Consider the following 72089-nt stretch of genomic DNA (forward strand, 5'->3'; position numbering starts at 1 on the left):
ACGAAGTTGAAGAAGTTGACGAAGTAGACGAAGTTGACTAAGTGGTTGAAGTTGACGAAGTTGACGAAGTGGATGAAGTGGTCGAAGTGGACGAAGTGGACGAAGTTGACGAAGTTGACGAAGTTGAAGAACTGGAACAAGTGGACGAAGTGGTCGAAGTTTACGAAGTGGACGAAGTGGAGGATAAGGGCGAAGTTGAGGAACTTGACGAAGTGGACGAAGTTGACGAAGTGGAGGAACTGGAGGAAGTAGAAGAAGTGGAGTAAGTGGAAGAAGTGGACGAAGTTGACGAAGTGGATGAATTGGACGAAGTGGACAAAGTTGAGGAAGTGGAGGAAGTGGAGTGAGTGGAGGAAGTGGAGGATGTGGACGAAGTTGATGAAGTGGACGAAGTTGACGAAGTGGACAAAGTGGAGAAAGTGGACGAAGTGGACGAAGTGGATGAAGTGGAGGAAGTTGACGAAGTGGAGGAAGTGGGGGAAGTGGAGGAAGTGGAGGAAGTGGAGGAAGTGGAGGAGGTGGAAGAAGTGGAAGAAGTGGACGAAGAGGACAAAGAGGACGAAGTGGAGGAGGTGGACGAGGTGGACGAAGTGGATGAAGTTGACGAAGTGGACGAAATGGACTAAGTGGAGGAAGTTGACGAAGTGGAGAAAGTTGACGAAGTGGACGAAGTTGACGAAGTTGAAGAAGTTGACGAATTAGACGAAGTGGACGAAGTGGCCGAAGTGGCCGAAGTTGACGAAGTTGACGAAGTGGTCGAAGTGGTCGAAGTGGACGAAGTCGAGGAAGTGAACAAAGTAGACGAAGTTGACGAAGTTGAAGAAGTGGAGTAAGTGGATGAAGTGGAGGAAGTGGAGGAAGTTGAGGAAATGGAGGAAGTGGAGTGACTGGAGAAAGTGGAGGAAGTGGAGGACGTGGAGGATGTGAAGGAGGTGGAGGAAGTGGACGAAGTGGAGGAGGTGGACGAAGTGGAAGAAGTGGACGAAGTGGACTAAGTGGACGAAGTGGACGAAGTGGAGGAAGTGGAGGAGGTGGACGAGGTGGACGAAGTGGACGAAGTTGACGAAGCGGACGAAGCGGACTAAGTGGAAGAAGTGGACGAAGTTGACGAAGTTGACGAAGTTGAAGAAGTTGACGAAGTGGACGAAGTCGACTAAGTGGTTGAAGTTGACGAAGTGGATGAAGTGGTCGAAGTGGCCGAAGTGGTCGAAGTTTACGAAGTGGACGAAGTGGAGGATATGGACGAAGTTGACGACGTTGGCGAAGTGGACGAAGTTGACGAAGTGGAGGAAGTGGAGAAAGTGGAAGAAGTGGAGTAAGTGGACGAAGTGGACGAAGTTGACGAAGTGGACGAAGATGAGGAAGTGGAGGAAGTCGAGGAAATTGGGGAAGTGGAGTAAGTGAAGGAAGTGAAGGACGTGGAGGATGTGGAGGAGGTGGAGAAGGTGGACGAAGTGGAGGAGGTGGAAGAAGAGGAAGAAGTGGAACAAGTGGACGAAGTGGACTATGTGGACGAAGTGGATGAAGTGGACGAAGTGGAGGAAGTGGAGGAGGTGGACGAGGTGGACGAAGTGGAGGAAGTGGAAGAAGTGGAGTAAGTGGAGGAAGTGGACGAAGTTGACGAAGTTGATGAGGTTGACGAAGTGGACGAAGTGGAGGAAGTGGAGGAAGTTGAAGAAGTGGATGAAGTTAAGGAAGTGGAAGAAGTGGAGGAAGTGGAGGAAGTGGAGGAAGTGGGGGAAGTGGAGGAAGTGGAAGAAGTGGCGGACGTGGACGAAGTGGACAATGTGCAGGAAGTGGACGAAGTGAAGGAAGTGGAGGAAGTGGAGGAAGTGAAGGAAGTGGAGGAAGTTGAAGAAGTGGATGAAGTTAAGGAAGTGGAAGAAGTGGAGGAAGTGGAGGAAGTGGAGGAAGTGGAGGAAGTGGGGGAAGTGGAGGAAGTGGAGGAACTTGAAGAAGTGGCAGACGTGGACGAAGTGGTCAATGTGCAGGAAGTGGACGAAGTTAACGAAGTGGAGGAAGTGGAGGAAGTGGAGGAAGTTGAGAAAGTTGAGGAAGTGGAGGAAGTGGAGGAAGTAAAGGAAGTGGAGGAAGTGGAGGATGTGGAGGAATTAGAGGAAGTGGACGAAGTCGAGGAAATGGACGAAGTGGAGAAAGTGGACGAACTGGAGGAAGTGGACGAAGTTGATGAAGTAGACGAAGTGGAGGAAGTCGAGGAAGTCAACTAACTGGACGAAGTGGATGAAGTAGACGATGTGGAGGTAGTGGAGGAAGTGGAAGAAGTGAAGGAAGTGGAGGATATGGAGGAAGTGGAGGAAGTGGAGGAAGTGGGCGAAGTGGAGGAGGTGGAGGAGGTGGACGAAGTGGAGGAGGTGGAAGAAGAGGAAGAAGTGGAACAAGTGGACGAAGTGGACTAAGTGGACGAAGTGGATGAAGTGGACGAAGTGGAGGAAGTGGAGGAGGTGGACGAGGTGGACGAAGTGGACGAGGTGGAGGAAGTGGAAGAAGTGGAGTAAGTGGAGGAACTGGACGAAGTTGACGAAGTTGATGAGGTTGACGAAGTGGACGAAGCGATCGAAGTGGTCGAAGTTTACGAAGTGGACGAACTAGAGGATATGGACGAAGTTGACGAAGTGGAGGAAGTGGAGGAAGTGGAAGAAGTGGAGGAAGTGAACGAAGTGGACGAAGTGGTCGAAGTGGACGAAGTTGACGAAGTGGACGAAGTTGAAGAAGTTGACGAAGTGGACGAAGTGGATGAAGTGGATGAAGTGGACGAAGTTAACGAAGTTGAAGAGGTGGAAGAAGTGGGCGAAGTGGTCGAAGTTTAGGAAGTGGACGAAGTGGAGGATACGGACGAAGTTGACGAAGTGGACGAAGTTGACGAAGTGGATGAAGTGGAGGAAGTGGAAGAAGTGGAGTAAGTGGAGGAAGTGGACGAGGTTGAGGAAGTGGACGAAGTGGATGAAATGGAGAAAGTGGAGGAAATGGAGGAAGTGCAGGAAGTGGACGAAGTGGACGAAGCGGGGGAAGTGGAGGAAGTGGAGGAAGTGAAGGAAGTGAAGGAAGTGGAGGAAGTGTCGGATGTGGACGAAGTTGACAAAGTTGATTAAGTGGAGGAAGTGGAGGAAGTGGAAGAAGTTGACGAACTTGACGAAGGGGACGAAGTCGAAAAAGTGGAGGAAGTGGAGGAAGTTGAGTAAGTGAAGGAAGTGGAGAAATGGAGGACGTGGAGGCTGTGGAGAGCTGGAGGAGGTGGACGAAGTGGATGAGGTGGAAGAAGTTGAAGAAGTGGACGAAGTGGACGAAGTGGACTAAGTGGACTAAGTGGACGAAGTGGATGAAGTGGACGAAGTGGACAAAGTGGACTAAGTGGACAAAGTTGACGAAGTGGACAAAGTGGACAAAGTGGACTAAGTGGAGGAAGTGGAGGAAGTAAAGGAAGTGGACAAAGCTGACGAAGTTGACGAAGTTGACGAAGTAGACGAAGTGGACGAAGTGGACGAAGTTGACCAAATTGACAAAGTGGATGAAGGGGACGAAGTTGACAAAGTTGAAGAAGTGGAAGAATTGGACGAAGTGGTCGAACTTTACGAAGTGGACGAAGTGGAGGATATGGACGAAGTTGACGACGTTGGCGAAGTGGAGGAAGTGGAGAAAGTGGAAGAAGTGGAGTAAGTGGAGGAAGTGGACGAAGTTGACGAAGTGGACGAAGTGGACGAAGTGGACGAAGTGGACGAAGTGGACGAAGATGAGGAAGAGGAGGAAGTCGAGGAAGTTGAGGAAGTGGAGTAAGTGGAGGAAGTGAAGGACGTGGAGGATGTGGAGGAGGTGGAGAAGGTGGACGAAGTGGAGGAGGTGGAAGAAGTGGAACAAGTGGACGAAGTGGACTATGTGGATGAAGTGGACGAAGTGGAGGATGTGGAGGAGATGGACGAGGTGGACGAAGTGGAGGAAGTGGATGAAGTGGAGTAAGTGGAGGAAGTGGACGAAGTTGATGAAGTTGATGAGGTTGACGAAGTGGACGAAGTGGACGAAGTGGAGGAAATGGAGGATGTGGAGGAAGTGGAGGAAGTGGAGGAAGTGGAGGAAGTGAAGGAAGTGGAGGAAGTTGAAGAAGTGGATGAAGTTAAGGAAGTGGAAGAAGTAGAGGAAGTGGAGGAAGTGGAGGAAGTGGAGGAAGTGGAGGAAGTGGGGGAAGTGGAGGAAGTGGAGGAAGTGGCAGAAGTGGCTGACGTGGACGAAGTGGAAAATGTGCAGGAAGTGGACGAAGTTGACGAAGTGGAGGAAGTTGAGAAAGTTGAGGAAGTGGAGGAAGTGGAGGAAGTAAAGGAAGTGGAGGCAGTAGAGGATGTGGAGGAATTAGAGAAAGTGGAGGAAGTGGACGAAGTGGAGGAAATGGACGAAGTGGACGAAGTGGAGGAAATGGACGAAGTGGAGAAAGTGGACGAACTCGAGGAAGTGGACGAAGTGGAGGAAGTGGAGGAAGTGGACGTAGTTGACGAAGTGGACGAAGTGGAGGAAGTGGAGGAAGTCAACTAACTGGACGAAGTGGATGAAGTGGACGAAGTGGAGGTAGTGGAGGAAGTGGAAGAAGTGAAGGAAGTGGAGGATGTGGAGGAAGTGGAGGAAGTGGAGGAAGTGGAGGAAGTGGAGGAAGTGGAGGAAGTGGAGGAAGTGGACGGAGTGGCAGAAGTGGAGGAAGTGAACGAAGTGGAGGATGTGGAGGAAGTCGACGAAGTTGACGAAATAGAGGAAGTGGACGAACTAGACGAAGTGGACGAAGTGGACGAAGTGGAGGAAGTGGAGGTAGTGGACGAAATGGACAATGTGGAGGAAGTGGACGAAGTGGACGAAGTCGAGGAAGAGGACGAAGTCGACGAAGTGGAGGAAGTGGAGGAATTGGACTAACTGGATGAACTGGAGGAAGTTGACGAAGTGGACGAAGTGGAACAAAGTGCATGAAGGACGAAGTGGACAAAGAGGACAAAGTGGAGGAAGTGGAGTAAGTGGACTAAGTGGACGAAGTGGACCAAGTGGACTAAGTGGAGCAAGTGGAGGAAGTGGAGGAAGTGGAGGAGGTGGTCGAAGTGGACGAATTGGAAGAAGTGGACCAAGTGGACCAAGTGGACGAGGTGGACGAGGTCGACGAGGTGGACGAAGTTGACGACGTGGACGAATTGGACGACGAAGTGGACGAAGTGGAGGAAGTGCACGAACTTGACGAAGGGGACGAAGTGGGGTAAGTGGATGAAGTGGAGGAAGTGGAGGAAGTTGAGGAAGTGGAGGAAGTGGAGTGACTGGAGAAGGTGGAGGAAGTGGAGGACGTGGAGGATGTGAAGGAGGTGGAGGAAGTGGACGAAGTGGAGGAGGTGGACGAAGTGGAAGAAGTGGACGAAGTGGACTAAGTAGACAAAGTGGACGAAGTGGACGTAGCGGACGAAGTGGAGGAGGTGGACGAGGTGAACGAAGTGGACGGAGTGGACTAAGTGGAAGAAGTGGACGAAGTTGACGAAGTTGAAGAAGTTGACGAAGTGGACGAAGTCGACTAAGTGGTTGAAGTTGACGAAGTTGACGAAGTTGACGAAGTTGAAGAAGTTGACGAAGTGGACGAAGTCGACTAAGTGGTTGAAGTTGACGAAGTTGACGAAGTGGATGAAGTGGTCGAAGTGGATGAAGTGGAGGAAGTGAACGAAGTGGACGAAGTTGACGAAGTTGAAGAATGGAACAAGTGGACGAAGTGGTCGAAGTTTACGAAGTGGACGAAGTGGAGGATATGGGCGAAGTTGAGGAACTTGACGAAGTGGACGAAGTTGACGAAGTGGACGAAGTTGACGAAGTGGACGAAGTGGAGGAAGTAGAAGAAGTGGAGTAAGTGGAAGAAGTGGACGAAGTTGACGAAGTGGACGAATTGGACGAAGTTGAGGAAGTGGAGGAAGTGGAGTTAGTGGAGGAAGTGGAGGATGTGGACGAAGTTGATGAACTGGAAGAACTTGACGAAGTGGACAAAGTGGAGAAAGTGGAGGAAGTGGACGAAGTGGACGAAGTGGAAGAAGTGGAGTAAGTGGAGGAAGTGGGCGAAGTGGACGAAGTTGATGAGGTTGACGAAGTGGACGAAGTGGACGAAGTGGAGGAAGTGGAGGAAGTGGAGGAAATGGAGGAAGTGGAGGAAGTGGAGGAAGTGGAGGAAGTGAAGGAAGTGGAGGAAGTGGAGGAAGTGGGGGAAGTGGAGGAAGTTGAGGAAGTGGAGGAAGTGGAGGAAGTGTCAGAAGTGGACGAAGTGGACGAAGTTGACAAAGTTGACGAAGTGGAGGAAGTGAAGGAAGTGGAGGAAGTGAAGGAAGTGGAGGAAGTGGAGGAGGTGGACGAAGTGGACGAAGTGGAGGATGTGGTGGAAATGGACGAAGTGGAAGAAGTTGAGGAAATGGAGGAGGTGGGGGAAGTGGACGAAGTGGACAAAGTTGACAAAGTTGACGAAGTGGAGGAAGTGGAGGAAGTGGAGGAAGTTGAGTATGTGGAGGAAGTGGAGAAAGTGGAGGACGTGGAGGATGTGGAGGAGCTGGAGGTGGTGGACGAGGTAGAGGAGGTGGAAGAACTGGAAGAAGTGGAGGAAGTGGATGATAACAGTTGAAAAACTGTTATTTTCATGCTTAAAATTGATACTAAAAGCAACCTTTATACTTAGAAACTAGCTTGAAATCATGCTTTTCTTCATATTTTCAGAAATAAGAGAGCTGGACAGGTTTATGCTTGATTTCAGTGTTTTTGTGCAGGTTTTAAGGTGAATTTGGTGAAAGAAGTGAAGAAGGAGAGAGATGGAATCAGAAAAGACATCAAAAAGTGCATAAGGAGAAGCCGAAGTCACCGCTCAGCGGCAGTTTACCGCTGAGCGGCACTCAGGAGCTTACGGGAGATCCGCTGAGGGGCAAAATGGCCGCTGAGGGGAAGAAACGTCTCACGCACTTACCGCTGAGCGGTACTTTACCGCTGAGCGGCACTTTTATGGGCTTGGATCTAATTTTCTGTAATTTACGAATAATATATAAGCTTTAGGGTTTCCTAGGGTTAGGTATCTTTGGCAGAAACGAAGCAAACACTCTCTTTTTCACCCCTTGGGGGTAGATTGGGAGATGGTGACAGCTCTCCTCTTCTCTTTCTCGGGTTTTTCTATCTCTTCCATTCTTTCATTATTATTCATCTAGTTTCACCATGAATATGGTGAACTAAACTCTGTATGTTTGTTGGGGAATCAATGTAATCTTTTGAAGCTCTCATATACGGAATTTGTTTTTACATCTTTTATTTAAGATCTATGCTTTCTTTCATCATTAGTTAGGGTTTTTCCTCTTTGCGTAATGCTTGCATTGTTTAACTCATTCGATGCATGATTATTGGTTTTGTCGATACGGGCGCGTACGGGGAAGTCTAGATCCGGGGAATTTCTCCCAATATCACATTGGTTGTCGTTAAGCTCCTGCACTTATGAACTAATCATTAGGAATGCTAGGAATTGTATGAACTCGTGATTAGTGAGAAGCCTTCTTGAAAGGTACTTTAGAGAGTGGCATTAACAATGATGATTTGAATGTTGAATTCCTAAAATATATGAGAGTGGAAAAGATGAAATTGAACACCAACAACATATTCATACATATATTTCATTGAAAGTGTTTATCTTTTGCTTTTTGCCATTGATCAAAACTTCATGCATACATATTTAATTTTCGTCTTTTGCATATAAAAATCCAAATATTTCGTCTTTAAGTCTTAGCTAATCAATAAACCACACAACTAAACTAGGCCGTGAGTCCTTTGGGAAGAACGATACTTGGTCTTACCAAGTTTATTACTTGAACGATTCGGTCATACTTGCCGATTGAAAAACAAGTTTGTGACATCATATTTTGGTGTTCATAAATTTGTCCATCAGTGGACTAAGTGGACAAAGTGGTTGAAGTGGATGAAGTGGAGGAAGTGGAGGAGGTTGACGAGGTGGACGAAGTGGACGAAGTGGACTAAGTGGAGGAAGTGGACGAAGTGGAGGAAGTGGATGAAGTGGACGAAGTGGACGAAGTGGATGAAGTTGATGAAGTTGAGGAAGTTGAAGAAGTTGACGAAGTTGACGAAGTACACGAAGGGGACGAAGTTGACGAAGTTGACAAAGTGGATGAAGTGGACGAAGTAGAGGAAGTGGACAAGGTTGATGAAGTTGAAGAAGTGGAAAAGTGGACGATATGGACGAAGTGGTCGAAGTTTACGAAGTGGAGGAAGTGGAGGAAGGGGACGAAGTTTACGAAGTGGACGAAGTGGACGAAGTGGACGAAGTGGATGAAGTGGACGAAGTCGAGGAAGTGGACGAGGTGGACGAGGTGGACGAAGTGGACGAAGTGGACGAAGTTGACGAAGTGGACGAAGTGTAGGAAGTGGAGGAAGTGGAGGAAGTGGAGGAAGTGGAGCAAGTGGAGCAAGTGGAAGAAGTGGACGAAGTGGACGAAATGGACGAAGTGGACTGTTACCAATAAGGAGTATTGGTAAATCTTGAAGAAAATTGTTTTGATGATGCTGCAAGAAGTTTTAGTTGAAGAAGATATTAGAATTATTTAAAAGCAATTTTTATAAATTAAATATAGTAGGAAAGTCTTGTAACTTTGTAAAACTTGCATTTTTTTACTGCCATAATCGATTATGGAATGTCAATAATCGATTATCACAAGTCATCCAGGAATAATCGATTATCACCTCATATAATCGATTATCACATTCTTGAAAACCTGTAACAGACTTGAATAATCGATTATCACTTACAATAATCGATTATTCGTGGCAGTTAAGACTTAACCTTAGATATTCAGAACATCTAGCTATATATTGGGTTTCTGTGAAGATCACTAGTAACGTTGTTGAACAGAAGCTCTTGCAGAATACTGTTTGTCAGAGGAAGTTCTCAGAAGCTATAGTTCAAGTTCCCTTGCTTGGTCTCATGAACAGGAGAGGCTCGCGTGTCGTGTGTCGATAGTCGAAGCAAGCTCTCTTCGAGTTAGCAAGGTGCTCTGCCTGGTCTCGTGAATAGGAGAAGCTCGTGTTTCGTTTGTCGATAGTCGGAGCGGTTCTCTTCGAGTTGGCAGAGTGTTCTTCTTCCGGTTCGTTCGTCGAAGGAAGGTTTTTTATTTGTTTTTATTCACTCTTATTGTAATTTGTAAAACTGTTTTTAGTGAAAACGTTAATCACTTTTTATAGTGATTAACAACTGGACGTAGATTCTTTTGAATCGAACCAGGATAAAAATTCTGTGTTGAATGTTCTTGCTCTCTATACTCTTTACATTTTACGCATATCAACTGTTTGATTAATTTTCTGAAAGAAAATTATTTTTACTAAAAGGACCAAATGAAGTTTAATTGTGATCGAATACGCTTTCCACTCTCTGAGTTTTAATTCCGCTACGCTATACTCTTCGAAAAATACCCCCTCCGATACCAACAATTGGTATCAGAGCTTGCTTTGATAGTTTTGCAACATTTGCGAAAATGGCCGGTCAAAATCAAAACCATGTATATGCTGAGGGTGCTTCCATTAACAGACCTCCATTGTTTACTGGTGATAACTATGCATTCTGGAAAGTCAGAATGGAAATTTTTATGGGGTCTGTTGACAGAGGCATCTGGGAAGCTGTACAAAATGGTCCTTATATTCCTAAAAACAGAGTTGAAGGTGTAGAAGTAGAAAAACCATTTTTTGAGTGGACTAATGAAGAAAATAGACGAGCTCAGTTTGATATTAAAGCTCGTAATATTATTTCATCTGCTGTTGTGCTTGATGAATTTTATAGAATTTCTGTGTGTAAGACAGCACAGGAAATGTGGGAAGTTCTGAGAGTCACACATGAAGGAACAGAGGATGTGAAACGTGCAAGGAAGAACACTCTCATTCAGGAGTATGAGATGTTCAGAATGCAACTTGGAGAAACAATTTCTGATGTCCAAAAGCGTTTCACTCACATAGTGAACCACTTGACAGGGTTGGGTAAGACTTTTGATACTGATGAATTGAATGTAAAAATTTTGAAATCATTGGACAGGTCGTGGCAACCAAAGGTAACTGCCATCTCTGAGTCTCAAAATCTCACTCAAATGTCAATGCCAATTTTGTTTGGGAAACTCCGTGAGCATGAGCTTGAGTTGAGAAGATTGACGACTGAAGAAGATCAAGGCAAAAGAAAGACACTAGCCTTCAAGTCCGAAATCTCCAAAGTAAAGAAATCTAAAAGGATTGAAGATGATGATTCTGATGATGAGGAGAACATGAGCCTCATGATAAAGAAATTTGCCAAGTTTATGAAGGCAAAAGGTAAGGACAAATTTCGTAAAGAAAGGAGAGAAAATCAAGAATCTCCTTCAAGTGTTAAATGCTATGGATGTGGAGAAAAAGGGCACATGAAAACTGAATGTCCAAAGAACAAGAAAAGTGAAGAAAAGAAAGAAAGGAAATTCCCAAAGAAGAAGAAAGCTTACATAGCTTGGGAAGACAATGCATCTAGCTCAACAAGCTCAAGTGATTCAGATGAAGAAGCCAATATTTGTCTAATGGCTGACTCAGAAGATACTGGAAGCCAAGTAAGTGATTCCAGCTTTGAATCTAGTGAATTAGACTTGCAAAAGGCCTTATGTGAATTGTTGATTGAATCTGAAAAACTTGATGCTGCACATAAAAAACTTAAGAAAGAGCATAATGAATTAAAACTGAATTATGAAAAGTTGCTTGATGATGAAGTTGTCTTAAGAAATAAAGTTAGTTCTTTAGAAACAAAATTATCTGATCCAAATGCTACTGTTGAACCTGTTGAATGCTTGTCTTGTAAGAATCATATGTTTGATATTGACATACTTGAAAACTTACTTGCAAAGGAAACCAAGAATAATTCACATGCTAAGACAAACCTTAAGAAAAGCAATGTTGAAAATAGAAATATGCATCAAATAAATAAGTCCAAAGTAAGAAGAACTCGTAGAGTTTAGGTTGAAAAAGGGACTTTTATTAAAAACAAAGTAAGCAATGCTTGTTGTTTTTACTGTATGAAGCATGGACACACATCAAACAAATGCAACATTAAACATTTTGGTGTTCCAAATGGTAAATATGCATGGGTTAAAGTTGTAAAATGATTTATACTTGCATGAACTAACCCCAAGGACCCATAATTAGATTGGGAACCTAAAACTCTTGCTAATTTGTTTTGTAGGAATCTACTAAGTCAAAGAAGTCATTGTGGTATCTTGATAGTGGATGTTCAAGACACATGACCGGTGACAAGAAAAGATTCATCTCTTTTGAGAAGAAAAAGCAAGGATTTGTGACTTATGGGGATAACAACAAAGGTAGAATCAAGGGTACCGGAGACATTGGAGGAGGAAATACATTAACTATAAGAGATGTGCTATATGTTGAAGGCCTCAAGCATAACCTCTTAAGCATAAGTCAATTATGTGACAAAGGTCTCAAGGTAACTTTTGAAAGTGATAAATGCACTGTTTACTTTAAAGATTCTGCTGATATTGCTTTGCAAGGTGTTAGGCATAACAATATTTATTTGATTGATATTGAAAGTGCATCTAATCATAGTATAACATGCTTAGTTGCTAAAGAAGAAAATCCTTGGCTATGGCATAAAAGAGCTGCACATATTCATATGCAACATTTAAATAAATTGATTTCAAAAGATCTTGTGATTGGTTTGCCTAAACTGAAATTTGAGAAAGACAAATTATGCACTGCATGTCAAAAAGGTAAACAAACCAAATCTTCATTTTCATCCAAAAGCATGATTTCAACATCAAAACCTTTAGAATTTTTGCGTATGGACTTATTTGGTCCATCTAGAATTAAAAGTTTTGGTGGAAATTACTATGCTCTTGTAATTGTTGATGATTACACAAGATTCACTTGGACCTTCTTTTTAAATTTGAAAAGTGAAGCTTTCAAAGCCTTTAAATCTTTTGCTAAACGTATTCAAAATGTAAAAGACTTGAAAATCAAAACATTGAGAAGTGATCATGGTGGAGAATTTGAAAATGAATCTTTTGATAAATTTTGTGAAGAATATGGCATAGCACATAACTTTTCTGCACCTAGAACTCCCCAACAAAATGGTGTTGTTGAAAGGAAAAATAGATCATTAGAAGAATTAGCTAGAACCCTTATGAATGAATCTAATGTGCCAAAATATTTTTGGGTTGATGCAGTTAGTACTGCTTGTTATGTGTTAAACAGGATGCTTATTAGGCCAATTCTGAAATTAACTCCATATGAACTGTTGAATGGTAGAAAACCAAATGTATCTCACTTGAAAATATTTTGGTGCAAATGCTTTGTCTTGAATAATGGAAAAGATAATCTAGGCAAATTTGATGCAAAATCTGATGAAGCAATTTTCCTAGGATATTCTTTGACCAGTAAAGCATATAGAGTATTTAATAGAAGAACTTTGACAATTGAAGAATCAATGCATGTTGTCTTTGATGAGATTGTGGACCTTGAGGAAAACCCTTTTGAGTCAAACAAACCTATTGCAGGTGATGAGGATTATTTGAAGGAAGCTCTTGAAGAGATGTATCTAAAAGAGAACTATCCTCCAGAACTTCAAGAAACACCTCAAGCTGTTGATTCTAAAAGCTATCAACAACCAAGAGGACTTTCCTTGGACAACATCATTGGAGACATTTCAAAAGGAGTAACTACTAGACATAATCTTAATAATTTTTGTCTAACTGTAGCTTTTGTGTCTCAGATAGAACCCAAGAATATAAAGGAAGCTCTTCAAGATGATAAGTGGTGCGTTGCTATGCAAGAAGAGCTAAACCAATTTGAAAGGAATGAAGTCTGGGAACTTATTCCAAAGCAAGATGATTATCAAGTCATAGGAACCAAATGGGTATTCAGGAACAAGCTTGATGAGGATGGAAACATCACAAAGAACAAAGCAAGGCTAGTTGCAAAGGGCTACTGTCAAGAAGAAGGTATAGACTATGATGAAACATATGCACCAGTGGCCAGGTTAGAAGCAATTAGATTGTTGCTTGCATATGCATCTTTGATGAAATTTAAACTGTATCAAATGGATGTGAAAAGTGCGTTTTTAAATGGTTTCATAAAAGAAGAGGTATATGTTAGTCAACCTCCTGGTTTTGAGGATTTCAAATTTCTTGATCATGTTTATAAGTTGAAAAAGGCCTTGTATGGTCTTAAACAGGCACCTAGGTCTTGGTATGAAAGACTTAGTACCTTCTTACTTGATAATAATTTTTCTAGAGGTAAGGTTGATTCAACCTTATTTATAAAGAAAGTAGGAAAATACATCTTGATTGTACAAGTTTATGTAGATGATATTATCTTTGGGTCAACTGATGACTCCTTATGTGAAGAATTTGTAAAAATAATGCAAAGTGAGTTTGAGATGTCTATGATGGGTGAGTTGAATTTCTTTTTAGGACTACAGATAAAACAGATGAATGGAGGTACTCTTATTTCCCAAACAAAATATTGTAGAGAAATTCTTAAGAAATTTGGTATGGATACGTGTAAAGAAGCTAATACACCTATGGGTACTTCATGCTATTTAGATAAGGATGAATTTGGAAAAGGAGTAAATGAAACTATGTTTAGAGGCATGATAGGATCTTTATTATACTTAACTGCTAGTAGACCAGATATTATGCAAAGTGTATGTGTGTGTGCTAGGTACCAAGCAAATCCTAAAGAATCTCATTTGACTGCTGTCAAGAGAATCTTAAAATACCTTAAGGGAACCACTTCTTTTGGACTTTGGTATCCATCAGATGCTTCACTTAGTTTAATAGGTTATTCTGATGCAGACTATGGTGGTTGTAAAATTGATAGGAAAAGTACTAGTGGTACTTGTCATTTTCTAGGCTGTTCTTTGGTATCCTGGAATTCAAAGAAACAAGCATGTGTAGCCTTGTCTACCACTGAAGCTGAATATATTGCTGCTGAAAATTTTTATGCCTAAATTTTGTGGATGAAACAGCAACTAGAAGACTTTGATATCTTCCTTGATAATATTCCTTTAAAATGTGATAATACTAGTGCTATAAATTTAACTAAGAATCTCATAATGCACTCAAGAACTAAGCACATTGAGATTAGACATCATTTCTTGAGAGACCATATTCAAAAGGGGGATTGTCAAATTGAATATGTTGATACCTTACATCAATTAGCTGATATTTTCACCAAGGCGCTACCTAAGGATAGATTTTTTGAGCTTAGAAGAGAGTTAGGAGTATTAGACATGTCTTAGGATCAACGCTTATGAAAATTTTCACATTTTCGTAAAATTGACGCTTCATAATCGATTATCACAAGGCAATAATCGATTATTCAAACTTAAATCTCAAATCTGGGAAATTTTGAACGAATAATTGATTATCATAAGGCATAATCGATTATCATCAGGCATAATCGATTATCATCATGCACAATCGATTATCATGCTAACAGTTTCAAAAATAAAGTCCTGAGTTTTAGATATAGGTTCTATGTTAGCATGTTTTGTTGTTTGCTTGCTATTTCATCTATGTTATAATTCTATCTTTTATGTTTCTTCTTTTAATGTAATCTTTCTTTTCAATAAATAAAATGATCTCTTGATTATATGCATACTTTGTTTAATTGAGGGGGAGATCGTTTTTAGGGGGAGTTTTTTTTTTAGATCAAATCTTTTTGCTTATGATCCAAAAGGGGGAGAAGAATAATATAAGGGGATAAGTATACATTAATACAGGTATTGCTAACTCTGTTGTTGTCTGTTAGCTTGTATGTTTTGCAGGTAAGCCAAAATTGCTTTTAAAATTGAATTTTTTGATCATCATCAAAAAGGGGGAGATTGTTACCAATAAGGAGTATTGGTAAATCTTGAAGAAAATTGTTTTGATGATGCTGCAAGAAGTTTTAGTTGAAGAAGATATTAGAATTATTTAAAAGCAATTTTTATAAATTAAATATAGTAGGAAAGTCTTGTAACTTTGTAAAACTTGCATTTTTTTACTGCCATAATCGATTATGGAATGTCAATAATCGATTATCACAAGTCATCCAGGAATAATCGATTATCACCTCATATAATCGATTATCACATTCTTGAAAACCTGTAACGGACTTGAATAATCGATTATCACTTACAATAATCGATTATTCGTGGCAGTTAAGACTTAACCTTAGATATTCAGAACATCTAGCTATATATTGGGTTTCTGTGAAGATCACTAGTAACGTTGTTGAACAGAAGCTCTTGCAGAATACTGTTTGTCAGAGGAAGTTCTCAGAAGCTATAGTTCAAGTTCCATTGCTTGGTCTCGTGAACAGGAGAGGCTCGCGTGTCGTGTGTCGATAGTCGGAGCAACCTCTCTTCGAGTTAGCAAGGTGCTCTGCCTGGTCTCGTGAATAGGAGAAGCTCGTGTTTCGTTTGTCGATAGTCGGAGCGGTTCTCTTCGAGTTGGCAGAGTGTTCTTCTTCCGGTTCGTTCGTCGAAGGAAGGTTTTTTATTTGTTTTTATTCACTCTTATTGTAATTTGTAAAACTGTTTTTAGTGAAAACGTTAATCACCTTTTATAGTGATTAACAACTGGACGTAGATTCTTTTGAATCGAACCAGGATAAAAATTCTGTGTTGAATGTTCTTGCTCTCTATACTCTTTACATTTTACGCATATCAACTGTTTGATTAATTTTCTGAAAGAAAATTATTTTTACTAAAAGGACAAAATTAAGTTTAATTGTGATCGAATACGCTTTCCACTCTTTGAGTTTTAATTCCGCTGCGCTATACTCTTCGAAAAATACCCCCTCCGATACCAACATGGACGAAGTGGACTAAGTGGAGGAAGTAGACAAAGTCGAGGAACTGGACGAAGTTGACGCGGTAGATGCAGTGCACGAAGTGGACGAAGTGGACGAAGTGTAGGAAGTGGAGAAAGGGGAGGAAGGGGACGAAGTTGATGAAGTGGACGAAGTGGAGGAAGTGGAGGAAGTGGAGGAAGTGGAGGAGGTGGACAAGTGAACGAGATGGACGAAGTGGACGAAGTGGAGGAAGTGGAGCAAGTGGACCAAGTTGACGAAGTGGATGAAGTGGACTAAGTGGACGAAGTGGAGGAAGTGGAGGAGGTGGAGGAGGTGGACAAAGTGGACGAAGTTGACGAAGTTGAAGATGTGGATGAAATGGACTAAGTGGAGGAAGTGGACGAAGTTGACGAAGTTGACGAAGTTGAGGAAGTTGAAGAAGTTGACGAAGTGGACGAAGTGGATGAAGTTTACGAAGTTGACAAGGTGGATGAAGTGGAGGAAGTGTAGGAGGTGGAGGAGGTGGACGAAGAGGAGGAAGTGGACGAAGTGGACTAAGTGCAGGAAGTGGACGAAGTGGACGAAGTCGAGGAAGTTGACGAAGTGGAGGAAGTGGACGAAGTGGACGAAGTTGAAGAACTTGACGAAGTGGATGAAGTGGACGAAGTGGACGCAGTGGACGAAGTTGAAGAAGTGGAAGAAGTGGACGAAGTGGTCGAAGTTGATGAGGTTGATGAGGTTCACGAAGTGGACGAAGTGGAAGAAGTGGAGGAAGTGGAGGAAATGGAGGAAGTGGAGGAAGTGGAGGAAGTGGAGGAAGTGGAGGAAGTGGGGGAAGTGGAGGAAGTGGAGGAAGTGTCGGAAGTGGACGAAGTTTACAAAGTTTACGAAGTGGAGGTGGTGGAGGAAGTGGAGGAAGTGGAGGAAGTGAAGGAAGTGAAGGAAGTGGAGGACGTGGACGAAGTGGACGAAGTGGAGGATGTGGTGGAAATGGATGAAGTGGAGGAAGTGGAGGAAGTGGAGGAGGTGGGGGAAGTGGACAAAGTTGACAAAGTTGACGAAGTGGAGGAAGTGGAGGAAGTGAAGGAAGTTGAGTAAGTGGAGGAAGTGGAGAAAGTGGAGGACGTGGAGGATGTGGAGGAGCTGGAGGTGGTGGACGAGGTGGAGGAGGTGGAAGAACTGGAAGAAGTGGAGGAACTGGACTAAGTGGACGAAGTGGTTGAAGTTGACGAAGTGGACGAAGTGGAGGAGGTGGACGAGGTGGACGAAGTGGAAGAAGTGGACTAAGTGGAGGAAGTGGACGAAGTGGAGGAAGTGGACGAAGTTGACGAAGTTGAGGAAGTTGAAGAAGTTGACGAAGTAGACGAAGTGGACGAAGTGGACGAAGTGGACGAAGTTGACAAAGTGGAGGAAGTGGACAACGTAGAAGAAGTGGACGAAGTTGATGAAGTTGAAGAAGTGGAAGAAGTGGACCAACTGGACGAAGTGGTCGAAGTTTACGAAGTGGACGAAGTGGTGGATATGGACGAAGTTGACGAAGTGGACAAAGTGGACGAAGTTGACGAAGTGGACGAAGTGGAGAAAGTGGAAGAAGTGGAGTAAGTGGAGGAAGTGGAGGAAGGGGACGAAGTTTACGAAGTGGACGAAGTGGACGAAGTTTACGAAGTGGACGAAGTGGACGATGTCGATGAAGAGGACGAAGTGGAGGAAGTGGACGAGGTGGACGAGGTGCACGAAGTGGACGAAGTTGACGAAGTGGACGAAATGTAGGAAGTGGAGGAAGGGGAGGAAGTGGAGGAAGTTGAGGAAGTGGAGGATGTGGAGCAAGTGAAGGAAGTTGAGGAAACGGACGAAGTGGACAAAGTGGAGGAAGTAGACAAATTGGAGGAAGTGGACGAGGTTGACGTAGTGCACGAAGTGGACGAAGTGGACAAAGTGTAGGAAATGGAGAAAGGGGAGGAAGTGGAGGAGGTGGACAAGTGGAGGAGATGGACGAAGCGGACGAAGTGGAGGAAGTTGAGGAAGTAGACTAAGTTGACGAAGTGGATGAAGTGGACTAAGTGGAGGAAGTGGAGGAAGTAGAGGAGGTGGAGGAGGTGGAGGAAGTGGACGAAGTTTACGAAGTGGACGAAGTGGACGAAGTGGAGGAAGTGGACGAGGTGGACGAGGTGGACGAAGTGGACGAAGTTGACGAAGTTGACGAAGTGGAGGAAGTGGAGGAACGGGAGGAAGTGGAGGAAATGGAGGATGTGGAGCAAGTGGAGGAAGTGGAGGAAGTGGACGAAATGGACGAAGTGGACTAAGTGGAGGAAGTAGACGAAGTGGAGGAAGTGGCCGAAGTGGACGAGGTGGACGCAGTGCACGAAGTGGACGAAGTGGACGAAGTGGACGAAATGTAGGAAGTGGAGGAAGGGGAGGAAGGGGACGAAGTTGACGAAGTGGACGAAGTGGAGGAAGTGGACGAAGTGGAGGAAGTGGAGGAGGTGGACAGGTGGAGGAGGTGGGCAAGGTGGACGAAGTGGATGAAGTGGATGAAGTGGATGAAGTTGACTAAGTTGACGAAGTGGATGAAGTGGACTAAGTGGACGAGGTGGACGAAGTGGAGGAAGTGGACTAAGTGGACGAGGTGGGCAAGGTGGACAAACTGACGAAGTTTTCGAAGTGGACGACAAAGGTTATCAAGTGGATGAAGTGGAGGTAGTGGAGGAAGTGGATGAAGTGGAGGAAGTTGAGGAAGTGGAGGAAGTGGAGGAAGTGGATCAAGGGGACGAAGCGGACGAAGCGGACGAAGCGGACAAAGTGGAGGAAGTGGAAGAAGTAGATGAAGTGGAAGAGGTGGACAAAGTGGACGATGTGGAAGAATTGGAAGAAGTGGACGAAGTGGATGAAGTGGACCAAATGCACAAAGTGAACGAGGTGGATGAAATTGACAAAGGTGATGAAGTTGACAAAGTGGACGAGGTGGAGGAAGTGGAGGAAGTGGAGGAGGAGGACAAGTGGAGGAGATGGACGAAGTGGAGGAAGTGGAGGAAGTGGAGAAGGTGAACAAGTGGAGGAGATGGACAAAGTGGAGGAAGTGGACTAAGTGGACGAAGTGGAAGAAGTGGACGAAGTAGACAAAGTGGACGAAGTGGACGAGGTGGACGAAGTTGACGAAGTGGAGCAAGTGGAGCAAGTGGACGAAGTGCACGAAGTACAGGAAGTGGACCAAGTGGAGGAAGTGTACCAAGTGGAGGAATTGCAGGAAGTGGAGGAAGTAGATGAAGTGGACAAAGTTGACGAAGTGGACGAAGTGGAGGAAGTGGAAGAAGTGGAGGAAGTGTAGGAGGTGGACAAGTGGAAGACATGGACGAAGTGGAGAAAGTGGAGGAAGTGGACTAAGTTGACGAAGTGGATGAAGTGGACGAAGTGGAGGAAGTAGACGAAGTGGAGGAAGTGGAGGAAGAAGACGAAGTAGACGAAGTGGAAGAAGTGGACGAAGTGGACCAAGTGGATGAGGTGGACGAGGTGGACGAAGTTGACGAAGTGGACGAAGTGGACGACAAAGTGTACCAAGTGGACGAATTGGAGGTAGTGGAGGAAGTGAAGGAAGTTGAGGAAGTGGAGGAAGTGGAGGAAATGGCGGAAGTGGACGAAGTGGAGGAAGTGGAAGAAGTGGAGGAAGTGGAAGAAGTGGACAAAGCGGACGAAGTGTACGAAGTGGAGGAAGTGGACAATGTGGAAGAAGTGGACAAAGAGGACGAAGTGGAGGAAGTGGACGATGTGGAAGAAGTGGAAGAAATGGACGAAGTGGATGAAGTGGACCAAGTGGACGAGATGGAGGAAATGGATGAAGGTGATGAAGTTGACGACGAAGTGGACGAATTGGAGGAAGTGGACGAGATGGAAGAAGTCGAGGAAATGGACGAAGTGGAGGAAGTGGAGGAGGTGGACAAGTGGAGGAGATTGACGAAGTCGAAGAAGTGGAGGAAGTGGAGGAAATGGAGGAAATGGAGGAAGTTGAAGAAGTGGACAAAGTTGATGAAGTGGACGAAGTTGACAAAATGGATGAAGTGGACGAAGAGGAGGAAGTGTACGAAGTGGAGGAAATGCATGAAGTGGAGGAAGTGGACGAAGTGGAGGAAGCAAACGAAGTTGACGAAGTGGAGGAAGTGGAGGAAGTGGAGGATGTGGAGCAAGTGGAGGAAGTGGATGAAGTGGACTAAGTGGATGAACTGGACGAAGTGAAGGAAGTGGACGAAGTGGAGCAAGTGGACGAAGTGCACGAAGTGGACGAAGTGGAGGAAGTTGACGAAGTGGAGGAAGTGGACGAAGTGGAGGAAGTGGACGAAGTGCACGAAGTAGCGGAAGTCGAGGAAGTGGACAAAGTGGAGGAAGTGGACGTAGTGGAGGAAGTCAAGTAACTGGAGGAAGTGGAGGAAGTGGAGGAGGTGAAGGAGGTGGACAAGTTTAGGAGATGGACGAACTGGACGAAGTGGAGGAAGTGGACGAGGTTGACGAGGTGGACGAAGTTGACGAAGTGGACGAAGTGGACGAAGTGGAGGTAGAGGAAGAAGTGGAGGAAGTAGAAGAAGTGGAGGAAGTGGAAGAAGTGGACAAAGTGGACGAAGTGGAGGAAGTGGACGATTTGGAAGAAGTGGAAGAAGTGGACAAAGTGGATTAAGTGGACCGAGTGGACCAAGGGGACCAAGTAGACGACGTGGACGAAATGGACGAAGGTGATGAAGTTGACGAAGTGGACGAAGTGGACGAAGTGGACGAATTGGAGGAAATAGAGGAAGTGGACGAAGTGGAGGAAGTCAAGGAAATGGACGAAGTGGAGGAAGTGGAGGAAATTGAGGAAGTGGAGGAAGTGGAAGAAGTGGACAAAGTTGATGAAGTGGACGAAGTGGACGAATTGGAGGTAGTGGAGGAAGTGCACGAAGTGGAGGATGTGGAGGAAGTCGATGAAGTGGAGGAAGTGGACGAAGGGGACGAAGCAGACGAAGCAGATAAAGTGGAGGAAGTGGAAGAAAAGGAGGAAGTGGAAGAAGTGGACAGTGTGGACGAAGTGGATGAAGAGGAGGAAGTGGACGAAGTGCACGAAGTGCACGAAGTGGAGCAAGTGGACGAAGTGGACGAAGTGGAGGAACTGGACGAAGTGGACGAAGTAGAGGAAGTGGACGAAGTGGACGACGTGCACGAAGTGGACGAAGTCGATAAAGTGGAGGAAGTGGAGGAAGTGGAGGAAGAGGAGGAAGTGGACAAGTGGAGGACATGGACGAAGTGGAGGATGATGAGGTGCTCCAGAAGAGGTGTGGGTTGAAGGCCGTGGAATGATGAATTGGATCGTGAGCAGTGTCGACGTTGGTGCACAAGAAGCAACTTGGCAGCGGAATGAATTGGATGCAGCAAGTGATATCAATTGTGGTTTGGCAGCAGCGGAAGAATGAATTCAGTGGATGCAGAGATGGAAGAAGAGCTCTATGGTGAGTGGATTCTCTAGCTCAGGCGGCCTTCACTGGAAGGAAGCTAGATGGAGAATGAAAGCTCAATAAGAGGTGACTTTTGGCAGAGTTTTGGTTGCTGGAAAATGCATCAGCAGAGTAAAACTCAATATTCTTCAAAAGTGTCTTTACAAGGGTAGCTACCATGAATTTATATGTGATCCATGGAGCTTGCAGCGAGGCAATGATCCATGTGTAAAATGTGAAAGACTTATGAAAAATGTGCTAAAAACTAAAGCAGCATGTGAGCTGGTGGTGTTGAGGGACGGAGGTGCTGCCGTGGTGTGCTTAGCAAAGAGTGGTGGTGCGGCTAGCAACTTTGACCATCAACTGGACAGTTTTACCCCTTCTCTTGTTGTCTTCAAATTCCACTTAAATTGAAGGAAAAGAACGTGCCCTGTTGTGTCCATATCTTCAAGCTCTTCTTGGATTCTTCTAGTCATACTTCTAGTAATGGGTCCCTGCCTTAAGTCATCATCTCCTTCCCCTTGAAGAGGATTTGTCCTCAAATCTGTTGGTTTGTCTTTGTGAGGACTTATTTTTGTAGGATCCATCAAAGTTCCTCCCGGATCAAATATGAATCTGCCATAATCATCAAACATAGCTCGAATTAGATTTATTTGACCCAATAAGATACATAAAAAAATATGTTTAGAAGAAGGTTTCCTAGTTTTGAAAATTTCAATATCGATACAATAAAGAAACCTTACTTCTTTTGAAATTTTATTTTTGTCTTGAGTTAATTGTAACCACAAAGGTAACAATAACTCAAGTGAATTGCCACATTTTTCAAGTTGTAACATTGTTAAAGATGGAGTGGTAAATTCTTGGAAAGAAAAGTAGAATTTTGAAAACTCAAGGATAGATGAAAGAAAATTAAAGGACAGAAAACCTCCCCTTAAGAGTCTTGGTTCTATGAGGAGTGTGGACAGAGGTTCTATTTTCCCTTCTTTTCTTCTTTTCTCTTCTCTTTGCTCTTGCTCTCGTTTTTCTTGTTCTCTTTTCTCTTCTTCTTTTCTTTCTTCTTGCTCTCTTTTTCTTCTCTCTATTTCTTCTTTTTCTTGCTCCTTGTTGAGCTTCATTTGTGTTTGATCTTTGCCCACCTGGGTAGGTGACAAAGGATGAAGCACAAATTTCTTATCATTTTTGTGAACAGTTATGGTATTGGTGCAACCATGGTGTGTAGTGTCATTATCAAATTGCCATGGTCTTCCTAATAGGACATGGCAAGCTTCCATAGGAACTACATCACAAATAACATCATCTTTGAAGTTTCCTATGGAAATTGCCAATTTAACTTGATTCTTGACTGTTATATCCCCATCTTGATTTAGCCAATGAAGTTTGTAAAGTTTTGGATGGGGTATCACAGTAAGATTCAGTTTTTCAACTAGCCTTGTGCTACAACAGTTACAGCAAGATCCACTATCCATAATGAGAGAACAATATTTTTCTGCAATTTGACATCTTGTGTGAAAGATGTTCTCTCTTTGTGATAAGTGTTCTGGACTTGGTTGACTATTAAGCACCCTTCTCACCATGAGAAGTGGACCCTCACAAGGATATACTTTCTCTTCATTACCTCTTTCTTGCTCATTCTCACTTTCACTAGGGGTTTCACTTTCACTGCTATATGTGTCACTACCTCTTAAAACGATTGTTCTTTTGGTAGGACATTGAGCAGCTATGTGACCCCTACCCAAACATTTAAAACACTTGATCTCACTGGTGCGAGTGTGTGAAGAGGATTCCTGTTTGGGTTTTTCAACTATATTGGCTAGAGGTTTGAGGGGTTCTTTTTCTTTTACAATTTTCTGTTCAAAGGGGGATTGAAATCTTTTAATAGAAGCTTTTCTCAAATTTTGTTGTTCTACCTTTATACACATTTGAACAAGATCATTCAAATCTCTATAAGGTAGTAGTTCAACCCTATCCCTGATATCAAGATTCAACCCACTCAAAAATCTGGCCAAGGTAGTTTCCTCGCCTTCTGTTATTCCTGCCCTCATGATGTATAGCTCCATCTTTTGTCTATATTCTTCAACAGACATAGATTGTTGTTGCAATCTTTGGAGCTTATCCATGAGTTCTCTTTTGTAGTAGGAGGGTATGTGCCTTTTCTGAAGGGCATTTGTAAGCTCATTCCAATATTTTATTGGAGGAACTCGTTGTCTTAGTCTCTCTTGGACTGTAGTAGTCCACCAGTACATTGCATACCCTTGAAAACTTAGGGTAGCAAGAGAGAATTTTCTTTCTTCTCCTACTTGATGGCAAGCAAAAATTTGCTCGACCTTCATTTCCCAATCTAGGTAAGCCTCAACATTATCTTTTCCATGAAAATGAGGCAATACCACATTAACTTCCTTAGGAGGAGGAGGATTTTCAAATTCCCTCCCGTGTCTTCTTGATGAAGAGGGTTGATGATAATATTCTCCTACTCTTAAGGCCTCTTGTTCATATTGGGACTCTCCACTATAACTTCTCTCCCTATTTTGGATTTGTTCCTCTCTCAAAAGTTTCAACTCATTTTCAACCATGGCACTATGTAGCTCTCTTTGGACTTTTTCTTGACTTATTTTTCTCTCAATCTCATGGAGTTGATTGACTAGAGTTTGGAATGAAAATTGATCTTTGGGAGGATCACTAATTCTAGGTGATTGTCTTCCAGACATTTTAATGAACTTAAAATTTTTCTTGAAATAAAGAATAAAAGTTTTCACTTGAGGATAATATTCCAGGTAAGAGTGGTGAACCGTATAGGTTGCTTAAATACCAAATCTTGCCTTGCCAAATATATCCCTAGTTACTTACTAAAAGTCTTTAAATCAAAATTACCTCTAGATTCATTAAATGTTTAAAAGCACACTCAAACTCAAAGAAAACTAGACCCTAAATGCGGACTTCTAAGACTTGGCCTATGCGCTTACAAAAATTGAAAGAAGTGAGATCTCCTAAGTGAGGCTTGGAACTTTGTATCCAAGACACACTCACTGTCTACCAATTTTATATGACAATTAAAAGCAAAGTTTGCAAGTGATGGAAGAACACTTGTGAATTCTTCCAAAACACTTACTTAATGGCCAATTACAAGTATTTTGCAAAACAATAGAGATGAAACAACAAGAGAATAGTAAGTAAAAGTGGTATGCAGCTCTGGCTTCTCTCAAAGGAAGTGAATTTGGTTGATTCACACTAATCTCACAACTGCCAAGTGGAATATGCTGCTGTTACAGCAACTAGATTTTCTGCAGACCAGTGAAAACGTGATTCTGCTGTATCCAAAAATCAGCCCCGATGTTGATCTTTTCTTGCTCCAATCCACTCCCTAAGATGCTACCAGTGTTGTAGGACCACCTAAGATAATTCTGCACCCAACAAAGAGCTCATACAGACCACCAATAATCAATTATTAAGCCAGAAAATCAACATTGTTGCTGCCAGAAAACTGTTAAACCAGAATGCACAACTGTAGTTTTATCAAACAGCTTATGTGCAAGATTTTCAAACAACTTAAATCAATCAATTAATCGGTTTCCAATGAATGGTGGCACTCAAAATGAACTTAGGAAAGGATCTAGAGTGGATTTGAAAAACAAATAAACGAATACAAGTTGCATATACAGCTAAATCGAGCTCAGTTTCAAAATAGGCAAAATTGTTCGATGAAATGCCTAAGAGAAATTCTGATACTGGTACATAATTGGTAATTCAGAATTGGCACTTGTTTTGATCAGCTTTTTAAGAGTGCTTGTTCTCATTTTCTTTCTTTACATTTGAGATTTCTTTTAAGGCAATTTGATCAAGCTTTTGCTACCAATTCTAACGCAATTATAGATGTACCAAACCAGCAAACATTTATGCAGAAAAGAGCAACTTGTTTTCAGAAAAGTGTTGAAAATTTGGTGGTTTGGATAACAATTTTGCACAAACAAGCTTGAACACTTAATTTTATGACTTGAGCAACTTTGTTTTATCAAATGGAACTTGTATAAGCTGCCAGCCGAGGCTAAACACTTGTAACTCAAAATTTCACTGTATGAGTTGCTCTTTAACACCAAAATTGGTCCAATTCACCAACCAAATTTTCACAGAAGATTCAAATTGAGTTGATAACAACTTTTATGACTCTAGGACAGTGATTGAAAGTTGAACAATACGCTAGGAATGACTGAAAAGATGTCCAGCGGGGATTGCTAAACTGAACAGATTCAAAAACAAAAAAATCAGAAACAACAATCAAAGAGAGGTGCAGTTCGATCAAGCTGCTTGAATGAGTTATGGATTCTACAGATTGGTGCAACAAGATTGATTGTCTTGGACAATCCATTGTTCATATGGTATGCACACATCACATTACAGCAACTCAAACATCGCCAAATTTAATTTCACACAGTGCATTTCAGAAAACAAATTTTAAATCAAATTCAAAACAAATTTGAATTCTGCGTTAACTGGAACTGCACTGTAATGGAATTCAAGATGCACTGAGCTCATCCATCATTGCTTTTGTGATGTGCATCTATTGAAAAACCATTCCAGATATGCAGATTCACCCAAGCACCAAACTTACTCAGAATTTTGACAAAATTACAACAAATGCACATGACTGGACATGACTGAATAAGATTGCAAAAATTAAAATACTCAAGACAAAGATTGAACCGATTAAAATGATGGAAATAAATCAAGTAAAAGCTGGAACAAAGAAACGATGTAATGAAAACTACTAGAATTGGAGAAAGTTATGAAACAGTGCACACAGAGGCAAAAACACGAAGGAAAATGTATTGACAGTGTAGAATGAAGGAAAATTTTACTCAGTTGGAGCGTGATGCAGAACCTAGGCTCTGAATACCACTTGATGAGTTGCTCCAGAAGAGGTGTGCGTTGAAGGCCGTGGAATGATGAATTGGATCGTGAGCAGTGTCGAAGTTGGCGCACGAGAAGCAACTTGCCAGCGGAATGAATTGGATGCAACAGGTGATATCAATTATGGTTTGGCAGCAGCAGAAGAATGAATTCAGTGGATGCAGAGATGGAAGAAGAGCTCTATGGTGAGTGGATTCTCTAGCTCAGGTGGCCTTCACTGGAAGGAAGCTAGATGGAGAATGAAAGCTCAATAAGAGGTGACTTTTGGCAGAGTTTTGGTTGCTGGAAAATGCATCAGCAGAGTAAAACTCAATATTCTTCAAAAGTGTCTTTACAAGGGTAGCTACCATGAATTTATATGTGATCCATGGAGCTTGCAGCGAGGCAATGACCCATGTGTAAAATGTGAAAGACTTATGAAAAATGTGCTAAAAACTAAAGCAGCACGTGAGCTGGTGGTGTTGAGGGACGGAGGTGCTGCCGTGGTGTGCTTAGCAAAGAGTGGTGGTGCGGCTAGCAACTTTGACCATCAATTGGACAGTTTTACCCCTTCTCTTGTTGTCTTCAAATTCCACTTAAATTGAAGGAAAAGAACGTGCCCTGTTGTGTCCGTATCTTCAAGCTCTTCTTGGATTCTTCTAGTCATACTTCTAGTAATGGGTCCCTGCCTTAAGTCATCAGAGGAAGTGGAGGAAATGGAGGAAGTGGACTAAGTTGACGAAGTGGATGAAGTGGACTAAGTGGACGAGGTGGACGAAGTGGAGGAAGTGGAAGAAGTGGACGAAGTGGACCAAGTGGATGAAATGGACCAAGTGGACGAGGTGGACGAGATGGACGAAGTGGAGGACAAACTGGAGCAAGTGGACGAAGTGGACAAATTGGAGGTAGTGTAGGAAGTGCACGAAGTGGAGGAAGTGGAGAAGTTGAGGAAGTGGAGGAAGTGGAGAAGTTGAGGAAGTGGAGGAAGTAGAAGAAGGGGATGAAGCGGACGAAGCAGATAAAGTGGAGGAAGTGGAAGAAAAGGAGGAAGTGGAAGAAGTGGACAATATGGACGAAGTGGACGAATTGGAGGAAGTCGACGATGTGGAAGAAGTGGAAGAAGTGGACGAAGTGGACTAGGGGGACCAAGTGGACGAGGTGGACGAAATGGACGAAGATGATGAAGTGGAGGAAGTGGACGACGAAGTGGACGAAGTGCAGGAAGTGGACGAAGTGGAGGTAGCGGACGAAATGGAGGAAGTGGAGGAAGTTGAGGAAGTGGAGGAAGTGGAGGAAGTGGAGGAAGTGGAGGAAGTGGAGGAAGTGGAGGAAGTGGAGGAGGTGGACAAGTGGAGGAGATGGACAAAGTGGAGGAAGTGGACTAAGTGGACGAAGTGGAAGAAGTGGACGAAGTAGACGAAGTGGACGAAGTGGACCAAGTGGACGAGTTGGACGAGGTGGACGAAGTTGATGAAGTGGACGAAGTGGAGCAAGTGGACGAAGTGGACGAAGTGCACGAAGTGGAGGAAGTGGACCAAGTGGAGGAAGTGTACCAAGTGGAGGAATTGCAGGAAGTGGAGGAAGTAGATGAAGTGGACAAAGTTGACGAAGTGGACGAAGTGGAGGAAGTGGAAGAAGTGGAGGAAGTGCAGGAGGTGGACAAGTGGAGGACATGGACGAAGTGGAGGAAGTGGAGGAAGTGGACTAAGTTGACGAAGTGGATGAAGTGGACTAAGTGGACGAAGTGGACGAAGTGGAGGAAGTAGACGAAGTGGAAAAAGTGGACGAAGTAGACGAAGTGGAAGAAGTGGACGAAGTGGACCAAGTGGATGAGGTGGACGAGGTGGACGAAGTTGATGAAGTGGACGAAGTGGACGACAAAGTGTACCAAGTGGACGAATTGGAGGTAGTGGAGGAAGTGGAGGAAGTGGAGGAAATGGCGGAAGTGGACAAAGCGGACGAAGTGGAGGAAGTAGAAGAAGTGGAGGAAGTGGACAAAGTGGACGAAGTGGACGAAGTGGACAAAGTGGAGGAAGTGGACAATGTGGAAGAAGTGGACAAAGTGGACGAAGTGGAGGAAGTGGACGATGTGGAAGAAGTGGAAGAAATGGACGAAGTGGATGAAGTGGACCAAGTGGACGAGATGGAGGAAGTGGATGAAGGTGATGAAGTTGACGACGAAGAGGACGAATTGGAGGAAGTGGAGGAAGTGGACGAGGTGGAGGAAGTCGAGGAAATGGAGGAAGTGGAGGAGGTGGACAAGTGGAGGAGATGGATGAAGTCGAAGAAGTGGAGGAAGTGGAGGAAATGGAGGAAATGGAGGAAATGGAGGAAGTTGAAGAAGTGGACAAAGTTGATGAAGTGGACGAAGTGGACAAAATGCATGAAGTGGACGAAGAGGAGGAAGTGTACGAAGTGGAGGAATTACATGAAGTGGAGGAAGTGGACGAAGTGGAGGAAGCAGACGAAGTGGAGGAAGTGGAGGATGTGGAGGAAATGGACGAAATGGACGAAGTGGACTAAGTGGATGCACTGGACGAAGTGGAGGAAGTGGACGAAGTGGAGCAAGTGGACGAAGTGCACGAAGTGGACGAAGTGGAGGAAGTTGACGAAGTTGAGGAAGTTGAAGAAGTTGACGAAGTTGACGAAGTAGACGAAGTGGACGAAGTTTACGAAGTTGACAAGGTGGATGAAGTGGAGGAAGTGTAGGAGGTGGAGGAGGTGGACGAAGAGGAGGAAGTGGACGAAGTGGACTAAGTGTAGGAAGTAGACGAAGTGGAGGAAGTGGACGAAGTGGAGGAAGTTGACGAAGTGGAGGAAGAGGACGAAGTGGACGAAGTTGAAGAAGTTGACGAAGTGGAGGAAGTGGAGGAGGTGGACCAGTAGAGGAGATGGACGAAGTGGAGGAAGTGAAGGAAGTGGACGAAGTGGACGAAGGTGACGACGTGGACGAAGTGGAATAAGTGGACCAATTGGACCAAGTGGACCAAGTAGACGAAGTGGAGGAAGTGCTCGAAGTGTACGAAGTGTAAGAAGTGGATGAAGTGGACGAAGTGGACGAGGTGGACGAAGTCGACAAAGTGGAGGAAGTGGACGAAGTGGAGGAAGTAGACGAAGTGGAGGATGTCGAGGAAGTGGAGAAGTGGACGAAGTGGAAGAAGTGGAGGAAGTGGACGAGGTGGACGAAGTGGACGAAGGTGATGGAGTGGAGGAAGTCGAGGAAGTCGAGGAAGTAGAGGAAGTTGAGGAAGTGGAAGAAGGTGAGGAAGTAGAGGAGGTGGACAAGTGGAGGAAATGGACAAAGTGGAGCAAGTGGAGGAAGTGGACTAAGTTGACGAAGTTGATGAAGTGGAGTAAGTGGACCAGGTGGACGAAGTGGAGGAAGTGGACGAAGTGGAAGAAGTGGACGAAGTGGACCAAGTGGACCAAATGGAAGAAATGGACCAAGTGGAAGAGGGAGACGAGATGGACGAAGTGGACGACAAACTGGAGCAAGTGGACGAAGTGGACAAATTGGATGTAGTGTAGGAAGTGCACGAAGTGGAGGAAGTGGAGGAGTTGAGGAAGTGGAGGAAGTGGAGGAAGGAGATGATGCGGAGGAAGTGGAGGGATTCGAGGAAGTAGAGGAAGTTGACGAAGTGGAAGAAGCTGAGGAAGTGGAGGAGGTGGACAAGTAGAGGAGATGGACGAAGTGGAGGAAGTGGAGGAAGTGGGGGAAGTGGAGGAAGTGGAGGAAGTGGAGGAAGTGGTCGAAGGTGACGACGTGGACGAAGTGGACGACTGTGATGGAGTGGAGGAAGTGGACGACGAAGTGGACGAAGTGCAGGAAGTGGACGAAGTGGAGGAAGCATACGAAGTGGAGGAAGTGGAGGAACTCGCGGAAGTAAAGGAAGTTGAGGAATTGGAAGAAGCTGAGGAAGTGGAGGAGGTGGACAAGTAGGGGAGATCGACGAAGTGGAGGAAGTGGGGCAAGTGGAGGAAGTGGACGAAGGTGACAACGTGGACGAAGTGGATGAAGTGGACGAAAGGGACGAAGTGGAGGAAGTGGAGGAAGTGGACGAAGTGGGTGAAGTGGAAGACGTGGTCGACGTGGACGATGTGGACGAAGTCGAATAAGTGGGCCAATTGGACCAATTGGAACAAGTGGACCAAGTGGACGAAGTAGACGAAGTGGACGAAATGGACGAAGATGACGAAGTGGACGATGTGGACGAAATGGACGAAGTGGAAGAAGTGGATGAAGTGGAAGAAGTGGAGAAAGTGGAGGAAGTGGTGGAAGTGGAGGAAGTGGAGGAAGTGGACGAAAAGGACGAAGTGGACGAAGGGGACGAAGTGGATAAAGTGGACCAGGTGGACGAAGTGGAGGAAGTGGTGGAAGTGGACGAAGTGGACCAAATGGACGAAGGGGACGAAGTGGATAAAGTGGACCAGGTGGACGAAGTGGACCAAATGGACCAAGTGGGAAAAGTGGCCGAAGTTGACGAAGTGGACGAAGTGGACGAAGTGGACGAAGTGGACGAAGTGGACGAAGTGGACGAAGTGGACGAAGTGGACAAAGTGGACCAAATGGACGAAGTGGACAAGGTGGACAAAGTGGTGGAAGTGGACGAAGTGGACTAGGTGGACTAAGTGGACAAAGTGGAGGGAGTGGAGGAAGTGGAGGGAGTGGAAGAAGTGGAAAAAGTGGACGAAGTGCACGAAGTGGACGAAGTGTACCAAGTGGACGAGGTGGACAAAGCTCACGAAGCTGACGAAGCGGACCAAGTGGACCAAGTGGATGAAGTGGAGGAAGTGGAGGATGAGGAGGAAGTGGAGGAAGTGGACGAAGTGCACGAAGTGGAGGGAGTGAAGGGAGCAAAGGGAGCGGAGGAAGCAGAGGAAGCGGAGGAAGCGGAGGAAGTGGAGGAAGTGGGGGAAGTGGACGAAGTGGAGGAAGTGGAGAAAGTGGACGAGGTGGACGAAGTTGACGAAGTGGACGAATTGGACGAAGTGGAAGAAATTGACGACATGGAGGAAGTGGAGGAAGTAGAGGAAGTGGAGGAAGTGGACGAAGTTGATGAAGTGGACGAAGTGGACGAAGTTGACGAAGTTGAGGAAGTGGAAGAAGTGGTCAAAGTTTACGAAGTGGACGAAGTGGAGGAAATGGACGAAGTTTACAAAGTGGACGAAGTTTACGAAGTGGAGATAGTGGAGAAAGTGGAAGAAGTGGAGTAAGTGGATGAAGTGGAGTAAGTGGAGGAAGTGGAGGAAGTGGAGGAAGTGGACGAAGTGGACGAAGTTGACGAAGTGGATGAAGTCGACGAAGTGGAGGAAGTGGACGAAGTGTTCGAAGTTGACGAAGTTTAAGAAATGGAAGAAGTGGTCGAAGTTTACGAATTGGACGAAGTGGAGGAAGTGGAGGAAGTGGACGAAGTTGACGAACTGGACGAAGTGGACGAAGTGCGGGAAGTGGAGGAAGTGGAGGGAGTGGAAGAAGTGGAAGAAGTGGACGAAGTGGACCAAGTGGACGAAGCGGACCAAGTGGAGGAAGTGGAGGAAGTGGAGAAAGTGGAGGAAGTGGGGGAAGTGGAGGATGTGGAGGAAGTGGAGGAAGTGGAGGAAGTTGAGGAAGTGGAGGAAGTTGACGAGGTGGACGAAGTGGACCATGTGGACCAAGTGGACGAATTGGAGGTAGTGGAGGAAGTGGAGGAAGTGCACGAAGTGGAGGAAGTGGAGGAGGTTGAGGAAGTGGACGAAGGGGACGAAGCGGACGAAGTGGAGGAAGTAGAAGAAAAGGAGGGAGTGGAAGAAGTGGACAAAGTGGACGAAGTGGACGAATTGGAGGAATTGGACGATGTGGAAGAAGTGGAAGAAGTGGACGAAGTGGATGAACTGGACACAGTGGACAAGGTCGACCAAGTGGATCAGGTGGTCGAGGTGGACGAAATGGACTAAGGTGATGAAGTGGAGGAAGTGGACGACGAATTGGAGGAAGTGGAGGAAGTGGAGGAAGTGGAGAAAGTGGACGAAGTTGACGAAGTGGACGAAGTTGACGAAGTAGACGAATTGGACGAAGTGGACGAAGTTGACGACGTGGAGGAAGTAGAGGAAGTGGAGGAAGTTGATGAAGTGGACGAAGTTGATGAAGTGGACGAAGTTGACGAAGTCGACGAAGTGGACGAAGTTGACGAAATGGAGATAGTGGAGGAAGTGGAGGAAGTCGAGTAAGTGGAGGAAGTGGAGGAAGTGGAGGAAGTGGAGGAAGTTGACGAAGTGGACGAAGTGGATGAAGTGGACGAAGTGGAGGAAGTGGAGGAAGTGTTCGAAGTTGACGAAGTTTACGAAGTGGAAGAAGTGGAGGAAGTGCAGGGAGTGGAAGAAGTGGAAGAAGTGGACGAAGTGGACCAAGTGGACGAGGTGGACGAAGCTGACGAAGCGGACCAAGTGGAGGAAGTGGAGGAAGTGGAGAAAGTGGAGTGATGAACCAATGTTTTCCTCACTTCACTTAGTTTAATGTGCTAGAATTAGTCGGGAATTTTGCTTAAACGTCCGGTATTTTCCTATTTTTCCTAATTGTGCTTAATTTGACCAAAAATTCTTATTTTAATTAATTTGAATTATTTGAGCTAATTATTTGCACTATTAATTGTAGGAAAATTGTTGGATAATATTTGGGACATTTGGAGGTTAAAAGAAAATGTGACATCAATTTTATTTTAAGCTAAAATGATAGGAGGTGTGAATTTCAATTTTTTTGGGGGTGCACATAGAGATGGCACACGTAAAAGAAGTGCTAAATCACTTGGCTTGGTCCAGTAGCTTGGAGGTGCACACGGATGAAAAGGGCTGCTGCCACGTTTTAGCAGGTGTCACGGTCTTGGCTGGGTGCACACAACAGCTGTCATGGCCTGCACCATTCAATTCTTCATTCAACACGGCCCATGGCAATTCAATTTTGATGTGGGTTTGGAAAAAGACGGCAAGCACGTCCAACTGGCGTGAACACGGAGATAAGAGGTCCATCACGTTCTCCATGCTGCACTCCACATCACGGTCCAGCTGCCAGCAAATTGAAAAGGTGCACTTGGGGAAATGAAAGGCTACGTCCAGCAGGCGGCCCAGCAGCAATGAAAGAGGGCAGCAAGCAAAGGAGCAGCACCCAGCTTGCACTTGGCCGTCCAGCAACACAGCAGCAGCGTCCAGCTGGCTTGGGAAAAAGCAGGCCTTAACTAGGAGAGAATTTCACGCATCCAGAGAGGGGAGAGAGGGTAGTGTAGAGAAGGAGCTTAGAGGAGTGGGCCGTAAAGGGCAGCAGGGGGGCTAGGATTCTATTGGAGAGTGAAGTCTTTGGGAGTTTCTCGGCCTGGACATGGCAGCCGCCACCCACTTAGAAGCATTTTTTTATCTTTGCTGATTCTTCATTTTTCGTCTTTCTCAGCTCATCATCACAGAAGTTCACTGTTGCATTGAATATTTGCTTAATGTTTGCTTAGAGTAATAGAAGTATATTTCATTTTGGAAGCATGGTAGGAGGGCTGCCACCGAGAAGTGTGAGGAAGATCTTTCATTTTAAAAACACGCGTATGAGGAGAATGAATGCCACCTAAGAAGTAGGATTTTGGTTTGGAAAGGGGGGAGGAAGGAGAGTACAGCCGCCACACTCTCATACTTTGTTTTCTTTTTCTCGGGCTTTTGAACACTTTCTCTTTGAATGGAATGAAATGCTGGAACGTTTTATTCTTGGAGTTTATCATTGAATGAAGCTTTGGTTTAGCACTTTGCATTATTGAAGTTTTATTTTATTCTAGCTCTCACTGTTTTTTCCATTTGAACACTTGGAAGCAACAGCACGTTGGTGGAGGAAGTAGGTGGTGTGCGGAAACGTGGAGAAGGGAAGAAGCAACAACACATGATTTCAAATGGAGAGAATAAATGAATTTACTTTCTTTTAAAAGCCACGGTCAAGCTACTTGATGAATTTTTGCTGGGAGAAGTGAGGCACGGTGCCCCTTGCCACATATTATATCATAGTATATTCACCCTTCATTTTGGAAAAAGGAGGCAATTGTTCAGGGAATGAAGAAGAAGTGCCTACGGCTGCAGCGTCCAGAGAATGGGTTTTCGTTCATATTTTTTTCATATTATATATATTAGAATATTGCTTTATTGTGATGATATTCATTCAAAGCTGCTGCAATGTGCATTTCAAGTTTTGTTAGCTAAGTTATGATTTTTCATTTCCAACCACCGTGCAATTTCCAAGCTTTATTCCAATGTGCATTTAATTTTTTTTAGCTCATCATTGCATTTTAATAGTTCTGGATTCCTTTTTCTTATTTCTCTAATGCATTTAAATTAGTTTTGGCTTTAGGAATGTTTAATTTACTGTTATCATGTTGTCTGTTCTGTTCAGTTTATTTATCTTCTTGCATTTCCAATTTGCTCACTTATTTTAGAAACCGTTCGGTCTTCGTGTTTTATTAATTTATTTCAGTGTTTTTAATTATGTTTGGTTGTCTTTAATTTCCAGTTTTAATTTTTGTTCATCTGCATTCACAAAAACTCTTCACCAACCCCCCCACTTTGTGTTTGATCTGAGACTGAACCTACATTTGGTTCTTGAGAGACGACCTAGGAGTCACTTCCTAGTACTATACTGCATTCTTTTATGCACAACTTTTGTGAGAGGTGCGACCCTCTCATCAAATTGAAATTCACACCTCCCAATTTCGTCCGGATTGGGTAATATGTTTGTTGTATTTTATTTTCATCATGAGTATAAAGTAAAAAAAAAAAAAAAAAAGACTAAAATAAAAAAAAATAATAATAGTAATAATAAAAAAAAAAATATATATATATATATATATATATACAAATAAAAAAATGAATAAAAAAAATAAAAATAAATAAATAAATAAATAAAAAATAAAAAATAAAAAAAAAGCGTTCGGCCTTGTACTGTACGACCGAGCCGTTAGTCCTGTACACTGAGCGACCGTTCGTCCTTTGTTTACCAATATCGAGACTGTTCGTCCTTTACCATGCGTTTCTCTCCTCCATATCTTTTTGACGATCGGTTCCTTCACCCTGCATGCAACCGTTCGTTCTTTATTGAAAAATATCACGGAGCTCAAGCGCTCGGCCGTTCGTTCTCACGTGTTGTCAGTCGTCCCGTCTTATTGACGTTCGTCAACTCTCAGCTTCAACCGTTCGGTCGTCCTCAAGTGTTCATTATTCGACCGTTCGTCCATTCTTACCTTCAGGACGTTCGGCAATTCTCAGCTTCAACCGTTCGGTCGTCCTCAAGCGTTCATTCCTTTAGGACGTTCGGCCATGCAGAGAGTCAACCGTTCGGTCATAGTGTTTCAGTGAACGTTCGGTTTTCCCTTGAACGTTCGGTCTTGGTGATGGTATTCTCATTTGAACGCTCAGTCTCCACGATGTTTCTCTTCAGCGTTCGGTTTTGAGCGTCCGGCCTAGTATGTTTGATCTCACAATGTTCGACCCAATAGTATTCAATCCAGTATGGTGACTCGGTTTTAACGTTCGTCCTAATAATGTATGATCTCTTGCCGTTCGTCGAAATAGAATTCAACCAAGTGGTGTTCAGCAAATAGCGTTCGGTCATTTTCTTATGTTAGTTGAACGTTCGGTCTTTGTGGTTTATTCTCAATTTAACGTTCGGTCTTGATGGCGTTCGTCCAAACAGATATTGAGTTTTTCTAATGGTCGTTCGCGGGGCTGGCTGTGTTTTAAAAGGGGCCTACCACTACGTCTCAAATTATTCCCAGTAATGATTCCCACCTTCAACTGCCGATTTTGTCTAAAGTGAAAATTACGGACAGCATGGGTTTCTGAAAAAGAGAATATTTTTGACTGACACCTTCACTTTTGTCTGCCACGGGTGCCCATGTGGTGCCTGTACAGATTCCATCTGTAAAGTCTGGCGGGCACTACAACAGGAAAAGAGGGGAGCAGAGAGGGGGGCTGTTATTTTTCCGGAGACAAAAAAAAAAGGCAAGAACGGAGGGAGGCTTCTTCATCTTGAAGCATTGTCCACTGCTGAGGAGGAAGACTCCATTTTACACGAGGAAGAAAAGGAGGAAGCCAGTCAAAAGAAGGAGAATCCATCCGAGATACAAGTTTAACCAAGAACGAACCAAGCTCCAGCAGGTAAACTGCCTTGCACCTCTGGGTTGATTACTGCATTCAATATCTCGGCTTTTGCTTGTTAGGTTGTGTGGGTCGTATATGATTGTTGTGTGTGTTGCATAAGATTGTTGTGTGAATACATGTTCTGGTCTGCAACCTCTCGCCGTCCCATAATACTGCAACATCCATCCTCTATTCCTTTGTCTTCAACTGTCATTCATCCCCAATGACCCGCACCACTCCTCACGGCTGGAGCACAATCCAACACTCACCTACAACCAAAAGCAACAGGAAGTGGGAACAACATGAGGGCACGATGAAGGGAAGAATCAGGAAACCGGAGCTTCATCACGTAGCACCTGTTCACAAGAGCTCCATTATCACTCCATTATCACTATCGTCCCCCATCATTTTCAACCAAGGCCCTTCGAACCTCCATCACAGCCACCTCCACCATTGTCATCAACCTCGCCAGATCATTCAACCTCCACTGTCAAACAGCCTCCATCCCAGCCACCATCAACTTCTTCTCTCGTCACCACGCAACCCACAACCTTCACGCTTCCACTTCAAACTTCCACCATCTTCATATTAATCTTCATCATCTTCAACTCCGCCATCCACTATACCTCCGACGTCTGCCCATCACCCCGTGAACCCGTCATCCTCCTTCACGCCGTCATCGCCGCTCCCCACTTCATCATCTTCATCTCCAAATCAGCCTTCACCTTCGTCATCACCGAACAACATCCACACACATAGCCCATTGTACAGTCAAGAAAACAACAAGAGGAAAGATAGGAAGGGTTGGAACGAGTGCTGGCGACGCTAGGGCTGGCCGGATGGCGCGGTGCCTGTCGGGGGGCAGCGGCCGTTTGGAGAAGAGGAGACCGGTGTGTGGTCGCGCTTGAGGGAGGAGAGACCCTAGGTCTCTTTCATTTTTTTGAATGAGTGAGAATGGGAGGAAAGGGGCAGAACCCCTAGTGTTTCAGCTAGGAAGAAGGTCTTGGGCCTAGGTTCAGACCGTTTTCCTATGCCACCCCCTTTTCTTCTGACCGTTTCTCCTCTGCCACCCCCATTTCTTCTAAGTCGAGCCCCTTTTTCCACTTGGGCTTTGGCCCAATCTGTTATCAGAATTTAATTTGGTTGGCACCCCCTTGTTTCGTTTTCACACCCCTTCTTCCACTTGGGCTTAGGCCCAATCCGTGTATAAAAGGAAAAATAGCTTAGACACCCCTTTCTCTTATTTAAGCACCTCCGCACCTTTTGTTATTTACTTATCATTATTTATTTATTTATCTTTTATTTTTATTTTTTATCTTTCCTTTGGTTTCCATTATAAATATTTATCTACCTTTTTTAAATATACTTTTATAAACAATAAAAATAAAAATAACAAAAATATTTTAAAAGGTTTAGGCACATGTGTGATCGCATGCATCGTCCTTGTGCTAAAACCTTTTCTTCTTCTTTTCTAAAATTACAAAAAATATTTTAAAAGGTTTAGGCACATGTGTGATCGCACGCATCGTCCTTGTGCTAAAACCTTTTCTTCTTCTTTTCTAAAAATTACAAAAAATATATTTTAAAAGGTTTAGACACATGTGTGATCGCACGCATCGTCCTTGTGCTAAAAACCTTTTCTCTTTCTTAAATAAAATTACAAAAAATATATTTTGAAGGTTTAGGCACATGTGTGATCGCACGCATCGTCCTTGTGCTAAAAACCTTTTCCCTTTCTTAAATAAAATTACAAAAATATATTTTAAAGGTTTAGGCACATGTGTGATCGCACGCATCGTCCTTGTGCTAAAAACCTTTTCTCTTTATTTTATAAAAATACAGAAAACAAGAAATCTACAAAAAAATTAAAAATATCTACAATTTCAAACAACAAACAAATGGCTACCCAGAACTACGTGATCCTTGATTCTCCATCAAAAGTGGAGATACGTAGGAGCAAGGCTAGCCCTTGTCAGGTTCACTTTCCCAAAAATCCAAATTTATCCATAATCATTTTCCAAACAAAATTTTCTAAACAATTTTCAAACAAATTTTCAAGCAGTTTTCTAAAAGAACTACGTAACCCTGATTTCTCATTTTGAATGAGAATACGTAGGAGCAAGGTCAATCCTTGTCGGGCCCAAAAAACTAAAAAATATGTTTTGTTTATTTTAGAATTTTATTTTAGGGGATAGTTAAACATTTTGAAAATCACATCATATTCGTGCATTTAGTTAAAGGTACTGCCTTAGGGTAGGCGTTGTGGGGTGCTAACACCTTCCCCACGCGTAACCGACTCCCGAACCCAATCTTTGGTTTTCGTGGACCGTGCTTTATCGTTTTATGGTTTTTCCGTAGTTTTCCAGAATAAACTATGGTGGCGACTCCAAAATTTCTTTTCAAAACCCGCGTTTCTTTTTGGATCGTCGTCCCGTCGCGATTCCGGTTGCGACAGATGGCGACTCCATTGGGGATTGCTAGAGAGTCAGGCCATTTAATTAGATGTGTGAATTCAATGTGGTTTTCTTTGTGTTTTTCTTCCCCTTTTTCTTTATCTTTGTTTGATATTTGGCATAATTGCACGTGTGTTTGTTTTGATTATATCGAACCCTAGGGTAGAAAAACATGTTTATATCTGCCTGGATTTTTTCTGGTTGTATTGCAGGTGAGAGTTTGGTAAGCACTATGTTCTCCCTTCACACACACACACACTTTATGCATATCATGAGTGGGGCCCTATACCCGGGTTTGAGTGCAACTTAGAATTAGAGGGGTTGTGAAGCGGTGTCACTTTGGGATGTACTTCCTGTTTGGCTATCGTGAGAACCCCAACCAGAGTTTGTTCTCTTCATGTGTGTCTCCACATCTAGTTGATTACTCTGACTGTTGTGGAGAAACAGTGAAAGAGCCATAGCTCTGGTGGCCTTGATTTAAGCATTAGGGAACTATCCTTGTGAGTGCATATATGTGGCCTTAGAACTTTAGTCATTCAACCTCTGATAAGGCACGAAAGGGAGACTATTTTCTTCAGTTTGTCTGTCATTTCCTATTTTACAATAAATGTGTCATGTTTCTTTTAAAAAAAAATTAAATTAATTAAAAAAGGAGAAAACTTGAAAACAAATAAATGAAATTTATTCATAATTAATTAAATTCTCATAATCATTCTAAACAAATAAAAAAATTAGAATTTCTTAAAAATATTTTTGGGGCATGAAAAATTTTGAAAAAAAATAAATTGTACATAGTTTGGGGGCAAATAGATCATTGTTTTGAATTTCTGGACGTCATTTTTCATAAAATGCGGATTGTTATCCTTCAAAAAAAAAAAAGAAGCAACACAAAATTCGATAAAACATTTTTGTTTAAACATGCAATATTTTCCTTTCCCAAATTTTTTTTTTCTCATATGTATATAATTTTCTTAAATTTAAAACATTAAAAGTTTAATTAAAAAACCTTGAGATCATATTTTTAAGCCGTTGCTTAGTGTGTTTTCAAAAAAAAATTTCCAAAAAATTATTAAAAACGTCAAAAAAAAACAAAAAAAAAACGAAAAAAATCAAAAATCAAAATGAAAAAATGTTCAAACAATTTTTGAGCCCATTTTTGTCCAGTTACATACATAATTTTCAATAAAAACACAAAAAAAAGTTTTTCTTCTAATAGGTTTAATATTTTTCACATTTAAAAATGATGGAGTTTGAAAAAAAAAAAACATTTATTTCTCAAACGTTTTTTCTAAATCAAGCTTTCTCATATCAATTTTTGCATTGTTCACCAAACCTAGTTTCCATACTGGCTCGCAAAACTCATTTTCCATACTGGCTTGCAAAGCCCAGTTTCCATGCTGGCCCTCAAATCCCAGTGTCCACATTGGCCCCGAGCCCAGCTCACACTGGCCCCCAAGCCCAGTCTTCGCACTGGCCCTTAAGCCCAGCTCGCACTGGCCACAAGCCCAGCTCACACTGGCCCAAAAAGCCCAGTTCGTACACTGGCCCATAAAAGCCCAGTTTCCTGACAGGCCCAAAAAGCCCAGTTCGTACACTGGCCCATAAAAGCCCAGTTTCCACGCTGGCCCATAAAGCCCAGTTTCCACGCTGGCCCACAAAGCCCAGATTCAGCGCCGGCCCACAAAGTCAGGCTCGATTGGCCCTTAAACCCAATTTTCTCTAAAATTTTTTTTCCAGTTGTACATGTCTTCAATCATAAAAATAAAAAATAGATTTTCTTCAGTTGCGTGCATCATTTTCATTTCATATTACATTTCTGCATTCATAAAACCCAAAAAATATGCATATCGTATCAAAAGTTGAGTCAGTTTTTTTCGATGCAAATCATCAATTTTATGACATTTCATAAAAAAAAAAAACAAATTTAATGGATGTCATAATCTCCTATAGTCAAATGATCAAATCACGTATTCTTAAGAAGCATTTGTGTGTGCATTGCTTGGAAACATCATCCTTCAACCTTCACTAAACCAAAGATTGACCCCAATCATGTTCTTGAGCCCAAATAAACGCAAACTCTTACACTGGGGCAGATTTTCCTTGTTAAGATTACCTTCATTGGCTTTCATTTGGGAGATCCTTGAATCCGTTAGGACAAAACAAAAACAAAACAAAAAAGAGAAAAAAAAGAAGAAAAAAATGACTCTTGTTGAGATCATTTAGTTTTGTCTCCTAATTAATCTTGTGAAAATAAAACAACCAAAATTTGAAATGATGTGTGGCCATTTTTCTTCACCCAAAAAAAGGAGATATATCCATTGATACCCAAATTTGAGCCAATAAGAAATTTCTTTTCAAAAATTTACCCAAACAAGGGTTACCATCACAGTAGAAGTCAACTCAAATTGCAAAAAAAAAAAAAAAAAAAAAACACTTAGTGATCAAATGAAGAGAATTCATCAAAAGCAAAGCAAAAAAAAATAGAAAGAATCACAAAGTGATGACAAACAAAGAATGAAATTTGAGAAATGGCAAGATAGGCAAAACGGATTTGACGAATAACTGATACAAGGTGCAGATGGTAACTCTTGTTTCAAAAAAAAAAAATCCATAAACATTTATTTGGGCCTTTATATCCTTTCTTTCAATACCCTTTAGCCCAAGCCACATTACAAGCTAAATAAAAGTCCACACTGATTGAAAGATGGTTTCTTAAATTTTCATAAAGCTTAATTTTGAGACAAGACAAAATGACTAACAATGAGTTGTTAAAAAAAAATGATGAAAAATAAATGTCCTTGGAAGAAGGGAACTCCCTATTGATCAAAATTATACAAAGGAAAATCAAGCCAATTGGGGCAATCCTTTCAAGCCAATCATTTTCATATACATCACAAATTCGTATCCCATTCGAACTCTTCCCCGTTCTCCAAAACTAGGGGCAATTTTGTGAGTTTCATGTGTTTTTGGCCCACTCAAAATATTGGGTAACTTTGTTAATCTTTCATCTGAATATTCAAAGCTCATACAAAGACTGGGGCATCCCTTGTCGGGCCTCGCATGATTTTGGTTCGCCCCGAACTTCAAAAATCCATCACCACCAAAATTGGGGCAATTTGTAAATCACACATGATATTCTCACTCCCTGATTCGTGACTTATTCTCTCACAATTCACAGATACATTTGTCCATACCTACCTTTTTACCATGCCCCAAACTGGAGCAGCTTCTGAGTATCTACTACCTCACATTGGAATTTGTAGCCGTTTTAAGGAGTGAGAGGCCCAAGTAGCCAACCCGGTACTCTCCAAATCCTTCCAATCATCCTCCACACATTTGTCCCAACCCTTGATATCAGGCATGCATGCACTGATGTTTCAAAAGAAAATGTTGAGCACACAAGTTCGAACATTTGACTTTTAGAATTTAACATCCATCGTAAAAATAAAATGAAGGTCTAAATCCTCCTAAATTTGATGATTTCAAAGGAAACAAATTGACTCAATAAAAAAAAAGTATCAATTTCATAATCTTCCAGTAAAACAAAAACAAAAAAAAATCACAAGTCAACATCATGTACATATTTTCATAAACTTTGAATTTATTTTCATGAATGTTTATCAAATCTTCTTCCTTCAAAAAGAAAAAAAAAATCATCAACATACAACCAAGTCTTCTCCTCAAATTTCAAAATTTACATCCACCATATCTCTCTTACGTATCGAGATTTCAAATCCTTGTACAAAAATGCAACACTTTGTTTATTGATTTCAAAACTTTCAAAAAAAATCATCAGAGTCAACATCATGTACATATTTTCAAAAACTTTGAATTTGTTTTCGTAAATATATTTATCAAATCTTCTTCCTTCAAAAAGACAAAAAAAATCAACATGCATCAAAGCTTTCTCCTGCAATTTCCAAATTTACATCAACCATGCTTCTCATTTCAAAAAATAAAAATGGACACTCATTTCTATCTCAAGAAAAAAAAATCAATAAATTTCAACATCTCAAAATTTCAACAAAATCCAAATTTCAAATTCAAAACAATCAAACAATTTTACTTTCTGCCATTGGTATCTCGACCCTCTGCAAGGCAATGGTCGAGCCCAATTTTACTTTCTGCTATTGGTATCTCGGCCCTCTACAAGGCAATGGTCGAACCCAGCAATCAAGCTCAAATCATTCACTTTCTATAGGGTTGGTACACCCTCCACGAGGTTTGTATACCTCACAAACTTCATCCATAGGGTTTGTACACCCTCCACGAGGTTAGTACACCTCGCATTATTCACAGGGTTTGTACACCCTCCACGAGGTTAGTACACCTCGCATCATTCATCCATAGGGTTGGTACACCCTCCACGAGGTTTGTACACCTCATTCGCTTTCTATAGGGTTGGTACACCCTCCATGAGGTTTGTACACCTCATTCGCTTTCTATAGGGTTGGTACACCCTCCAAGAGGTTTGTACACCACATTTATTCCACAGGGTTTGTACACCCTCCACGAGGTTAGTACACCTCATATCACGCATCATCCACAGGGTTTGTACACCCTCCGCGAGGTTAGTACACCTCACATCATTCATCCATAGGGTTTGTACACCCTCTGCGAGGTTAGTACACCTCACATCATTCATTCCACAGGGTTTGTACACCCTCCGCGAGGTTAGTACACCTCACATCATTCATTCACAGGGTTTGTACACCCTCCACGAGGTTAGTACACCTCACATCATTCATTCACAGGGTTTGTACACCCTCCACGAGGTTAGTACACCTCACATCATTCATTCACAGGGTTTGTACACCCTCCACGAGGTTAGTACACCTCACATCATTCACCCACAGGGTTTGTACACCATCCACGAGGTTAGTACACCTCGCATTATTCATCCACAGGGTTTGTACACCCTCCACGAGGTTAGTACACCTCGCATCATTCATCCACAGGGTTTGTACACCCTTCACGAGGTTAGTACACCCCATTCACTTCATCCATAGGGTTGGTACACCCTCCACGAGGTTATTACACCTCATTCACTTCCATAAGGTTGGTACACCCTCCACGAGGTTTGTATACCTCACAAACTTCATCCATAGGGTTGGTACACCCCCCACGAGGTTGTTACACCTCAATTCTCTCAGCCTTGTCCATTTGTTTAATTCCCTGTTGTTCGTTGTTCATTTTGAAATACGGATGAAATTAGTGTTTCTTTCTTTACTTAGCTTTTACTCCGATAATACAAAAATCTCAAATTTTCATATTATCTAGTAATATCTAAGTAAAGAGGGGCAGCTGTCAACACCCAATTTCGTCCGGATTGGGTAATATGTTTGTTGTATTTTATTTTCACCATGAGTATAAAGTAAAAAAAAAAAAAAGACTAAAAAAAAAATAAAATAATAATAGTAATAAAAAATATATATATATATATATATATATATATATATATATATACAAATAAAAAAATGAATAAAAAATAAATAAATAAAAAAAAAAAAAAAAAGCGTTCGGCCTTGTACTGTACGACCGAGCCGTTAGTCCTGTACACTGAGCGACCGTTCGTCCTTTGTTTACCAATATCGAGACTGTTCGTCCTTTACCATGCGTTTCTCTCCTCCATATCTTTTTGACGATCGGTTCCTTCACCCTGCATGCAACCGTTCGTTCTTTATTGAAAAATATCACGGAGCTCAAGCGCTCGGCCGTTCGTTCTCACCTGTTGTCAGTCGTCCCGTCTTATTGACGTTCGTCAACTCTCAGCTTCAACCGTTCGGTCGTCCTCAAGTGTTCATTATTCGACCGTTCGTCCATTCTTACCTTCAGGACGTTCGGCAATTCTCAGCTTCAACCGTTCGGTCGTCCTCAAGCGTTCATTCCTTTAGGACGTTCGGCCATGCAGAGAGTCAACCGTTCGGTCATAGTGTTTCAGTGAACGTTCGGTTTTCCCTTGAACGTTCGGTCTTGGTGATGTTATTCTCATTTGAACGCTCGGTCTCCACGATGTTTCTCTTCAGCGTTCGGTTTTGAGCGTCCGGCCTAGTATGTTTGATCTCACAATGTTCGGCCCAATAGTATTCAATCCAGTATGGTGACTCGGTTTTAACGTTCGTCCTAATAATGTATGATCTCTTGCCGTTCGTCGAAATAGAATTCAACCAAGTGGTGTTCAGCAAATAGCGTTCAGTCATTTTCTTATGTTAGTTGAACGTTCGGTCTTTATGGTTTATTCTCAATTTAACGTTCGGTCTTGATGGCGTTCGTCCAAACAGATATTGAGTTTTTCTAATGGTCGTTCGCGGGGCTGGCTGTGTTTTAAAAGGGGCCTACCACTACGTCTCAAATTATTCCCAGTAATGATTCCCACCTTCAACTGCCGATTTTGTCTAAAGTGAAAATTACGGACAGCATGGGTTTCTGAAAAAGAGAATATTTTTGGCTGACACCTTCACTTTTGTCTGCCACGGGTGCCCATGTGGTGCCTGTACAGATTCCATCTGTAAAGTCTGGCGGGCACTACAACAGGAAAAGAGGGGAGCAGAGAGGGGGGTGTTATTTTTCCGGAGACAAAAAAAAAGGCAAGAACGGAGGGAGGCTTCTTCATCTTGAAGCATTGTCCACTGCTGAGGAGGAAGACTCCATTTTACACGAGGAAGAAAAGGAGGAAGCCAGTCAAAAGAAGGAGAATCCATCCGAGATACAAGTTTAACCAAGAACGAACCAAGCTCCAGCAGGTAAACTGCCTTGCACCTCTGGGTTGATTACTGCATTCAATATCTCGGCTTTTGCTTGTTAGGTTGTGTGGGTCGTATATGATTGCTGTGTGTGTTGCATAAGATTGTTGTGTTAATACATGTTCTGGTCTGCAACCTCTCGCCGTCCCATAATACTGCAACATTCATCCTCTATTCCTTTGTCTTCAACTGTCATTCATCCCCAATGACCCCCACCACTCCTGTAACATCCCAAAATTATACAGTCATCAACTATATAATAGAATATTCACATGTATTAATATAACAAAACAGTCTTACAATAAAAGTGGCAGGGTTCGCAAGTGGCCGAACGACCTTATATATATACATAAATGTACGAGCATTCACTAATATTTAAGGACGAACGGTTTACAAAAATAAAATACCGAACGTCCAAATATTTACATAAAGCAAAAGGGCGCTCGTTCTAAAGCAGCCCGTTAACTTATTAAAACTAACATATAACCGAACATTCTATTGTTCGGCCTTCACTTCAACATCTACCAAATTTTCTTCCGCCAGGATACCTTCCTCTAACGTTTCTTCCAGAGAAGCATCTCCCTCTGCTCACATCCACATGGATGATCATTGCAAGGACAAGACGGATACACATATACAGACAACACAATGAAAACGCAAGGGTAAGCTTATTGCATTTAATTCAAGTAACATACGTTTCATAACATTTTAAATACACGACAAATAAATCACAATACATACATCAATTCATTCATTAATTCAATCCAAATCCTGATACTAGACCGACCGTCCGGACTGTATGAATCCTGTGTAGCTAAGGCGTTCGTGCACACAGGTGAGTTAACTGGAATGCTCATCAGTCACCACCTGAGGTTAGTCTGTTCTGTCCAAGTTACAGTTATGGACTAGACCTCCTGCCATTCCCACACATGACATACTCCTCTCTACTTGAGAACGAGCACTCACGGAATATCAGGATGAACCACCATCTAAGCTTACCACGTTCATACTTTACAAATCTCAATTCTCCATTCAAGAGTCGTTCCTCCTTGGAACGCTCGTTCAAACTTCACAATCATAATTTCATCTCTTATACCGTTCACACATCTTAATCTTTCCTCTTATTCACATTCTCAATCTTAGTTCCACTTTCATAAAAGAACGAACGTCCAGTCCTCTTTGTAATAGAGGACGAACGTTAAGACAATACCAAGAAAGGCTCGTTAACGAATAGAGTAAAACCAACATAGGTTATTTAGACAGACTTCATTACAACTTGAATCAGTTAGATGAACTGATTCTAGTACGATCTGGAAAATACTTAGAATAATTTAAGTTCAATAACGCTAGAGCGAATCCAATGGATATATACATCACAAATTTGTTTAGATAAATAAACCGAGCACGATTTAATTCAGGAGACAAACCGCCAGTCGATGACCGAGCGCGAAAATAGACATTTAATGAAGTTTTGGACGAACGTCACTGAAGTCTTGGTCGAACGTTAATAAATTTATTGGACGAATGCTATTTAACTCTTCATTCAAGAATAACTGAAAAGAACGGGCGTTCGGTATAGGACCGAGCGCTACTTATCACTTACAATTTTAGGACGAGCATTCGGTCTAAGACCGAGCGCTACTTAGGACGTACGCTTTTAGGTCGAGGCTATTTGCTGATTCAAAATCATAGAAATTTGGGATTTATGTAGGATGAGATACTTAAAGTTTATGTTTTAATAATTTGACTAAGAGTTCAAAGGGACATTTTCAGGCTTTTCTCAAATTCTCACACAACACTCATGATGTCTACGTTTGGCCGAACGCTCAAACGTAAAGCTATATATATAAGAGGGCGTTCGTCCTCGAATAGAATCCTTTCCAAAGGAAAGGGGTTCTGCTATTTTAAATAATTTACTGAGAATACCGAACGGTCAAAGACCGTTTCGATAACGAACGTTCATTATCATACAATTTCATTTTCAAACTCACCTTACAGTAAACACATTTTACAGTAGAGATTTTCCTACATTACAATGCTCATATCATAGTACAAATCCATACTTTTTCATACATCATCTCATCATACAGCTCATTTTTCAATTTAATCAAACCATAGAACATTTCATCATTTCCATACATAAATTCCTGATCATATACCAACACCCAATATCAAAAACTCATACTGCATACAATTTACAGAACATGCATACAGTACATTGCATATACTTCACTGAACATTCATACAACACAATATTACTTAGGAATTAAATTTAATAAGCTTCCCTTACCCGGATTAGAAATGTGCGTACGCTCTTCAGACAGAAAAATCAGTTTTTCAGTAAGACTCTCTTCTACTCTTAGCGCTCTATCCAACTCTTCAAGCTAAAATTACAGAAAACCAAGGTTGGTTCAGATAAGGTGCATGCAGTCCAGATTTAGGCTTGCATGTTGATAAGGAAGAACAGTTGAGAACGTGAAACTTACCCGTTTCAGAATCAAAAACCGTTCAGTTCAAATCGTAGATTGTGACTCCGGGACTGCTTCCACGGTGCCTGAATGTTGATCGGAGTAAGAATTGGTAAGTTGCAGAAGAGAGAAGGAGAAGGGTTCTAGAGAGAAGGAGGAGAAAGTTGAAATCTGAGTTTTGGGAAGAAGAAAGTGCGTGCAGGAAAAATGGGATGGTTTTCCAGAATTTACTTTTGTTTTCATCCACGTCCAAACGGACGAACATTCCCCTGCCGACACCTGTACCCCCAATACTGACTTCAGAACCTTCTACAGTCACACGTGGCTTTTGATGCATGGATTACTAAGTGGATTTTTAATGCACCGAGTGAGTGACGTGAGTGCATTGATGTAAGCAGCTAGGTGACTCAGTACTGAATTAATGAGACGTGACAACTCCTCACGGCTGGAGCACAATCCAACACTCACCTACAACCAAAAGCAACAGGAAGTGGGAACAACATGAGGGCACGATGAAGGGAAGAATCAGGAAACCGGAGCTTCATCACGTAGCACCTGTTCACAAGAGCTCCATTATCACTCCATTATCACTATCGTCCCCCATCATTTTCAACCAAGGCCCTTTGAACCTCCATCACAGCCACCTCCACCATTGTCATCAACCTCACCAGATCATTCAACCTCCACTGTCAAACAGCCTCCATCCCAGCCACCATCAACTTCTTCTCTCGTCACCACGAAACCCACAACCTTCACGCTTCCACTTCAAACTTCCACCATCTTCATATTAATCTTCATCATCTTCAACTCCGCCATCCACTATACCTCCGACGTCTGCCCATCACCCCGTGAACCCGTCATCCTCCTTCACGCCGTCATCGCCGCTCCCCACTTCATCATCTTCATCTCCAAATCAGCCTTCACCTTCGTCATCACCGAACAACATCCACACACATAGCCCATTGTACAGTCAAGAAAACAACAAGAGGAAAGATAGGAAGGGTTGGAACGAGTGCTGGCGACGCTAGGGCTGGCCGGATGGCGCGGTGCCTGTCGGGGGGCAACGGCCGTTTGGAGAAGAGGAGACCGGCGTGTGGTCGCGCTTGAGGGAGGAGAGACCCTAGGTCTCTTTCATTTTTTTGAATGAGTGAGAATGGGAGGAAAGGGGCAGAACCCCTAGTGTTTCAGCTAGGAAGAAGGTCTTGGGCCTAGGTTCAGACCGTTTTCCTATGCCACCCCCTTTTCTTCTGACCGTTTCTCCTCTGCCACCCCCATTTCTTCTAAGTCGAGCCCCTTTTTCCACTTGGGCTTTGGCCCAATCTGTTATCAGAATTTAATTTGGTTGGCACCCCATTGTTTCGTTTTCACACCCCTTCTTCCACTTGGGCTTAGGCCCAATCCGTGTATAAAAGGAAAAATAGCTTAGACACCCCTTTCTCTTATTTAAGCACCTCCGCACCTTTTGTTATTTACTTATCATTATTTATTTATTTATCTTTTATTTTTATTTTTTTATCTTTCCTTTGGTTTCCATTATAAATATTTATCTACCTTTTTTAAATATACTTTTATAAACAATAAAAATAAAAATAACAAAAATATTTTAAAAGGTTTAGGCACATGTGTGATCGCACGCATCGTCCTTGTGCTAAAACCTTTTCTTCTTCTTTTCTAAAATTACAAAAAATATTTTAAAAGGTTTAGGCACATGTGTGATCGCACGCATCGTCCTTGTGCTAAAAACCTTTTCTCTTTCTTAAATAAAATTACAAAAAAAATATTTTGAAGGTTTAGGCACATGTGTGATCGCACGCATCGTCCTTGTGCTAAAAACCTTTTCCCTTTCTTAAATAAAATTACACAAATATATTTTAAAGGTTTAGGCACATGTGTGATCGCACGCATCGTCCTTGTGCTAAAAACCTTTTCTCTTTATTTTATAAAAATACAGAAAACAAGAAATCTACAAAAAAATTAAAAATATCTACAATTTCAAACAACAAACAAATGGCTACCCAGAACTACGTGATCCTTGATTCTCCATCAAAAGTGGAGATACGTAGGAGCAAGGCTAGCCCTTGTCAGGTTCACTTTCCCAAAAATCCAAATTTATCCATAATCATTTTCCAAACAAAATTTTCTAAACAATTTTCAAACAAATTTTCAAGCAGTTTTCTAAAAGAACTACGTAACCCTGATTTCTCATTTTGAATGAGAATACGTAGGAGCAAGGTCAATCCTTGTCGGGCCCAAAAAACTAAAAAATATGTTTTGTTTATTTTAGAATTTTATTTTAGGGGATAGTTAAACATTTTGAAAATCACATCATATTCGTGCATTTAGTTAAAGGTACTGCCTTAGGGCAGGCGTTGTGGGGTGCTAACACCTTCCCCACGCGTAACCGACTCCCAAACCCAATCTTTGGTTTTCGTGGACCGTGCTTTATCGTTTTATGGTTTTTCCGTAGTTTTCCAGAATAAACTATGGTGGCGACTCCAAAATCTCTTTTCAAAACCCGCGTTTCTTTTTGGATCGTCGTCCCGTCGCGATTCCGGTTGCGACAGATGGCGACTCCATTGGGGATTGCTAGAGAGTCAGGCCATTTAATTAGATGTGTGAATTCAATGTGGTTTTCTTTGTGTTTTTCTTCCCCTTTTTCTTTATCTTTGTTTGATATTTGGCATAATTGCACGTGTGTTTGTTTTGATTATATCGAACCCTAGGGTAGAAAAACATGTTTATATCTGCCTGGATTTTTTCTGGTTGTATTGCAGGTGAGAGTTTGGTAAGCACTATGTTCTCCCTTCACACACACACACACTTTATGCATATCATGAGTGGGGCCTTATACCCGGGTCTGAGTGCAACTTAGAATTAGAGGGGTTGTGAAGCGGTGTCACTTTGGGATGTACTTCCTGTTTGGCTATCGTGAGAACCCCAACCAGAGTTTGTTCTCTTCATGTGTGTCTCCACATCTAGTTGATTACTCTGACTGTTGTGGAGAAACAATGAAAGAGCCATAGCTCTGGTGGCCTTGATTTAAGCATTAGGGAACTATCCTTGTGAGTGCATATATGTGGCCTTAGAACTTTAGTCATTCAACCTCTGATAAGGCACGAAAGGGAGACTATTTTCTTCAGTTTGTCTGTCATTTCCTATTTTACAATAAATGTGTCATGTTTCTTTTAAAAAAAAATTAAATTAATTAAAAAAGGAGAAAACTTGAAAACAAATAAATGAAATTTATTCATAATTAATTAAATTCTCATAATCATTCTAAAAAAATAAAAAAATTAGAATTTCTTAAAAATATTTTTGGGGCATGAAAAATTTTGAAAAAAAATAAATTGTACATAGTTTGGGGGCAAATAGATCATTGTTTTGAATTTCTGGACGTCATTTTTCATAAAATGCGGATTGTTATCCTTCAAAAAAAAAAAAGAAGCAACACAAAATTCGATAAAACATTTTTGTTTAAACATGCAATATTTTCCTTTCCCAAATTTTTTTTTTCTCATATGTATATATTTTTCTTAAATTTAAAACATTAAAAGTTTAATTAAAAAACCTTGAGATCATATTTTTAAGCCGTTGCTTAGTGTGTTTTCAAAAAAAAATATCCAAAAAATTATTAAAAACGTCAAAAAAAAACAAAAAAAAAACGAAAAAAATCAAAAATCAAAATGAAAAAATGTTCAAACAATTTTTGAGCCCATTTTTGTCCAGTTACATACATAATTTTCAATAAAAACACAAAAAAAAGTTTTTCTTCTAATAGGTTTAATATTTTTCACATTTAAAAATGATGGAGTTTGAAAAAAAAAACATTTATTTCTCAAACGTTTTTTCTAAATCAAGCTTTCTCATATCAATTTTTGCATTGTTCACCAAACCTAGTTTCCATACTGGCTCGCAAAACTCATTTTCCATACTGGCTTGCAAAGCCCAGTTTCCATGCTGGCCCTCAAATCCCAGTGTCCACATTGGCCCCGAGCCCAGCTCACACTGGCCCCCAAGCCCAGTCTTCGCACTGGCCCTTAAGCCCAGCTCGCACTGGCCACAAGCCCAGCTCACACTGGCCCAAAAAGCCCAGTTCGTACACTGGCCCATAAAAGCCCAGTTTCCTGACAGGCCCAAAAAGCCCAGTTCGTACACTGGCCCATAAAAGCCCAGTTTCCACGCTGGCCCATAAAGCCCAGTTTCCACGCTGGCCCATAAAGCCCAGATTCAGCGCCGGCCCACAAAGTCAGGCTCGACTGGCCCTTAAACCCAATTTTCTCTAAAAAAATTTTTCCAGTTGTACATGTCTTCAATCATAAAAATAAAAAATAGATTTTCTTCAGTTACGTGCATCATTTTCATTTCATATTACATTTCTGCATTCATAAAACCCAAAAAATATGCATATCGTATCAAAAGTTGAGTCAGTTTTTTTCGATGCAAATCATCAATTTTATGACATTTCATAAAAAAAAAAAAACAAATTTAATGGATGTCATAATCTCCTATAGTCAAATGATCAAATCACGTATTCTTAAGAAGCATTTGTGTGTGCATTGCTTGGAAACATCATCCTTCAACCTTCACTAAACCAAAGATTGACCCCAATCATGTTCTTGAGCCCAAATAAACGCAAACTCTTACACTGGGGCAGATTTTCCTTGTTAAGATTACCTTCATTGGCTTTCATTTGGGAGATCCTTGAATCAGTTAGGACAAAACAAAAACAAAACAAAAAAGAGAAAAAAAAGAAGAAAAAAATGACTCTTGTTGAGATCATTTAGTTTTGTCTCCTAATTAATCTTGTGAAAATAAAACAACCAAAATTTGAAATGATGTGTGGCCATTTTTCTTCACCCAAAAAAAGGAGATATATCCATTGATACCCAAATTTGAGCCAATAAGAAATTTCTTTTAAAAAATTTACCTAAACAAGGGTTACCATCACAGTAGAAGTCAACTCAAATTGCAAAAAAAAAAAAAAAAAAGACACACACACTTAGTGATCAAATGAAGAGAATTCATCAAAAGCAAAGCAAAAAAAAATAGAAAGAATCACAAAGTGATGACAAACAAAGAATGAAATTTGAGAAATGGCAAGATAGGCAAAACGGATTTGACGAATAACTGATACAAGGTGCAGATGGTAACTCTTGTTTCAAAAAAAAAAAAATCCATAAACATTTATTTGGGCCTTTATATCCTTTCTTTCAATACCCTTTAGCCCAAGCCACATTACAAGCTAAATAAAAGTCCACACTGATTGAAAGATGGTTTCTTAAATTTTCATAAAGCTTAATTTTGAGACAAGACAAAATGACTAACAATGAGTTGTTAAAAAAAAATGATGAAAAATAAATGTCCTTGGAAGAAGGGAACTCCCTATTGATCAAAATTATACAAAGGAAAATCAAGCCAATTGGGGCAATCCTTTCAAGCCAATCATTTTCATATACATCACAAATTCATATCCCATTCGAACTCTTCCCCGTTCTCCAAAACTAGGGGCAATTTTGTGAGTTTCATGTGTTTTTGGCCCACTCAAAATATTGGGTAACTTTGTTAATCTTTCATCTGAATATTCAAAGCTCATACAAAGACTTGGGCATCCCTTGTCGGGCCTCGCATGATTTTGGTTCGCCCCGAACTTCAAAAATCCATCACCACCAAAATTGGAGCAATTTGTAAATCACACATGATATTCTCACTCCCTGATTCGTGACTTATTCTCTCACAATTCACAGATACATTTGTCCATACCTACCTTTTTACCATGCCCCAAACTGGAGCAGCTTCTGAGTATCTACTACCTCACATTGGCATTTGTAGCCGTTTTAAGGAGTGAGAGGCCCAAGTAGCCAACCCGGTACTCTCCAAATCCTTCCAATCATCCTCAGGAAATGGATGAAGTGGAGGAAGTTGACGAAGTGGAATAGTTGGACCAACTGGACCAATTGGACCAAGTGGACGAAGTGGAGGAAGTGGACGAAGTGGACGAAGTCGAATAAGTGGGCCAATTGGACCAATTGGACCAAGTAGACCAAGTGGACGAAGTCGACAAAGTGGAGGAAGTGGAGGAAGTGGATGAAGTGGAGGAAGTGGACGAACTTGACGAAGTGGACGAAGTGGACGAAGTGGACGAAGTGGACGAAGTGGAAGAAGTGGAAGAAGTGGAAGAAGTGCACCAATTGGACCAAGTGGACCAAGTGGACGAAATGGACCAAGTGGACCAAGTGGACGAATTGGACGAAGTGGACCAAGTGGAATAAGTGGAAGAAATGGACCAAGTGGACGAAGTGGAGGAAGTGGACAGAATGGACAAAGTGGACGAAGTGGAAGAAGTTGAAGAAGTGGAGGAAGTGGACGACGAAGTGGACGAAGTGTAGGAAGTGGACGAAGTGGAGGAAGCGGACGAAGTGGAGGAAGTGGTGGAAGTGGAGGAAGTGGAGGAATTCGAGGAATAAAGGAAGTTGAGGAAGTGGAAGAAGCTGAGGAAGTGGAGGAGGTGGACAAGTGGAGGAGATGGACGAAGTCGAGGAAGTGGGCTAAGTTGACGAAGTGGATGAAGTGGACTAAGTGGACGAGGTGGACGAAGTGGATGAACTGGACGAAGTGGACTAAGTGTACCAAGTGGACGAAATGGACCAAGTGGACGAGGTGGACGAGATGGACGACAAACTGGAGCAAGTGGACAAATTGGAGGTAGTGTAGGAAGTGCACGAAGTGGAGGAAGTGGAGAAGTTGAGGAAGTGGAGGAAGTGGACGAAGGGGACGAAGCGGAGGAAGTGGAGGAATTCGAGGAAGTAGAGGAAGTTGAGGAAGTGGAAGAAGCTGAGGAAGTGGAGGAGGTGGACAAGTAGAGGAGATGGACGAAGTGGAGGAAGTGGGGGAAGTGGAGGAAGGGGAGGAAGTGGACGAAGGTGACGACGTGGACGAAGTGGATGAAGTGGACGACGTGGACGAAGGTGATGGAGTGGAGGAAGTGGACGACGAAGTGGACGAAGTGGACGAAGTCGAATAAGTGGGCCAATTGGACCAATTGGAACAAGTGGACCAAGTGGACAAAGTAGACGAAGTGGACGAACTGGACGAAGTTGACGAAGTGGACGATGTGGACGAAGTGGACGAGGTGGAAGAAGTGGACGAAGTGGAGAAAGTGGAGGAAGTGATGGAAGTGGTGGAAGTGGAGGAAGTGGAGGAAGTGGACGAAGAGGACGAAGTGGACGAAGTTGACGAAGTGGAGGAAGTGGTGGAAGTGGAGGAAGTGGACGAAGTGGACCAAATGGACGAAGGGGACGAAGGGGACGAAGGGGATGAAGGGGACGAAGTGGACAAAGTGGACCAGGTGGATGAAGTGGACGAAGTGGACGAACTGGACAAAGTGGACGAAGTGGACCAAATGGACCAAGTGGGCAAAGTGGACGAAGTTGACGAAGTGGAGGAAGTGGACGAAGTGGAGGAAGTGGAGGAAGTGGACGAAGTGGAGGAAGTGGACGAAGTCGAATAAGTGGGCCAATTGGACCAATTGGACAAGTAGACCAGGTGGACGAAGTGGACAAAGTGGAGGAAGTGGAGGAAGTGGAGGAAGTTGACGAAGTAGACGAAGTGGACGAACTGGACAAAGTGGACGAAGTGGACCAAATGGACCAAGTGGGCAAAGTGGACGAAGTGGTGGAAGTGGACGAAGTGGACTAGGTGGACTAAGTGGACAAAGTGGAGGGAGTGGAGGAAGTGGAGGGAGTGGAAGAAGTGGAAGAAGTGGACGAAGTGGACGACGTGGACAAAGTGGACGAAGTGGACCAAGTGAACGAGGTGGACAAAGCTCACGAAGCTGACGAAGCGGACCAAGTGGACCAAGTGGAGGAAGTGGAGGAAGTGGAGGAATTGGAGGATGAGGAGGAAGTGAAGGAAGTGGAGAAAGTGGGGGAAGTGGACGAAGTGGAGGAAGTGGAGAAAGTGGACGAAGTTGACGAAGTGGACGAAGTTGACGAAGTGGACGAAGTGGACGAATTGGACGAAGTGGAAGAAGTTGACGACGTGGAGGAAGTGGAGGAAGTAGAGGAAGTGGAAGAAGTGGTCAAAGTTTACGAAGTGGACGAAGTTGATGAAGTGGACGAAGTTGACGAAGTCGATGAAGTTGACGAAGTTGAGGAAGTGGAAGAAGTGGTCAAAGTTTACGAAGTGGACGGAGTGGAGGAAATGGACGAAGTTGATGAAGTGGAGATAGTGGAGGAAGTGGAAGAAGTGGAGTAAGTGGAGGAAGTGGAGGAAGTTGACGAAGTTGACGAAGTGGATGAAGTGGACAAAGTGGAGGAAGTGGACGAAGTGTTCGAAGTTAACGAAGTTTAAGAAGTGGAAGAAGTGGACGAAGTGGACGAAGTGGACGAAGTGGACGAAGTGGACGAAGTGGACGAAGTTAACGAAGTGGACGAAGTGGAGGAAGTGGACGAAGTCGAGGAAGTGGAGGAAGTGGAGGGAGTGGAAGAAGTGGACGAAGCGGACCAAGTGGACCAAGTGGAGGAAGTGGACCAAGTGGAGGAAGTGGAGGAAGTGGAGGAAGTGGAGAAACTGGAGGAAGTGGGGGAAGTGGAGGAAGTGGAGGAAGTTGAGGAAGTGGAGGAAGTTGACGAGGTGGACGAAGTTGACCAAGTGGACGAATTGGAGGTAGTGGAGGAAGTGGAGGAAGTGCACGAAGTGGAGGAAGTGGAGGAGGTTGAGGAAGTGGACGAAGGGGACGAAGCGGACGAAGTGGAGGAAGTAGAAGAAAAGGAGGGAGTGGAAGAAGTGGACAAAGTGGACGAAGTGGACGAATTGGAGGAATTGGACGATGTGGAAGAAGTGGAAGAAGTGGACGAAGTGGATGAACTGGACACAGTGTACAAGGTCGACCAAGTGGATGAGGTAGACGAGGTGGACGAAAGGGACGAAGGTGATGAAGTGGAGGAAATGGACGACGAATTGGAGGAAGTGGAGGAAGTGGAGAAAGTGGAGAAAGTGGACGAAGTTGACGAAGTGGACGAAGTGGACGAATTGGACGAAGTGGACGAAGTTGACGACATGGAGGAAGTGGACGAGGTTGACGAAGTGGACGAAGTGGACGAATTGGACGAAGTGGACGAAGTTGATGACATGGAGGAAGTGGACGAAGGTGACGACGTGGACGAAGTGGATGAAGTGGACGAAGGTGATGGAGTGGAGGAAGTGGATGACGAAGTGCAGGAAGTAGACGATGTGGAGGAAGCAGACGAAGTGGAGGAAGTGGAGGAAGTGGACGAAGGTGACGACGTGGACGAAGTGGATGAAGTGGACGAAAGCGACGAAGTGGAGGAAGTGAAGGAAGTGGACGAAGTTGACGAACTGGACAAAGAGGACGAAGTGGACCAAGTGGGCAAAGTGGACGAAGTTGACGAAGAGGAGGAAGTGCACGAAGTCGAATAAGTGGGCCAATTGGACCAATTGGACCAAGTAGACCAAGTGGACGAAGTGGACAAAGTGGAGGAAGTGGAGGAAGTGGACGAAGTGGACGAAGTGGACCAAATGGACCAAGTGGGCAAAGTGGACGAAGTGGTGGAAGTGGACGAAGTGGACTAGATGGACTAAGTGGACAAAGTGGAGGGAGTGGAGGAAGTGGACGGAGTGGAAGAAGTGGAAGAAGTGGGCGAAGTGGACGACTTGGACAAAGTGGACGAAGTGGACCAAGTGGACGAGGTGGACAAAGCTCACGAAGCTGACGAAGCGGACCAAGTGGACCAAGTGGAGGAAATGGAGGAAGTGGAGGAAGTGGAGGACCGGGAGGAAGTGGAGGAAGTAGAGGAAGTGGAGGAAGTGGGGGAAGTGGACGAAGTGGAGGAAGTGGAGGAAGTGGAGGAAGTGGAGGAAGTGGAGGAAGTTGAAGAAGTGGAAGAAGTGGAGGAAGTGGAGGAAGTGGACAAAGTTGACGAAGGTTACGAAGTGGACGAAGTGGAGTGAGTGGAGGGAGCGGAAGGAGCGGAGGAAGTGGAGGAAGTGGACGAAGTTGACAAAGTGGACGAAGTTGACGACGTGGAGGAAATGGAGGAAGTAGAGGAAGTGGAGGAAGTGGAGGAAGTCGATGAAGTGGAGGAAGTTGACGAAGTCGACGAAGTGGACGAAGTTGAAGAAGTGGAAGAAGTGGTCAAAGTTTACGAAGTGGACGAAGTGGAGGAAATGGACGAAGTTGATGAAGTTGACGAAGTTTATGAAGTGGAGATAGTGGAGGAAGTGGAAGAAGTGGAGTAAGTGGAGCAAGTTGAGGACGTGGAGGAAGTGGAGGAAGGGGACGAAGTTGACGAAGTGGACAAAGTTGACGAAGTGGATGAACTGGAGGAAGTGGAGGAAGTGGACGAAGTGTTCGAAGTTGACGAGGTTTAAGAAGTGGAAGAAGAGGTCGAAGTTTACGAATTGGACGAAGTGGAGGAAGTGGACGAAGTTGACGAAGTGGACGAATTGGACGAAGTGGAGGAAGTGGAGGAAGTGGAGGGAGTGGAAGAAGTGGACTGATGGACAAATTTATGAACACCAAATTATGATGTCACAAACTTGTTTTTCAATCGGCAAGTGTGACTGAATCGTTCAAGTAATAAACTTGGTAAGACCAAGTATCGTTCTTCCCAAAGGACTCACGGCCTAGTTTAGTTGTGTGGTTTCTTGATTAGCTAAGACTTAAAGACGAAATATTTGGATTTTATATGCAAAAGACGAAAATTAAATATGTATGCATGATCAATGGCAAAAAGCAAAAGATAAACACTTTCAATGAAATATATGTATGAATATGTTGTTGGGGGTCAATTTCATCTTATCCACTCTAATATATTTTAGGAATTCAACATTCAAATCATCATTGTTAATGCCACTCTCTAAAGTACCTTTCAAGAAGGCTTCTCCCTAATCACGAGTTCATACAATTCCTAGCATTCCTAATGATCAGTTCATAAGTACAGGAGCTTAACGACAACCAATATAATATTGGGAGAAATTCCCCGGATCTAGACTTCCCCGTACGCACCCGTATCGACAAAACCAATAATCATGCATCGAATGAGTTAAACAATGCAAGCATTACGCAAAGAGGAAAAACCCTAACTAATGATGAAAGAAAGCATAGATCTTAATTAAAAGATGTAAAAACAGATTCCATATATGAGAGCTTCAAAAGATTACATTGATTCCCCAACAAACATATAGAGTTTAGTTCACCATATTCATGGTGAACCTAGATGAATTACAATGAAAGAATGAAAGATAAAACCCTAAAAAGGTGAAGAGGAAGCCTCAGCATCCAAGATCCTCCTTCAAAGGGGTGGAAGAGAGAGTGTTTGCTTCGTTCCAGCCAAAGATACCTAACCCTAGAAAACCCTAAAGCTTATATATTATTTGCTTCGTTCCGCTCAACGGTAAAATACCGCTCAGCGGTAAGTGCGTGTCACGTTTCTTCCCCTCAGCGGCCATTTTGCCCCTCAGCGGTCCTCCCGTGAGCTCCTAAGTGCCGCTCAGCGGTAAACTGCCGCTGAGCGGTGACTTCGGCTTCTCCTTTTGCACTTTTTGATGTCTTTTCTGATTCCATATCTCTCCTTCTTCACTTCTTTCACCAAATTCACCTTAAAACATGAACAAAAACACTGAAATCAAGCATAAACTTGTCCAGCTCTCTTATTTCTGAAAATATGAAGAAAATCATGATTTCAAGCTAGTTTCTAAGTATAAAGGTTGCTTTTAGTATCAATTTTAAGCATGAAAATAACAGTTTTTCAACTGTTATCATGGACGAAGTAGACCAAGTGGACGAAGTGGACGAGGAGGACGAAGCGGACGAAGCGGACGAAGTTGACGAAGTGGAAGAATTGGAGGAAGTGGACGAAGTTGATGAATTGGAGGAAGAGGACAAAGTTGACGAAGTGGAGAAGGGGAGCAAGTGGAGGAAGTGGACGAAGTTGACGAAGTCCAAGAAGTGGACGAAGTGGAAGAAATGGAAGAAGTGGAGGAAGTGGCGGAAGTGTACGAAGTGGAGGAAATGGACGAAGTTGACAAAGTGGACGAAGTGGACGAAGTTGACGAAGCGGACGAAGTTGACGAAGTGGACAAAGATGACGAAGTGGACGAAGTGGAGGTGGTGGAGCAAGTGGACGAAGTGGAGTAAGTGAACGAAGTTGAGGAAGTGGAGGAAGTGGAGGAAGTGGAGGAAGTGGAGGAAGTGAAGGAAGTGAAGGAAGTGGAGGAAGTGGAGGAAATGGACGAAGTGGACGAAGTAGACCAAGTGGACGAGGTTGACAAAGTGGATGAAGTGGACGAAGTGGATGAAGTGGACGAAGTGAAGGAAGTGGCGGAAGTGGACGAAGTTCACGAACTGGACAAAGTTCACGAAGTGGAGGAAGTTCGCAAAGTGGACGAAGTGGACGAAGTGGACGTAGTGGACGAAGTGGACGAAGTTGACGAAGTGGATGAAGTGGACGAAGTGGAGGAATGGGAGGAAGTGGACGAAGTTGACGAACTGGATGAAGTGGACGACGTTGACGAAGTGGAGGAAGTGGACGAAGAGGACGAATTTGACGAAGTGGACGAAGTTGACGAAGTGGACGAATTGGACGAAGTGAACGAAGTGGCGGAATTTGAAGAAGTGGAAGAATTGGACGAAGTTGACGAAGTTGATGAAGTGGACGAAGTGGACGAAGTGGACAAAGAGGACGAAGCGGACGATGTGCACAAAGCGGACGAAGTGGACGAAGTTGACGAAGTGGAGGAATTAGAGGAAGTGGAGGAAGTGGACGAAGTGGAGGAAGTGGAGGAAGCTGACGAAGTGGACGAAGTGGAGGAATGGGAGGAAGTGGACGGAGTTGAGGGAGTAGACGAATTTGACGAAGTGGACGAATGGGAAGAAGTGGAGGAAGTGGACGAGGTTGACGACGTGGACGAAGTTGACGAAGTGGACGAAGTTGAGGATTTCGAAGAAGTTGAAGAAGTGGACGAAGTGGACTAAGTGTACGAAGATGATGTAGTTGAAAAAGTGGAAGAACTGGACGAAGTGGAGGAAATGGACGAATTTGATGAGGTGGAGGAAGTGGACGAAGTGGAGGAAGTGGCGGAAGAGGCGGACGAAGTTGACGAAGTGGACGAAGTGGACGAAGTGGACGAAGTGGAAGAAGTGGACGGAGTTGACGAAGTGGACGAAGTTGACGAAGTTGATGAAGTCGAAGAAGTGGACGAAGTGGAAGTAGTGGACGAAGTGGAAGTAGAGTACGAAGTGGACGAAGTAGAGGAAGTGGACGAAGTTGACGAAGTGGATGAAATGCACAAAGTGGACGAAGTGGACGAAGTTGACGAAGTGAAGGAAGTGGAGGAAGGGGAAGAAGTGGAGTAACTGGAGGAAGGGGAGGAAATGGACGAAGTTGACGAAGTGTACGAAATGTACAAAGAGGACGAACTTAACGAAGTGCACGAAGTGGACGAACTGGACGAAGTGGACGAAGTGGATGAAGTGGACGAAGTTGAAGAAGTGGACAAAGTTGACGAAGTGGACGAAGTGGACGAAGTGGAAGAAGTTGAGGAAGTGGACAAAGTGGACGAACTGGACGAAGTGGACGAACTGGACGAAGTGGACGAAGTTGACGAAGTGGACGAAGTGGACGAAGTGGACGAAGTGGACGAAGTGGACGAGGTTGAGGAAGTTGACGAAGTGGACGAAGTGGAAGACGTCGAGAAGGTTAACGAAGTGGAAGAAATGGACGAAGTGGACGAAGTGGAGGAAGGTTACGAAGTTGACGAAGTTGACGAAATGGAGGAAGTGGACGAAGTTGACGAACTTGAAGAAGTGGAAGAAGTGGACGAAGTGGAGGAAACGGACGAAGTGGACGAAGTGGACGAAGTGGACGAAGTTGACAAAGTTGACGAAGTGGACGAAGTTGACGAAGTTGACGAAGTGGACAAAATGGTCGAAGTGGACGAAGTGGATGAAGTGGACGAACTTAACGAAGTGGAGGAAGTGGAGGAAGTGGACGAAGTTGACGAAGTGGACAAAGTAGACGAACTGGACGAAGATTACGAAGTGGACGAAGTGGACGAAGATGACGATGTTGTAGAAGTGAAAAAAGTGGATGAAGTGGAGGAAATGGACGACCTTGACAAAGTTGACGAAGTGCAGGAGGTGGACGAAGTTGACAAAGTGGAGGAAGTTTACAAAGTGGACGAAGTTGATGAAGTGGAGGAAGTGGACGAAGTGGAGGATGTGGACGAAGTGGAGGAAGTGGACGAAGTGGAGGAAGTGGAGGAAGTGGAGGATGTTGACGACGTGGACGAAGTTAAGGGAGTTGAAGAAGTCGAAGAAGTGGACGAAGTGGAAAAAGTGGACGAAGTGGAAGAAGATTTTGAAGTGGACGAAGTGGAGGAAATGGAGATGTTGACAAAGTTAAAGAAGTGGAAGAAGTGGACGAAGTGGTCGAAGTTTACGAAGTGGACGAAGTGGAGGAAATGGACAAAGTGGACGGAGTTGACGAAGTAGACGAAGTGGACCAAGTGAACCAAGTGGACGAAGTTGACGAAGTGGAGGAAGTGGACGAAGTTGACGAAGTGCACGAAATGGTCGAAGTGGAGGAAGTGGAGGAAGTGGAGGAAGTGGAGGAAGTGGAGGAAGTGGACGAAGTGGAGGAAGTGGACGAAGTGGACGAATTAGAGGAAGTGGACGAAGTGGACGAAGTGGACGATGTGGACGAAGTGGAGGAAGTGGAAGAAGATGACGAAGTTGAAGAAGTGGACGAAGTGGAGGAAATGGATGACCTTGACGAAGTGGAGGAAGTGGAGGAAGTTGACGAAGTTGAAGAAGTGGAAGAAGTGGAGGGTGTGGACGAAGTGGAGGAGGTGGACGAAGTGGAGGAAGTGGACGAAGTTGAGGAAGTGGAGGAAGTTGACGACGTGGACGAAGTTGACGATGTTGAAGAAGTCGAAGAAGCGGACGAAGTGGAAAAAGTGGACGAAGTGGAGGAAGATTATGAAGTGGACGAAGTGGAGGAAATGGACGAAGTTGACGAAGTGGAGGAAGTGGAGGAAATGGACGAATTTGACGAAGTTGAAGAAGTCGAAGAAGTGGACGAAGTGCAAGAAGTGGACGAAGTGGAGGAAGTGTACGAAGTGGACGAAGTGGAGGAAATGGACGAAGTTGACGAAGTTGATAAAATGCACGAAGTGGACGAAGTTGACGAAGTGAAGGAAGTGGAGGAAGTGGAAGAAGTTGAGTAACTGGAGGAAGAGGAGGAGGTGGACGAGTGGACGAAGTTGACGAAGTGGACGAAGTGGACAAAGTGGACGAAGTGGATGAAGTGGACAAAGTGGACGAAGTGGATGAAGTGGACGAAGTGGACGAACTGGAGGAAGTGGAAGAAGTTGATGAAGTTGAAGAATTGGAAGAAGTGGTCGAAGTTTAATTGGACAAAGTGGAGGAAATGGACGAAGTTGACAAACTGGACGAAGTGGAGGAAGTGGACGAAGTAGACGAAGTGGAGGAAGTGGAGGAAGTGGAGGAAGTGGAGGAAGTGGACGAAGTGGATGAAGTTCACGAAGTGGAGGAAATGGAGGATGTGGAGGAAGTGGAGGAAGTGGAGGAAGTTGACGAAGTGGATGAAGTTGACGAAGTTGAAGAAGTCGAAGAAGTGAACGAAGTGGAAGAAGTGGAGGAAGATTAGGAAGTGGACGAAGTGCAGGAAGTGGCCGAAGATGACGAATTTGAAGAAGTGGAAGAAGTAGACGAAGTGGAGGAAATGGACGACCTTGACGAAGTGGAGGTAGTGGAGGAAGTGGAGGAAGTTGATGATGTTGAAGAAGTGGAAGAAGTGGAGGATGTGGACGAAGTGGAGGAAGTGCAAGAAGATGACGAAGTTGAAGAAGTGGACGAAGTGGAGGAAATGGACGACCTAAACGAAGTGGAGGAAGTGGAGGAAGTTGATGAAGTTGAAGACGTGGAAGAAGTGGAGGGTGTGGACGAAGTGGAGGAGGTGGACGAAGTTGACGAAGTGGAGGAAGTGGACGAAGTTGACGAAGTTGAAGAAGTGTAAGCAGTGGACGAAGTGGTAGAAGTTTACGAAGTGGAGGAAGTGAAGGAAGTGGAGGAAGTAGACGAAGTGGACCAAGTTGACGAAGTGGACGAAGTTGATGAAGTTGACGAAGTGGAGCAAGTGGAGGAAGTTCACGAAGTGGACGAAATGGTCGAAGTGGAGGAAGTGGAGGATGTGGACGAAGTGGACGAATTTGACGAAGTGGAGGAAGTGGACGATGTGGACGAAGTGTAGGAAGTGGACGAAGTTGAGAAAGTGGACGAAGTGGAGGAAGTGGAGGAAGTGGAGGAAGTGGAGGATGTGGACGAAGTGGACGAAGTTGACGAAGTGGAGGAAGTGGAGGAAGTGGAGGAAGTGGAGGAAGTGGAGGAAGTAGACGACGAGGACGAAGTTGACGAAGTTGAAGAAGCCGAAGAAGTGGACGAAGTGGAAAAAGTGGACGATGTGGAGGAAGATTATGAAGTGGACGAAGTGGAGGAAATGGACGAAGTGGACGAAGTGGAGGAAGTGGAGGAAGTGGACGGAGTTGACGAAGTGGACGAAGTTGGTGAAGTCGAAGAAGTGGAAGAAGTGGAGGTAGAGTACGAAGTGGACGAAGTAGAGGAAATGGATGAAGTTGACGAAGTGGATGAAATGCACAAAGTGGACTAGTGGACGAAGTTAACGAAGTGGACGAAGTGGATGAAATTGACGAAGTGAAGGAAGTGGAGGAAGTGGAAGAAGTGGAGTAACTGCAGGAAGTGGAGGAAATGGACGAAGTTGACGAAGTGGACGAAATGCACAAAGTGGACGAACTTAACGAAGTGGACGAAGTGGACGAAGTGGACGAAGTGGACGAAGTGGACGAAATGGAAGAAGTCGAAGAAGTGAACGAAGTGGAAGAAGTGGAGGAAGATTACGAAGTGGACGAACTGCAGGAACTGGCAGAAGATGACGAAGTTGAAGAACTGGAAGAAGTAGACGAAGTGGAGGAAGTGGAGGAAGTGGAGGAAGTGGAGGATGTGCACGAAGTGGAGGAAGTGGAAGAAGGGGAAGAAGTTGATGATGTTGAAGAAGTGGAAGAAGTGGACGATGTGGAGGAAGTGGAGGAAGTGGAAGAAGATGACGAAGTTGAAGAAGTGGACGAAGTGGAGGAAATCGACGCCCTTAACGTAGTGGAGGAAGTGGAGGAAATTGACGAAGTTGAAGAAGTGGAAGAAGTGGAGGGTGTGGACGAAGTGGAGGAGGTGGACGAAGTTGACGAAGTGGAGGAAGTGGACGAAGTTGACGAAGTTGAAGAAGTGGAAGCAGTGGACGAAGTGGAGGAAGTGCACGAAGTGGTAGAAGTTTACGAAGTGGAGGAAGTACACGAAGTGGAGGAAGTACACGAAGTGGACGAAGTTGATGAAGTTGACGAAGTAGAGGAAGTGGACGAAGTTCACGAAGTGGACGAAATGGTCGAAGTGGAGGAAGTGGAGGAAGTGGAGGAAGTTGAAGAAGTGGACGAAGTTGACGATGTGGACGAAGTGGAGGAAGTGGACGATGTGGACGAAGTGGAGGAAGTTGGGGAAATGGAGGAAGTGGAGGATGTGGACGAAGTGGACGAAGTGGACGAAGTTGACGAAGTGGAGGAACTGGAGGAAGTGGAGGAAGTAGACGACGTGGACGAAGTTGAAGAAGTCGAAGAAGTGGACGAAGTGGAAAAAGTGGACGAAGTGGACAAAGTGGAGGAAGATTATGAAGTGGACGAAGTGGAGGAAATGGACGAAGTTGACGAAGTGGAGGAAGTGGAGGAAGTGGAGGAAGTGAAGGAAGTGGACGAAGTGGAGGAAGAGTACGAAGTGGACGAAGTGGAGGAAATGGACGAAGTTGACGAAGTGGATGAAATGCACGAAGTGGACGAAGTTAACGAAGTGGACGAAGTTGACAAAGTGAAGGAATTAGAGGAAGTGGAGGAAGTGGAGTAAGTGGAGGAAGGGGAGGAAATGGACGAACTTGACGAAGTGGACGAAATGCACAAAGTGGACGAACTTAATGAAGTGGATGAAGTTGACGAAGTGAAGGAGGTGGAAGAAGTGCAGTAACTAGAGGAAGGGGAGGAGGTGGACAAGTGGATAAAGTTGACGAAGTGGACGAGTTGGACGAAGTGGACGAAGTGCACGAAGTGGACGCAGTGGACGAAGTGGAGGAAGTGGATGAAGTGGACGAAGTTGAAGAAGTGGACGAAGTGGACGAAGTGGAGGAAGTGGAAGAAGTTGACGAAGTTGAAGAAGTGGAAGAAGTGGTCGAAGTTTACGAATTGGACGAAGTGGAGGAAATGGACGAAGTTGACGAAGTGGACGAAGTGGACGAAGTGGACGAACTGGACGAAGTGGAGGAAGATTACGAAGTGGACGAAGTGCAGGAAGTGGACGAAGTTGAACAAGTGGAAGAAGTGGACGAAGTGGAGGAAATGGACGACCTTGACGAAGTGGAGGAAGTGGAGGAAGTAGAGGAAGTTGATGAAGTTGAAGAAGTGGAAGAAGTGGAGGATGTGGACGAAGTGAAGTAAGTGGACGAAGTTGACGAAGTGGAGGATGTGGACGAAGTGGAGGAAGAAGACGAAGTTGTCGAAGTGGAGTAAGTGGAGGAAGTGGAAGAAGTTGACGAAGTTGAAGAAGTGGACGAAGTGGAAAAAGTGGACGGAGTGGAAGAAGATTATGAAGTGGACAAAACGGAGGAAATGGACGAAGTTGACGAAGTGGACGAAGTGGACGAAATGGACGAAGTAGAGGAAGTCTAGGAAGTGGAGGAAGATTACGAAGTGAACGAAGTGGACGAAGTGGACGAAGATGACGAAGTTGACGAAGTGGAGGAAGTTGACGAGGTGGACGAAGTGGACGAAGTTGACGAGGTGGAGGAAGTGGACGAAGGTGACGAACTTGAAGAAGTGGAAGAAGTGGACCAAGTGGAGGAAGTGGTCGAGGTTTACGAAGTGGACGAACTGGAGGAAATGATCGAAGTTGACGAAGTGGACGAAGTGGACGAAGTGAATGAAGTGGCCGAAGTGGAGGAAGTGGAGGAAGTGGAGGAAGTGGAGGAAGTGGAGGAAGTGGAGCAAGTTGATGACGTGGACGAAGTTGACGAAGTGGAGGATGTGGACGATGTGGAGGAAGTGGACGAAGTGGAGGAAGTGGAGGAAATTGACGACGTGGACGAAGTTGACAAAGTTGAAGAAGTCGAAGAAGTGGACGAAATGGAAAAAGTGGACGAAGTGGAAGAAGATTTTGAAGTGGACGAAGTGGAGGAGTTGGACGAAGTTGACGAAGTGGAGAAAGTGGACGAAGTTGACGAAGTGGACGAAGTTGACGAAGTCGAAGAAGTGGACAAAGTGGAAGAAGTGGACGAAGTGGACGAAGAGTACAAAGTGGACGAAGTGGAGGAAATGGACGAAGGTGACGAAGTGGACGAAATGCACGAAGTGGACGAACTTAACGAAGTGGACGAAGTTGACGAAGTGAAGGAAGTTGAGGAAGTGGAAGAAGTGGAGTAACTGGAGGAAGGGGAGGACGTGGACTAGTGGACGAAGTTCACGAAGTGGACGAAGTGGATGAAGTGGACGAAGTTGACAAAGTGGACGTAGTGGAGGAAGTGGAAGAAGTTGACGAAGTTGAAGAAGTGGAAGAAGTGGTCGAAGTTTACGAATTGGACGAAGTGTAGGAAATGGATGAAGTTGACGAAGTGGATTAAGTTGACGAAGTGGACGAAGTGGACGAAGTGGACGAAGTGGACGACGTGGAGGAAGTGGAGGAAGTGGACGAAGTGGACGAAGTGGAGCAAGTGGACGAAGTGGCCGAAGTGGAGGAAGTGGACGAAGTTGACAAAGTGGAGGAATTGGAGGAAGTGGAGGAAGTTGAAGAAGTGGACGAAGTTGACGAATTTGACGAAGTTGAAGACGTCGAAGAAGTGAACGAAGTGGAAGGAGTGGACAAAGTGGAGTTAGATTACGAAGTGGACGAGGTGCACGAAGTGGACGAAGATGACGAAGTTGAAGAAGTGGAAGAACTGGACGAAGTGGAGGAAGTGGAGGAAGTTGATGAAGTTGAAGAAGTAGAAGAAGTGGAGGATGTGGACGAAGTGGAGGAAGTGGACGAAGTGGAGGAAGTGGAGCATGTGGACGAAGTGGAGGAAGTGGAGCATGTTGACGAAGTGGAGTAAGTGAAGGAAGTGGACGAAGTGGACAAAGTGGACGAAGTGGACGAAGTGGACGAAGTTGACGAAGTGGAGTAAGTGGAGGAAATGGAGGAAGTGGACGAAGTTGATGAAGTGGACGAAGTGGACAAAGTTGACGAAGTTGAAGAAGTCCAAGTAATGGATCAAGTGGAAGAAGTGGACGAAGTGGACGAAGTGGAGGAAGATTGCGAAGTGGAGGAAGTGGACGAAGATGACGAAGTTGACGAAGTGGACGAAGTGGACGAAGTTGACAAAGTGGACGAAGTGGAGGAAGTGGAAGAAGTTGACGAAGTTGAAGAAGTGGAAGAAGTTGTCGAAGTTTACGAATTGGACGAAGTGTAGGAAATGGAGGAAGTTGATGAAGTGGACGAAGTGGACGAAGTGGACGAAGGGTACGAAGTGGACGATGTGGACGAAGCGGACGAAGTGGACGAAGTGGACGAAGTGGAGGAAATGGAGGAAGTTGACAAAGTGGACGAAGTTGACGAATTTGACGAAGTTGAAGACGTCGAAGAAGTGAACGAAGTGGAAGGAGTGGACGAAGTGGAGTTAGATTACGAAGTGGACGAGGTGCACGAAGTGGACGAAGATGACGAAGTTGAAGAAGTGGAAGAAGTGGAGGAAGTGGAGGAAGTTGATGAAGTTGAAGAAGTAGAAGAAGTGGAGGATGTGGACGAAGTGGAGGAAGTGGACGAAGTGGAGGATGTGGACGAAGTGGAGGAAGTGGACGAAGTTGACGAAGTGGAGGAAGTGGAGGAAGTGGAGGATGTTGACGACGTGGACGAAGTTAAGGGAGTTGAAGAAGTCGAAGAAGTGGACGAAGTGGAAAAAGTGGACGAAGTGGAAGAAGATTTTGAAGTGGACGAAGTGGAGGAAGTGGAGATGTTGACAAAGTTAAAGAAGTGGAAGAAGTGGACGAAGTGGTCGAAGTTTACGAAGTGGATGAAGTGGAGGAAATGGACAAAGTGGACGAAGTTGACGAAGTAGACGAAGTGGACCAAGTGAACCAAGTGGACGAAGTTGACGAAGTGGAGGAAGTGGACGAAGTTGACGAAGTGCACGAAATGGTCGAAGTGGACGAAGTGGAGGAAGTGGAGGAAGTGGACGAATTAGAGGAAGTGGACGAAGTGGACGATGTGGACGAAGTGGAGGAAGTGGACGAAGTTGATGAAGTTGAAGAATTGGAAGAAGTGGTCGAAGTTTAATTGGACGAAGTGGAGGAAATGGACGAAGTTGACAAACTGGACGAAGTGGAGGAAGTGGACGAAGTGGACGAAGTGGACGAAGTGGATGAAGTTCACGAAGTGGAGGAAGTAGAGGAAAAGGAGGATGTGGAGGAAGTGGAGGAAGTGGACGACGCGGACGAAGTTGACGTAGTGGAGGAATTGGAGGATGTGGATGAAGTGGAGGAAGTGGACGAAGTTGACGAAGTGGAGGAAGTGGAGGAAGTGGAGGAGGTGGACGAAGTTGACGAAGTTGACGAAGTTGAAGAAGTCGAAGAAATGAACGAAGTAGAAGAAGTGGAGGAAGATTACGAAGTGGACGAAATGCAGGAAGTGGCCGAAGATGACGAAGTTGAAGAAGTGAAAGAAGTAGACGAAGTGGAGGAAATGGACGACCTTGACGAAGTGGAAGAAGTGGAGGAAGTGGAGGAAGTTGATGATGTTGAAGAAGTGGAAGAAGTTGAGGATGTGGACGAAGTGGAGGAAGTGGAAGAAGATGACGAAGTTGAAGAAGTGGACGAAGTGGAGGAAATGGATGACCTTGACGAAGTGGAGGAAGTGGAATAAGTTGACGAAGTTGAAGAAGTGGAAGAAGTGGAGGGTGTGGACGAAGTGGAGGAGGTGGACGAAGTGGAGGAAGTGGACGAAGTTGACGAAGTTGAGGAAGTGGAGGAAGTTGACGACGTGGACGAAGTTGACGATGTTGAAGAAGTCGAAGAAGCGGACGAAGTGGAAAAAGTGGACGAAGTGGAGGAAGATTATGAAGTGGACGAAGTGGAGGAAATGGACGAAGTTGACGAAGTGGAGGAAGTGGAGGAAATGGACGAATTTGACGAAGTTGAAGAAGTCGAAGAAGTGGACGAAGTGCAAGAAGTGGACGAAGTGGAGGAAGTGTACGAAGTGGACGAAGTGGAGGAAATGGACGAAGTTGACGAAGTTGATAAAATGCACGAAGTGGACGAAGTTGACGAAGTGAAGGAAGTGGAGGAAGTGGAAGAAGTGGAGTAACTGGAGGAAGAGGAGGAGGTGGACGAGTGGACGAAGTTGACGAAGTGGACGAAGTGGACAAAGTGGACGAAGTGGATGAAGTGGACAAAGTGGACGAAGTGGATGAAGTGGACGAAGTGGACGAACTGGAGGAAGTGGAAGAAGTTGATGAAGTTGAAGAATTGGAAGAAGTGGTCGAAGTTTAATTGGACGAAGTGGAGGAAATGGACGAAGTTGACAAACTGGACGAAGTGCAGGAAGTGGACGAAGTAGACGAAGTGGAGGAAGTGGAGGAAGTGGACGAAGTGGACGAAGTGGAGGAAGTGGAGGAAGTGGATGAAGTTCACGAAGTGGAGGAAGAGGAGGAAATGGAGGATGTGGAGGAAGTGGAGGAAGTGGAGGAAGTTGACGAAGTGGATGAAGTTGACGAAGTTGAAGAAGTCGAAGAAGTGAACGAAGTGGAAGAAGTGGAGGAAGATTAGGAAGTGGACGAAGTGCAGGAAGTGGCCGAAGATGACGAATTTGAAGAAGTGGAAGAAGTAGACGAAGTGGAGGAAATGGACGACCTTGACGAAGTGAAGGTAATGGAGGAAGTGGAGGAAGTGGAGGAAGTTGATGATGTTGAAGAAGTGGAAGAAGTGGAGGATGTGGACGAAGTGGAGGAAGTGCAAGAAGATGACGAAGTTGAAGAAGTGGACGAAGTGGAGGAAATGGACGACCTAAACGAAGTGGAGGAAGTTGATGAAGTTGAAGACGTGGAAGAAGTGGAGGGTGTGGACGAAGTGGAGGAGGTGGACGAAGTTGACGAAGTGGAGGAAGTGGACGAAGTTGAAGAAGTGTAAGCAGTGGACGAAGTGGACGAAGTGGTAGAAGTTTACGAAGTGGAGGAAGTGGAGGAAGTGGAGGAAGTGGAGGAAGTAGACGAAGTGGACGAAGTTGACGAAGTGGACGAAGTTGATGAAGTTGACGAAGTGGAGCAAGTGGAGGAAGTTCACGAAGTGGACGAAATGGTCGAAGTGGAGGAAGTGGAGGATGTGGACGAAGTGGACGAAGTTGACGAAGTGGAAGAAGTGGACGATGTGGACGAAGTGGAGGAAGTGGACGAAGTTGACAAAGTGGACGAAGTGGAGGAAGTGGAGGAAGTGGAGGATGTGGACGAAGTGGACGAAGTTGACGAAGTGGAGGAAGTGGAGGAAGTGGAGGAAGTGGAGGAAGTAGACGACGAGGACGAAGTTGACGAAGTTGAAGAAGTCGAAGAAGTGGAGGAAGTGGAAAAAGTGGACGAAGTGGACGATGTGGAGGAAGATTATGAAGTGGACGAAGTGGAGGAAATGGACGAAGTGGACGAAGTGGAGGAAGTGGAGGAAGTGGACGGAGTTGACGAAGTGGACGAAGTTGATGAAGTGGAAGAAGTGGAAGAAGTGGAAGAAGTGGACGAAGTGGAGGTAGAGTACGAAGTGGACGAAGTAGAGGAAATGGACGAATTTGACGAAGTGGATGAAATGCACAAAGTGGACTAGTGGACGAAATTAACGAAGTGGACGAAGTGGATGAAATTGACGAAGTGAAGGAAGTGGAGGAAGTGGAAGAAGTGGAGTAACTGGAGGTAGGGATGAAATGGACGAAGTTGACGAAGTGGACGAAATGCA

The 72089-nt window shown here is 43.8% G+C and overlaps 1 pseudogene; it reads right to left on the reverse strand.

Annotated features, from left to right (window-relative positions):
- Positions 1-22529: 22529 nt before the first annotated feature.
- Positions 22530-23677, reverse strand: LOC148191035 (uncharacterized; annotated as a pseudogene).
- Between the last annotated feature and the right edge of the window lie 48412 nt (positions 23678-72089).

Source organism: Vigna umbellata, chromosome 11 (genome assembly GCF_029865625.1).
Source record: "Vigna umbellata cultivar VRB3 chromosome 11, Vumbellata_1.0, whole genome shotgun sequence".
Taxonomy (NCBI): domain Eukaryota; kingdom Viridiplantae; phylum Streptophyta; class Magnoliopsida; order Fabales; family Fabaceae; genus Vigna; species Vigna umbellata.